The following is a 72,089-nucleotide window of genomic DNA, read 5'->3' on the forward strand; positions in this document are numbered from 1 at the left end:
GTATGAAGGCCCGATGTCCACAGGTGGGGGTTGTGCTCACAGCCCAACACCGTGCAGGATGCTTGGCATTTACCAGAGAACACCAGGATTGGCAAATTCGTCACTGGCGCCCTGTGCTCTTCACAGATGAAAGACCTGAATCTGACCTGAATCCGATTAGCACATCTGGGACATCATGTCTCGCTCCTTCCACCAATGCCACGTTGCACCACAGACTGTCCAGGAGTTGGCGGATGCTTTAGTCCAGGTCTGGGAGGAGATCCCTCAGGAGACCATCCACCACCTCATCAGGAGCATGCCCAGGCGTTGTAGGGAGGTCATACAGGCACGTGGAGGCCACACACAATACTGAGCCTCATTTTGACTTGTTTTAAGGACATTACATCAAAGTTGGATCAGCCTGTAGTGTGTTTTTCCACTTTAATTTTGTGTGTGACTCCAAATCCAGGCCTCCATTGGTTAATAAATTTGATTTCCATTGATTATTTTTGTGATTTTGTCAGCACATTCAACTTTGTACAGAACAAAGTATTCAAGGAGAATATTTCATTCATTCAGATCTAGGATGTGTTATTTGAGTGTTCCCTTTATTTTTTTGAAGTGTGTATGTATGTGTATATATATGTGTACACACACTCACCGGCCACTTTATTAGGTGCATCTGTTCAGTTGCTTGTTAACACAAATAGCTAATCAGCCAATCACATGGTCGCAACTCCATGCATTTAGGCATGTGGAGGTGGTCAAGACAACTTGCTGAAGTGCAGACCAAGCATCAGAATGGGGAAGAAAGGGGATTTAAGTGACTTTGAACATGGCATGGTTGTTGGTGCCAGACAGGCTGGTCTGAGTATTTCAGAAACTGCTGATCTACTGGGATTTTCATGCACAACCATCTCTAGGGTTTACAGAGAACGGTCCAAAAAAGAGAAAATATCCAGTGAGCGGCAGTTGTGTGGATGAAAATGCCTTGTTGTGAGAGGTCAGAGGAGAATGGGCAGACTGGTTTGAGTGATAGAAAGGCAACAGTAACTCAAATAACCAACCAAAATCTCTCAGGAATGTTTCCAACACCTTGTTGAAAGTATGCCACAATTAAGGCAGTTCTGAAGGCAAAAGGGGGTCCAACCTTTTACTAGTGAGGTGGTACTAATAAAGTGGCCAGGGAGTGTGTGTATATATATAAAATAAAAATGAGGAGTTTTTTAGAATCCAGTCTTTTATGACAAACTACAAAACTACTAGTTCAGTCTTGTTATAGGAATTTTTCCATAAGTTGTGTGAGAGATGCCAAAAACAGGACAAATACACAAAAAACACATATGTCATTATAATTTATAGAGTATTTTCTGTTGTGAGGTGTCACATTTTTAGGTCACTACAGAAAGAGATTTAGTTAGTGGGCGGAGCTTTATCTTAGCCACATCCCTGTATTTAGAGCAGGAGGTGAGACTGCATCCCTGTCCCTCATGGCCACATGATGACCAGTTATATCTCATTATTTTTAAGTAAATATGTCCCAAAGTCTGAAAGAATTGATAATATGAATTTATGTGTGTGAAGCTGTTCAAAGTTTGGCGTTCTGTGTTTGCTAGTCATGTTCTGGTTTTTGAGTTCTGCTGCAAATGAGCTAAAATTGTCATTACCGAAGCAGTCACTAATAAAAATAACCATAACGCTACTGAAACTTTGCCAATATTTCAATGAAGTAAACCGAATTGAGGTATAGGGTTAGCCAAAGCAAAAGAATTTTAGTTTAAGTGCAAGTCAGTTCTATGCAAAAGTTTGGGTGCCCCTGGCCAAATCTTTTTCTTGTTTCCTTTTAATGAAAAGTGGGAAACACAACCTCTGTTCCAAACTATTTTAAAAAATAACATTTCCATCAAATACTAATATACAGTTACGTTGTATCTGATTAACTTAAAAATAGAAGAAAAAGATACAAAGTACAAGTTGGTGAAAAAGTTTGGACACCTTTCCAGTTACACAGTCTCAGAACTTGCTTGACTCATTTGGCCTTAACTGATTTTTAGGACCACTTAGGCAGAAAGAATTGTTATTAAGGACTGTCAGCTGATGAGTGTGGGACCTGTTGGAAACTTTAGCTTACACAGGAATAAAAAGACCCTTAGCTGCCTACAAAAAGTTTGCGCAAGCTGTGAGGTCTGCCAGAGGAGGTACTGGCTTAGTAGGGTGTCCAAACTTTTGTACATGCCACAACTATTTTTTATTTTATTGTGGTCTCTGTTTTACTTTTTAAGTGCATCAAACATAGTAACTGTGCACTAACATTTTCTTTCTTTCTTTTTTTTTTTTTGCAGTTTATCGCAAAAATCAACAATATAGGTCATTTGCCTGGGGTGTCCAGACTTTTGAAGAAGGCTGACAGTTTGTGTTAAATTAACAAAGTAAAATGTATGTATGCACATAGCTGGAAAAATATGGTCTGTGACTCAGAGTCGCTGCAAAATAAAAATGAGGAGTTTTTTAGAATCCAGTCTTCTATGACAAACTACAAAACTACTAGTTCAGTCTTGTTATAGGACTTTTTCCATAAGTTGTGTGAGAGATGCCAAAAACAGGCCAAATACACAAAAAAAACATCTTCACGCAACAAAAAACAGCATTTCTTGCGTTTTTCCATGTATTTTATTCTATATTTTATATTATATTTCAGTGCTGTGACTCCATCGCCACTCCAGTTTAACGGTCTCTGTTGTTTGTCTCCATCTAGTGGCCCTCGCATGTGTTTCAGCCCACGCATGCGCAGTGGGATTAGCACTGTAGGGGGCGGAGATGTGATGCAGTGATAAAAAATAAACGTGGATTAAAAAATGAGGTAAAATCAGCCGAATATCTCTGTCTGACGCACACCAGCTGCCCACCAGCTGCTCAGAAAACGAATAAGGTGAGTGAGAGATTTAACCACCATTCACTAGAGTGACGATGAAACTGCTAACGACCTTGAGTGGTGCGAGGCTGAAGTCGGCTTCTTATCGCCAGCTTCTTGTGCGAATTTCCCCGTTCTACCTTAAAAGGTGCAGCAGTTATGATTATAATACACCAGGCGCCGGACTGCAATTGCGGCACCGTTTAAGGTGGCACGGGGTCATTCGAAGAAGAAGCTGGCGAATATGAAGCTGACTTTAGCCTCGTTTGAGCGAGAAACGCAGGGTAACGGTCTGGGTTAATGTGTTTGTGGTAGCTTTCAAGTTTGGACCATCTACCACTAGCTTCTATCCTTTTGTATATTTTTGCAAATTACATTTGTTTATTTAGTCTTTGTAGTCGTTTTAGCATACTAGGGAACCACTGGCTTAGCAGTTCCAGTCGTGAAAACCGTAAAACGTAGCGTTAGCGAAGTTCAGCTGATGCACACATTGCCCACCTTCTTGTTGTTGGTTACCGGCTACCGGCTAGCAACGCTATCTACTGTTTACATTTAGCTCGCTAGCTGGCTAACCCGTGGAGGCAGATATGGGATGGTTAAAGGGGAATTCCGTCATTTTTTCGCCAAAAGTTCTGCATAATTTAGTGGTTGAGATGTAAACAGAGTCCTTCAGCGTGGTTTGATGTGAAATGGTTCATTGTAGAGACCGTGGTTTCTTTCCAGTGATGGTAATAGGAACCAGGGGGTAACCATGTCTGCAACACAAATAGTTTATAGATAGAAAATAATATATTCCAGTGCATTGTAAGCCAAAACATTACCACAAAACTATGTGTCAGACATCAGGCAGTGTATTCATAACCACTTCATGTAATAACTGTCTGTGAGGGAGCTTTTAGAGGTGGACGTCTGGTTCCTATCACCACCACTGTGAACAATTCTGACTCAGTAAGTTTCTCTACAACAGAGCATTTCGTACCAAACCACTCTCAACGACTTTGCTTTCATCTTAACAATATAATTGTGTAGAATTTGTGAAAAATTCCCCTTTAATCTCAGGCTCAATATTTAAATTTCCTGTTCCATCTTAAATACATAACTACTGCACTATTTAAGGTGGGACTGTAAGTTCAAAGAAGCTGGCAAACAAGAAGCTAACCTCAGCTTCATTGTGGCTTGTGATGGCAGGCGAACGTGCAGCACCACTCGCCATTTAAAGTCAAGCTGATGGTGGAATATGCATCACTTTACATTCCCACCATGTGCTGCTCTAAGCAGCCGTCCTTGGAATGCAGCAGACTCTGTTTGCTCTACTAGTTTGCTCGGGCAGTTTGACCTTGTGCTTAAATTGCTACCACTTTGTGGGGGAAAATGTAACATTGTGCCTGGGTAAATCCTAGTGTTGCTTACGTGGGTGGAAAACCTTTGGTTATTCCAGGTGCCAGTCCTGCTTCTTGGAATATTGCTGTAAGCTACTACAGGTAGTCAGGTTAGACAGAGCAGGAGAAACAGTACATTTTGCTGTGTAGGCATGGAGTTGGGGAACATGTGATTATTATAGGTATACTGTATGCCCAGGAGTTTATTAATATCCCTTCTGAATTCAGCTGCACTCATTCCTATGCATGCACAGTTTTAATCTCAAAAGAAAAACATTGACCAATATAATGGGATGCCCAGGAGCCTGGGGTTGGCTGGATGGGTATTAATACCCCAGCACTGGGCTGAGGACCAGTGAAAGTGTGCTGTCTGGAGTGGTGCATCTCTTTCTCTGGATTCTCGCCTCTATGCATGGCTGGTTTATTAGGGATGTCTACACGGTGTTCATTTTATCAGGTCTTGTTACCATATAGGTTCGATTTAAAGTTCTATTACTGATTTGTACCTGCTCTTTGGTGGTCCTGACCATTGAAGAACAGGGTAAAAGGGGACTATGAAAGATAGGTAGAGGAACAGATGGAATAAAGTCTGCAGTGATAGAACCACAGAGTGCTCCTATATCAGGCAGGTCAAACTAGGGGACCTTCTGGGTCCTGCAGAGATTAGCATTTACCCCCATCTAACTCTCTGAATTCAATTTAAGAAGGCTTTGCAAATTAGCTGTTGAGCAGAATCAGGTGTGCTTAATGAGGCAGTGTGCTGAAGTCTGCAGCGTTTTGGCCTCCGAGGCCTGGAGCCTGACGCATATGACCTGTATAGTAAATTGTGTGTGGTGGAATCTCATCATAAAATAAGTGCACACAGATTTCACTTACAGTTTTGTTATTCATCAGTTTCAACTTTTTTTATTTGTACAGGTAGAAGTGTGTGTAATGTGAGTGTTACAATATCAGCCATAACAGTAAAAATAGGAAATATTAGTGCACACTGATATAAACAAATGATGTAACTATTTGTTAATGCGTTAAAATACAAAACATAACTTACATCCACTCTTAAAAAATTATGGTTCTTTAAGGGTTCTCTGGCAAAGAAAATGAGCCATGAACCATGACCACTCAAGGACCTGCAAGATTAAATGGTTCTGCAGATGTGTGTGTGTGTGTGTGTGTGTATATATATATATATATATATATATATATATATATATATATATATATATATATATATATATATATATATATATATATATATATATATATATATGCGCAGTATCTCACAAAATTGAGTGCACCACTCACATTTCTGCAAATATTTTATAAAAATGAAACTTGGATATAACTTAAAATAGTCAGTGTACAGCTTGTATAGCAGTTTAGATTTACTGTCCTCTGAAAATAACTCAACACACAGCCATTAATGTCCAAATACCTGGCAACACAAGTGAGTACACCTCACAGTGAACGTGTCCAGATTGTGCTCAAATTCTCAGTATTTTGTGTGATCACCATTGTTATTTAGCACTGCCTTAACCCTCTTGGGCATGGAATTCACCAGAGCTGCACAGGTTGCTACTGGAATCCTCTTCCACACCTCCATGACGATATCACAGGTGGATGTTAGCTGAGGATGCCCCACACGTGCTCAATTGGGTTTAGGTCTGGGAACATACTTGGCCAGTCCATCACCTTTACCTTCAGCAAGGCAGTTGTCCTCTTGGAGGTGTGTTTGGGGTTGTTATCAAGTTGGAAAACAGTCAAACAGTGCAGTTTCTGAAGGGAGGGGATCCTGCTCTGCTTCAGTCACAGTACATTCTCACAGTACGTTTCACGTTTCCCTCAATGAACCGCAGCTCCCAGTGCCGGCAGCACTCGTGCAGTCCCAGACCATGATGCTACCACCAGCATGCTTGACTGTAGGCAAGAGAGAGTTGTCTTGGTACACCTCAACCGGGCACCACCACACATGCTGAACACCATCTGAGCCAGACAAGTTTATCTTGATGTCGTCAGACCACAGGACATGGTTCCAGTAATCCATATTCTTGGACTGCTTGTCTTCAGCAAACTGTTTGCATCAGCTGCAGAAGAGCTGTCCTTCTGGGACAACGGCCATGCAGACCGAGTTGATGCTACTTGATAAGAGGTTAGATGCATTTTCGATATAATACACCATTCTCACACTTCCACGTTCTAGCAAAAGCCTTGATAGCATAAATATACTTTACTAAATATACTTTGGCAACGTCTGAAATGTGGAGTTATAGTTATTATGCCGGCTGGCGATCTGCTCTCCTGTGACTGTGAGTGATGTGATAAGTGGCGTAACTGTACTGTCCTACAGCAAATTTTTCTCTTTCTGTACATCCTAACAAGCTTTAGCAGCATTAAATCCTCACAACGAAAGCATTGTTACAGCGCTAAAAAAGGTCAGACTTTAGTGTTTTTGAGTATTAGTATTAGTATTGGGGCCTTTTCGGAGTGGAACCTGTCCTGGAAAACCACTGTATGACCTTGACCACCGTGCTGTTGCTCAGTTTCAGGGTGTTATCTTCTTATAGCCTAGGCCATCTTTGTGGAGAGCAACAATACTATTTCTCATATCCTCAGTTCTTTGCCATGAGGTGCCATGTTGAATATCCAGTGGCCAGTATGAGTGAATTGTACCCAAAATGCCAAATTTAACAGCCCTGCTCCCCTTTCACACCTGGAACTTTGTAATGATTTACATGACACCAGGGAGGGACAACGACACATCTGGACATGTTCACTGTGAGGTGTACTCACTTGTGTTGCCAGCTATTTGGACATTAATGGCTGTGTGTTATTTTCACATGACAGTAAATCTGGACTGCCATACAAGCTGTACACTGAGTACTTTACATTATATCCAAGTTTAATCTCTATAGTGTTACCCCATTAAAAGATATAATGAAATATTTGTGAAAATGTGAGGGGTGTACTCACTTTTGTGAGCTACTGTGTGTGTGTGTGTGTGTGTGTGTGTGTGTGTATGTGGTACAATAAAAGGTACTGCTCTCCTGCCAGTAAGGACAATGTGGAAATGTTACAGCATGTTATTTTCATCCAGTCTGTATAATGTTTTGTTTCTATGAACCATTCAGAACTAAGATAAACATCTGCAGTGTCTCCCCACAGATTTGCCACAGCAGCAAAAATTTATTTGGAAATACGCTCTTAGCATAACATTAGCTTAACAATGAAATGAGATCCAATTTCTCTCCTTCCAGCATAGGTCAGTAAGTGTAAGTTGTCATGGTTTGCAACCAGAACAATCAGATATTACTCAAGTTTGATCTGGAATTGATGCTGTTCTTCATACAACATGTTGATTTTTATGTGCTGTTGTGAAAGCTATGACTTCTAAGCAACAGTCGATAAATATAGCCACAAGCTACAATCAATGGGGTCCACGCACAGTGCACCAATACAAAGACTTAGGAGCCAAAATAGACTTTTTAGCAGAAGGTACACAAATGAAGGGAGTTTTTCTGATTTTATACTGACAATCATTTGTAACTTTTGACGTGCATTTTTATCCATCCATCCATCCATTTTCTAAGCCGCTTCTCCGTCAGGGTCGCGGGGGGAGCTGGAGCCTATCCCAGCAGTCTTTGGGTGGAAGGCAGGATACACCCTGAACAGGTCGCCAGTCCATCGCAGGGCAGACACACAGACACAGACAGTCACTCACACACTCACACCTAGGGGCAATGTAGCATGTCCAGTTGGCCTGACTGCATGTCTTTGGACTGTGGGAGGAAACCGGAGAACCCGGAGGAAACCCACGCAGACACGGGGAGAACATGCAAACTCCACACAGAGAGGACCCCGGTCACCCGGCCGGGGAGTGCATTTTTATATCTTTTCCTATATTTTAGTTTTTGAGTGAACAGTAATGGTAAAAAATCATTAGAATTTTCTCCAGGGTGCAGAGCTTCCAGCCTTCCATATGGTGCATAGGGGTAGGTGGTGGATGATGGTGGTTCTTATCTGAATTTGTCACCTTTTTCATGAGTTTGCATGTCTGAATATAGAGAACGTGTCGACCAGCTCTGTCCAAACATATCTGTTAACACAGCAGTGCAAGTGACAGGTTGGCATGTGCTTTTGCAGTTTGTTTCCCACTGCAGTGGACTATGTTTTATCTGTTTGCCCACAGTGTAATCAAAGCTTTGGCGACGTGCCCCGTGTGAGCTCTTTGCGACACTTCTGAAGACACAATGGGGAATACAAGCAGCGAAAGGGCAGCTGTTGGGCAGGGCGAGAAAGCCCATCGCAGGGACAGCCGTGGAGCTAAGGAGGGGGATCGTCCAAAAATCCTGATGGACAGTCCTGAAGATGCTGATATTTTTCACGGGGATGACATTAAGGTACTGTGGCAGTGTGGTTTAGTTTGTAAGCTGTGAATCTTTTACAAATTCTCCAACCTGTTCATCATGAACGTCAAAGTCATAAACATCAATGGACTTTTGCTCCTCCCATAAACATCCTGTGACTTTTTTACTGTGTCACTGTTCACGAGTGGGCTTGAAAAATGACATTAACCAATAATGTCATGTTTCACGATCCCTCCCATCACCCTCACCTATCTTTGACAGAAAATGCTAGCTCAGAGACACGCCCTGATTCAGTTGGAAACATGCCACAATAAGGAAGCAGAATGAGTTCTCATTTCCCATTCACATTGACTTTAACATCCCAATTCATCAGCTTATTAAAGCTTTTTATATGTAAAGTCATTAAGTCATCAATAATAAATAATACACAATAATTATTAGTGGCTTAAAACTTTTTTGGCTGTAAAATGAACAAAATAAAAAGAAAAAAAAGTTTTTGCCCTGATAAAAGCAAAAGATGAAATGAGAAGTGGTCATTGAAACACGTGTCCTAATCTGTCCTGTGCAGGTCAGCACAGAAAAATTCAAACCTGCATACATTTTAACATGAACTGAATGAAATTCTTTAATGGAAATCACACTAATACTGGCAACTGGTGTTAGTATATAATGTTAAGAACCAACATAGTAATATAGAATGTTAGAATATAAGCTAGTAATGTTAGTAATATCACCTGGTAAAAAACTTTTTTACATTTTTACTGCAGCAAATACTGCTAACCCATGCATTTGTTAGATCCTCCTGGGGTTTGTGGCTGTTTCTTCTCATTAAACTACAAATGCTGAAGCAACTTGTGTGCTAATAGCACAGGAGAAGCTTAAGACCATGTGCTGTACATATAAATATATAAATTAAAAAAAGTTTTCCGTCATTATAGTGGAAGAACTCTGGAAATTAGCTTGAGATGGCGTTGGGAAGCCATGGACTTTGAAAATGTAATAATATTTAACAACATAGTGATTTTCACCTTTTGAAGTATTATGCGCATTATTTAGTTACTTTAACAGCACAAATAAAACTAAAAAAATAAAAGAATTATATTAAAACAACTCTTGGTTTTGATATAAAGTGTACACTGAATTTCTATTTTGGTTTTCGGTCAAGAATTTTCATTTCTAGTGCATCACTAATAATCATCTATTTACAACAATATCTTGTCAGGTTTTCCACGCAAAGGTTTGATTTACCTTTTTATTAAATTTGTGACATTCTGGGTATTCATTTCATTTTAACTTCATTCTTGATGTGCAACTTTCTCATGTATTTTCATCTACAGCTCTGTCCATCATGTTAGTCCTTAGCCTCCTTGAAGTATTAGAAACCTGTGAAGTAGAGTCCTAGCATCACATGAGATTCATTACACATGTATCTGTAACTAAACTGGCTTTATATTTTTTAAAACAGTGAATCCAAACTTCTTAATTGTGATTCTAAACTTTTAAAAGTTAGGGTGTGAGTTTTCTTCCACTCCGCTTTTCCTGCGTTCCACTCTAGCTGTGGTAGTAATGCAAATATTGAGAAACGCTTTGCTCCAAGCCTTTTTTATAGCTGTGCTTAAAAATAGAATACAGCAAGTTCACACACAGTCATTTCTTAGAACTAGAAGTCTTGGACTAATATAAAACCATAGGTGTGCAAATAAACAGTTATATTATTAAACTAGGTGCTGTTTCGGACTGTGCTCAGTTGCCTGGTGCATGAAAAACTTAATTATTGAAGTAATTTAGCGGTTTCTGTGGCTGTATTGTGTTTTTCTTCCTCCTCCACAGGCTCCATTAGAGAAAGAAGAGTTTCTTGACTGGAGGCAGGACATAGAGGGCAGAGATAAAGGTCCCTTGGCACGACCCACAGTATTTCGCTGGACAGGTGCAGGGAAAGAAGTCTATATCTCTGGAACCTTTAACAATTGGACAAATAAGATTCCTCTGACTAGGAGGTATGAAAGGAAACGTCATTATTTGGCTTCATTATTTCACTGAGAAAAGTTGTGCATTGAATCTACTTGTTTCATACGTGTGCATCATTTCTACATGAACAAAATATATCTGCAGAAGTGTTGCCAAATCTAAGAAAACAGAAAAAGAAATAATAATGTACACAGTATATTCAGTTAAAGCTGTCAAATAATTTTATAATTAATAATCAATCAGGACCTGTCGATCCTTTTGAGTAGTCTGGGGTTTCATTTGTCTTATTTGCTCATTTGAACCTATTTATTTCTATTTAAAAAGACATACATTTTGTTAAAGCTGTGTAAAAAATACAAAATAAGTTTATTATGGTGAGTGTATGTCCCATATGGTCATATGCTAAAGATAAATGGTTAAATGACGTGTTATTGATGTTATTGAAGTGCAAATATGTGAACACGTCCTATACAAAACACACTTTTTCACATTTTAGTGCACAATTACTGTTTATTTGGGAAATTTAACATAAAAACAAAACAAAACTTTTTTGTTTGGTTTTTAATATGTTAAATTATTGTGGAGTATATTTTGCAGAAAAATACCATATTTAAGTTTCTATGCTGTAGAGGACGTCTTTCTCACGTTTTTCTCTCAGAAAATCAACGAAACATCAACGGTTCCAACCCCTCTTCGATTGTCACGCGATATGTCCACGGACATATTATTACGCTACGTCATGTTTTGAGAGAGTTTTTCCTGTTAATTTCTCTCCTGCTAGTGCTATATAGTCTAGTCTGATGATTTACTGGTATTCAGGCATCAGCGGTGCATTTTGTGTGTAAATGATACTTCAGACCGGGTGTAATTTGGTGATAAACTTGATATTAACACACACATTTTGGCTCCATTATCTTGATACCTACAGTGTTTTTTTCAGTGAGCCAGTCTTATCATCCTTGCATCTACAGACGAATATTTTAATAGTGTGACCTTAAGGTTAGAACTATAGCAGACAACTCCAGGTGGAGCATCGCCGCCCCTGGCTTAGAGCACCGTTCTGCCTGAATTATCCTGCTGTATCTGGATTCATATGAGATTTGATTCAAAGCCTTTCTCTCTCTTTTTCTCTCCACTAGTCAAAACAATTTTGTGGCAATTGTGGACTTACCTGAGGGTGAACACCAGTATAAATTTTATGTGGATGGACAGTGGACCCATGACCCCTCAGAGGTGACCAACTTCAGCTTCACATTTTCCCCTCAGTCACTGATACAAGTATTTATAGTGAGCCTTCGATAATAGAATAGAGTATAAAAGGATAGAAAATCTCATTAGTATCTAATTTAATCCAGAAAACGGACAATAGTTTTTTTTTTATTATTATTTTAATTCTTGATACTGTTATGCTTTGGCAGTATGTTGCTTCAGCTACCCTGATGTAAAATGACAATGCCAATAAAAACAGAGAGCAGTAATTAGTGATTTCTGTTAAACATGTATTAAATAAGAAATGGTACAAAAACAAATAACATGCATAATATGGACAAAATGCTAGATTGAGAATGCATTGATCTGTATTGTGATTGCAGTATGATAAAGATGCCCTGATGAATGAACCATGTGATATAGTTAAAGATTGACCTGCATTATTTTTGACAAATATATATATACATATTTTTATTGATGGATTGGTTCAAGGTGTTCATGTAACACCCACAGAAACTCACGTCTGGAACCATGAAGTTTAAAGTGAATTTTTAAAAAAATTACCGTATTAGTTCATGTTCCTGGTCCTATTAAGGACAATTCATATTATTTTAAAAAGGCTAAATGCTTGTTTTTTTTGTGATCTTCCATCAAAATATAGTGCTGTCCTCCTTCTAAAATGCCATCATGAATCAACAGGCAGGGAAAAATAATGTTAACCACTAATTTCAAGTTTCCTTTCCATCGCCCACCACTCCAGAATGTGGTGCTTTTTCTATGGCTGGCCTGAACAGCTTTTAAAAATCATAATATTTACACTTTCCTAATTTGAGATGTATGTTTGTTTGTTTGTCTCATATATATAATTTTTTTTTAAATCAAAATATTGCTGGTTTACCGAATAAATCCATGAGTTCCACTGAATTCTTAGAGGTCCCATTTCTTTTATAGGTGAACATACATCAGTCAGGACTTACAACTTGAAAAGTTATTTTAGTAGTTTATATTAAATTCATGTGAATTTATGGCCTAACCGATTTAGTAACCTGCTCTCATTGCCGGTCTCTCCACAGCATCAGTCCCTGTCTGTGGTCTAAATAGTCTTTTTAAACTGCAGTTTGAAATGAGTTTGAGTTGAATGATCGTTAAACATTGTTTGCTCCTTTAACACATTTCACCAACTTATTTTGCTTCAGCCTTTCAAAGAAAAGGAGTGACATTGCAGAATCATGGAGGGAGAGTGTCTGTGTTCAGCCTTTAACTAATGTTACCTGGGAATGCACTTTTTTATTGCCTAATCACATCTATTGTTGAGTAAATTCCATTTTTCTGCTTTTAATTAAGGTTTTATTTAAAACGGTTATAAATAAGCCTCTAACTCTAAAAATGAATTAGGAATCCACAAGTGTTCTACAAATTTGTTGAGGCCTGAAGGGTAAAGAAGCTACCTAAAGAAGGGAAACAAATACCAGCATAACTAGCTTACTTGAATATTTAGATTTTTTTGGGCCAGCGCTTATGATTTTCCTTTGGCTTTGACATTAAGACATATACTGAAAATCCTTGTGATTTGATAGAGGCTCATTTGCATATTCCATCTTTAGAGCAGAATCGCAAAGGCCAGTGTCACAATAATAATGACAAAGAGTATATTATAACGCTCTGTCATCTACTGCTGATGTTCCTGTGCTGCAACATACTAACTTATTCTGTGTGGTTGTATTATTTTATCAGCCTGTAGTGACCAATCAGCTGGGCACTGTCAACAACATAATCCAGGTGAAGAAAACGGACTTTGAGGTTTTTGACGCCCTCATGGTGGACTCGCAGAAATGCTCGGACATGTCAGGTGTGATCAAGATTCATTTTGTATTTATAAACCCAGTTCCAGAAATGTGTGTGAAATTCCAATAAAAACAGCAGTAATTAGTGATTTCTGTTGAACATGTATTAAATAAAAAATTGTAGAAAAACACAGTATTTTATGTTGTAGAATCAGAATTGCTTTATTTTGCCAAGTATGTTACACAAACAAGGGATTTATCTTGGTGAGTGAACACATTTATGACATAACATACTGAACAGAATAAAAAGTAAAAAAACAGAAAACAAACAATGTGAAAGGAGCTCAGGTGATGTACATATAAGATGTGTGGATTTTTCTGTACATATGCAGGTATGAATGCCTGTACATATGTAGGTCAAGTAGACATGTGCTATTAAATATACTATAAAAAGTATTATATAAAGAATATTACAGAGTAACACACATTTGTAAAAATAAATTACTTGTACAGTAGAGCAAATAAGCATTATGCTACTGGATATACTTCCTGTCATGCCGTTGTGTTTTTTTAATTATATACTCATTCAAAATTTTATGCCTGCAACATGTTAGAAGAAAACTGGTGCAGGAGCAAGTTTGCTTCGTTGTATTATTTTGAGCTCAGTAAGATATTTTCAGCATGGCAACAAACTTTTTTGGCGTCAGTTTCAGAATAAGCCCCTTACAAAAAGGCCGATGTTGTTGATGAGGCAAAACAATACATATCCTGTCTTTGTACTGTTTTTGTTCAGATACGTGCCAAAGTAGATTTATAAATCACAGTTATGTTAACTGTCAGGAAGGCTGCTCATAGCACAATTTAAAACCCAACTGAAGGCTAATAAATGAAATTTCCAGCGAAGCTCAGTAGAACATTTTAATCCTTGAGTGTATTTTTTCATGTTTGTAGCTCAATCCTATTGAGATTTTGTCTCTAATCTTCAGATTTATCAAGCTCTCCTCCTGGTCCATATCATCAGGACGCTTACGTCCCCAAACAGGATGAGAAGTTCAAGTCTCCTCCCATCCTCCCCCCTCATCTACTACAGGTCATCCTCAATAAGGACACAGGCATCTCAGTAAGTCTAACGTCTTATCCTTTCCTCCTCCAGTACCCATAAAGGATTCTAGATGGTAAACATCTACAGCTGTAAACATGTTAATGACTTTTGTAATTTATTAACGGTACTAATATTTTCTTAACAGAGTTAATGCATGTTCCTAGATTGAGCCTTTAAATCCTCCATAGAGTGCAGGTTGATTGTGCTGTATGTTGCTGTTAATCCATGATTGTAACCCTCTCGTTCAAATATTGATGAAGCTTACATGTCTAGGCATACAGCTTTAACAGAATAAACTAAATTTAGAAAAAAATTCTCTAATATAGAAAATTAGTCTAACAACAGTGCGAACAGTGTAAAACACATCTGCTGATGTGTTGTGATTGACAGTCACATTTTCATTATGTCCTGATGTAATGACGGTTTTGAGTGGCTCATTCTGTAGTCATTATGCACATAGTTGGCCTCCAAGCACAAAATAGGCCCTGAGAGGTTCTGCTCATTGTGTACTGTACTGATACCTGTTGTACAGTGTTGATAATGCTCACAACCATCTACACTTTAAGATTTTTATAAGTTTTGTTAAATTGTTAAGTTCAAAATGTTCTAATTTACTGAATACATAATTGTACTATTGTGCTCTCCCCAGTGATGGAACTAGTTTTTTTTTTTTACATTTTGTACACACACACACACACACACATATATACATACATACATATATATATATATATATATATATATATATATATATATATATATATATATATATATATATATTTGTCTTTAAGGCTGAAAATAACAACGTTAAGAAATAATTAAAATTCTGCACGGTTTCTAGATCACTATCAACTTTGTTCAGGCCTTTGTACAAAATCTTTTTTTTAGATTAATCTCTTTCACTGAAGCTCGTGTTCAGACGACTCTCAGGTAGATTTGCTCTACTCATCAGAGACTTTTGCACACATCTGTGGAATCTGTGCCAACTCTAGTGCAATTTGTTATTAAAGCAAAAGTGGGACACGCCACCAAACACTAAGAAATTTTGAAATGCATATTGAAATCTCAAATTGTTCTGCTTATTATGATTATTAGCAGAAAGTGTGGTTTACTTTACCATGTCATTACAAAAAAAATGGAAATAAACACAAATACATTTTTAAAAGTGCTATTTAAAGAAAAGTAATTATCTTGAGCTATTTTGAAGAATATTTTCTCATGGCTTTTAAATGTAATTTTCTAAGGTGCCTGAAACTTTGGAGAGTACTGTATTATTAATATTATTGCAAGGCCAAACAAAAAGAGCACACAGTGCTCTTCTACTAAAATTAATTTTTAGATTATTTGCATCATATGCATGATTTACTTTTGCAAACTAGTACATACGCCTCTGATCATGTCTCCATCAAAATAAGCTTGAATTATTTGCCTGCATGCCATAGCAATACAGTTCTAAAGTGTGGCTTATTTGTCTTAGACAGCTATAATTCATGAATGGTTGGGTTTGATTGTCACCAAATTTCATATGGTTGTACACAATGACACCCTGACTTCTGAATAAAATGACGTACCTTGAACAATAGGGAGTGCTGAACTACTATAAAATAGTGTTTATTATTATTATTATTATTATTATTATTTATGCTGCATCAGGCAGCATATTTATTATAATTTTATGTAATACGTTTCTGTGTAATAACCACCACTGAACATTTCATATCAAACCACTGTTATTATTATTTTTTTTTTTTAGCATAGTAATGATATAATAATTATGCAGAAATTTTGGAAAATCTTTGGAAAAAAAAGTTGTACAAAGAAAACGTTTTTTTTTTCTTTGCCAGTGTGACCCTGCCTTACTTCCTGAGCCAAATCATGTCATGCTGAACCACCTCTACGCTCTGTCCATCAAGGTAAGAGGCAGGTCTGAAATTGCTGATGGAGTTCAACTAGCATGATTAGAAAATAGAAGATGGTAGAATTCGCAGACTCTCCTAACAATGAAGATAATTGTAATGTTACATTGCTTTTAGGGAACTGGACCCTTTGTACCTTTTCTATTTCAGTCTGGAACACAGTCTTTCTATTACAGCTTCCTCTCATTTTGGACCATTTCTACTGTGCCCAGAAAATTATGGGTTCAATGAGTTCTGACTTGCAGGATTTCAAGCGTATTAATCCAGGGCTTATTTAGAAGCCACCCAGTCTCTAATTCACTCATTTTGAAAGACTTCTCTTTTTATTATGAGTGAGTCAGACTGACTGTGTGTGTTTATTCAGACCGAGATCCTGGGGATGAAATAGTTGTTCAACATTATTGATAACGTTGACACAAAAATTGGAAACACATATTTCTGTTGCCAAATTTTTATTTGCATTTTCAAAGCAATGTCAACCCTGTAGCAAGATAACACCTTAATTCGCTCGGGCTCCCGAGTGGTGCAACTTTCTAAGCGTTGACCCTCTCTTCAGGAAATCGTGAGTTCAATCCCCGGTGATGCTACAGTCATCCGTGGCCTTGAGGCTATTGTCTCACTCTCTGGACGGGTATGATGACTGCCCTGTCTCCCCTGGGGTGCTGCTAGTCAGCGCAGTTGTCTGTTAGCTGATATGAAAGTACTGGTGTTTGGTGCTTTCCTCTGAGTGCTGCCTGTCCAATGACTTTGTGTTAGTGGCAGTTCTAAAATATGTGGTGGAAGCCTGTGCTAGCTTTCACCCTCTTAGCGCTGGTGGTATTGTGTTATTGGGGGTGTCTTAACTAGTGGGTGGGATTGGATATGTCTACAGTTTGGGAAGAAAACTGGGGATTTTTTTTTTAACATATAACGTGATCTGTGCCATAACCTTTTTACATAACTTTTTTTTTATATGTTACATTCAGCAAGTAAACAGTAATTGTGCATTAAAATGTGCACATTTTTAGGTGGATGTGTTAAAGCATTTAACCAGGGGCACCCAAAGTTTTGCATATGACTCACCTAGAAACTCAAACATTATTTGACAGGGGCACCCAGACTTTTGCAGGCAGTTGCATTCTTAACACATTCATAGGGTGTTTCATGTTAAAAAAAAACTAAAATAAAATCTTTTTTTCCATTCATAGCAGTCAGCCTTGGTGTGAGTAGGCTTTTAGTGATGCAATTACCGATTGTAAATGTTCCCTCGCTGTGTCTTTTACAGGACGGCGTAATGGTCCTCAGTGCCACACATCGTTATAAGAAGAAGTACGTCACCACTCTGCTGTACAAGCCAATCTGACTGATGCCAGCTCATAAACTACACTACACCTGCCACGCTACTGTCTGTTCCACCCTGGAGAACTGCTGTCTAGTGTAGGTTTATTCCTCTGCCTTTTTGGTTTTTATTAGTGCTTCTGTGGGGTTGATGCCAAGTGCTCAGCATTTGGACGCTGCCAAGTGAATAGAGACATAAATAACTATCATTTCAGAAATAAACCCCACTCACTTTGGTAACTGAGCCAAAGCACTACGTCATGTTACTCTCCAAGCCATATCAGATCCCAAAATATGGTTGTGGTTGGAACAGAACTTTGTGTCTCTTTTTTGTCATGTTTTATTTATTGACATAATTTGAAAACACCAGCTATGTGGTTTTTCATGATGAATGGATGAGCAGACCAGTAGAAATGCTCCAAAAGTTGAATAAACTAATATTCACTAACTGGATGATTTAAAATATTTGGAAACTGAAAAGCAATTTGACTTCAGGAGGAGGTTCTTGTACCCATTTTTATGAAAGTACACACTTTTGCACCATAATTTCAGTCTGAAAGGAAGCAAAGTTTCATTTCTGAACCTAAATGTTAGCATCAGTGCATCTAAAGAGACCAACATAATCTGCCTGCACTTCATGCAAAAGCAGTGATTTAAACTCTTTTTTTTTTTTTTTTTTTTCCATGTTGCTCAAACCTTTCCTGTCCAAGCAGCAGTGACATCTCCGCAGTAGTTGGACGTCTATATTATAGCTTTAATTTGAGGGCATAATGTTGGTTTTAATTGCCCGCTGCAGTCCAAATGCTTTCTGAGAATCTTCAGAGAATAAACGAGAATATGCAGGCTAGTGAGCCAACTTATTAAAACTGCCCAAGATGTTGAGAGGAATACAGTTCAGTGCACACTAGAGTTTATAGCAGCTTAAAAACATTCAGTTGTATGCACCCCAGTTAAAACTGCATGTTTTTTGATTTTCTGTGTAGAAATACTACACTCCCTATCGGGAACAAATTGAAATGTAACATTTTCTGCAAATTTGTGTACAGTTTCTATTTATTTCAGTTGAACTTATTGGGGGAAAAAATGAAATGCTAAATATAAACATGTCATAACTTTGGCACTTTTTTGTTTTAATATTTTCCAACATGTCAAATTCAGCAAATAAACAGTAATCCTGCACCAAAATGTGCAAATGTGTTCTCTGTAGAGGATGTGTTCACTTATTTTTGCTTAGTAAATCAACAAAATGACTTTCAAACAGGTGCACAAGCTTTTGCTTATGGTGCATAGAATCTAAAACAGGGTCACATTATGGTTATAAAGATGCTGCACTGCTCATCACGGACACATTCAAACAGATAGCATTTTATGCCGTTTGGTATGACAGTAGTTGTTTATCAGTAATGTTTTTCCATTGTGTTGTAATATTTTGTTTCAGTAGTAAAACGGAATTGGAATAATAATAAGAGTAAATAACAAGAAATAAGATCAAACAAATCAGAGTAAAACACATCTTAATCTTTTCTTATTCTTATAGAATATTCAACATATTATTTATTAGAATAATTGAAGAGGTAAATATTTCCAACACTGATTAAAGAGAAGAGTTTTTCTTTTTCTTTCTTGTGTAAAGTAACACATTAAGAGATGCGAGTTCTTTTCCGACAGTGATGAAATTTTGGATGAAATTGAGAGATTTGCTCCAGCAGATGTGCGTCCAGAAGTGTACAGGGTGGGCTTGCTAGACTTTGCTTGACCATGACTGAAAAGGCTGATTGCATCAGTGCTAAAGTGAGAAAGTGGTTAGTTTGTTGAGACGTTAAATGAAGTGTTTGATATTGAGGGCATTAATGAACTACAAGTGTTAATGAAGGTACTTGCTTATAGTTTATAGTTAATATATTTTGTAAAAAAACGAAGAGTTTTTGACTTTAATGATTTCATGTAGCGTGTTGTTCTGTCAGTCAGAAAGTGGACCAACATTAAAGGTATGAAATATGTACATTTTACTTTAACATACCGAAAGCATTGAGTTGAGGCGGGTGGTTTGTGTTACACACAGAATGCGTGTTCTTTCTTTTTCTGGTGCCAGTTTTTTGCCATTAACTGACAAAGCATGAACTCTCTTGTATTTTTGTATGTTTCTCTGTCTAAATCTCTGACTAATCATTTTATTGTCTAATTTATTTTATGCATTTTTGGACTTCTTCCTGTTTTAACTTACACTCCTAAATGCAAAAGAATGGAAACCTGTTTTAAATAAAGCATTTGTCTATTTTTAACCTTATATGCTGTCTTCTCTCTTTATTCTGTATGTTGGAAAGATTAGAGTGACCTTGAACAGATAACGGTGCAGTTCCTTTTTCCTAAATGGTAAATGCCTCTGTGTACACTCAAGTGAACTGCTTGTTAAAAATTATTTGTATGGAATAATACGAAGCGTCTGAGATTTTTGGCTTTCAGAAGTAAATAGTAAGCATATTGCAATATGTGTGATCATATGTGTGAAACACTTTATTTATTTGAGGGAGCTTTTACTAAATAAAGAAATGGAATTGCTGATCAGTTTGCCTTACAATTTGGTCATGTGAATTCAAACGGAGAAACCAAAACATACCCACAATCATAAGAGGTTAAGGAACCTCCACATAAAGCTTTACATTATGTGAAGGTTCTTTAGACTTACAAGGTTCTTCACACTCTCAGATCTCTTTAGAAACTTGGTTTCTCTAGCCATGCTGTGGAAGCTCCCCTTGGATCCCAACAGAACCATTTGTGCACAGCAATATTGAGGTTATGACAAAAAAAAAAAAACACACACACACTATATATATATATATATATATATATATATATATATATATATATATATATATATATATATATATGTATATATAAAATAGTGTGTGTGTGGTTTTTTGTCATTATATACACACACAGCTCCAAAAAAAAAAAAAAAAAAAGGGAACACTCAAATAACACAACCTAGATCTGAATGAATGAAATATTCTCATTGAATACTTTGTTCTGTGCAAAGTTGAATGTGCTGGCAACAAAATCACAAAGATCATCAATGGAAATCAAATTTATTAACAAATGGAGGCCTGGATTTGGAGTCACACACAAAATTAAAGTGGAAAAACACACGACAGGCTGCTCCAACTTTGATGTAATGTCCTTAAAACAAGTCAAAATGAGGCTCAGTATTGTGTGTGGCCTCCACGTGCCTGTATGACCTTCCTACAATGCCTGGGCATGCTCCTGATGAGGTGGTGGATGGTCTCCTGAGGGATCTCCTCCCAGACCTGGACTAAAGCATCCGCCAACTCCTGGACAGTCTGTGAGCACAACCCCCATCTGTGGACGTCAGGCCCTCATACCGTCCTCATGGAGTCGGTTTCTAACCGTTTGTGCAGACATGCACATTTGTGGCCTGCTGGAGGTCATTTTACAGGGCTCTGGCAGTGCTCCTCCTGTTCCTCCTTGCACAAAGGCAGAGGTAGCGGTCCTGCTGCTGGGTTGTTTTACCTGAGTATTGTTGCTGACCATGTCTATCCCTTTACGACCACAGTGAACCCATCTTCTGATGGCTACTTCCAGCAGGATAATGCACCATGTTACAAAGCTCATGATCTCAAACTGGTTTCTTGACCATGACCATGAGTTCACTGTAGTCCAGTGGCCTCCACAGTCACCAGATCTCAATCCAATAGAGCACCCTTGGGATAGGATGGAACGGGAGATTCACATCAGATGTGCTGCCAACAAATCTGCAGCAACTGCGTGATGTTATCATGTCAATACAGACCAAAATCTCTGAGGAATGTTTCCAACACCTTGTTGAAAGTATGCCACAAAGACTTAAGGCAGTTCTGAAGGCAAAAGGGGGTCCAACCTTTACTAGCAAGGTGTACCTAATAAAGTGACCAGTGGGTGTATATTTTCATTTTGTGAAACTGAGGAGATAGTATTGGTCCTTCTCAGGTCAAAGCTGGATAGCAAAATGAAAACTGCAATATAAACAAAACAAATTGCAATGAATATAAAATATATAAGAAACTAATGAGTCTCATCGGACAGAATTATTTAGGTTAAGCAATCATAACTGATGCCAAGTTTTTAGGTTAACCAATAATAATGACAGAATGATGACATTTTTAGCTAAACTAATGACAACCAATGACACATTTAATCAACAAATGACAGAAAAAGTTAGATTAACCAATGACAACCAATGGAGGATAACCAAAGACAGCTGATGACTTATTAGAAGCCTATCAGAGTAACACATGAAAAATAGATCTATGAAAACCAGAGTGTTAGTGCATCACTGTGAAAATGAGACCTAAATCCATGAAAACCAATGACCTCTGTTAGAGTCCTGTCATGACAGCACATTAGTATGAATGTGTAGGACTGAGTGTAGCGTGGAGGCAGGTAAACACAAAGATTTAATAGTGCCGCTTAAGAGTCCATGCAGGCACCATTATCATTAGGAGAGTGAGGGCCTGCAGGTGAGGCCTTCTGCACAGCTGGAAAAAAAAAAAATAAATAAATAAATAAGGGAATGCAGGCTTAATGCTTAAAACAAGCAAAATTCTCCCATAATATAGAATAAGACACCTTTGCTAGATAAAATTGCTTAAAACAAGTAAATGAATAGTATGTTGAGTAATCTAATAATGTGCATGTATAGACATCTATATTGATTGCACTTGCCATGATATCACTTTTTACATTTACAGCATTTAGCAGGTGCTCTTATCCAGCGCGACTTACAAGAAGTGCTTTGTCAGCCTAGCGAGAGCATCTTTGCTAGTTACCAGTAGCTTAGAGAGAAAGAGTCCTGAGCTCAGATACTGATAGAAACAAAACGTCACTGCAGACACCAAGAGAAAAACGAGAGTTGAACACAGAGCCATTCAATGCACTACAATAACAATAAGATACAATACAATAAACAGTGCAGTACAATAAAATAAGTGCAGCATATAATTCAAAGTTCATTTAAGTGCTGTTTGAAGACAGCAAGAGACTCTGCTGTTTGGATAGCCAGTGGGAGTTCATTCCACCACCTGGGTGCCAGTACAGAGAACATTCTCGACGCTTGTCTTCCGTGCACCTTGAAGGATGGCGGGTCAAGCTGAGCTGCACATGAAGGGCTTGTGGTACAGTTTGAGAATTCACCATTGCCATCAAGTAGGTAGGGGCTGGTCCATTTTTGGCTTTGTAAGCAAGCTTTAGGGATTTAAATCTGATGCATACAGCTACAGGAAGCCAGTGAAGGGAGCGCAGCAGTGGGGTGACGTGGCTGAACTTGGGCAGATTGAAGACGAGTCGTGCTGCTGCATTCTGGATGAGTTGCAGAGGCTTGATGGCCTGCATGGGAAGACCAGCCAAGAGCGAGTTGCAGTAGTCAAGCCTTGAGATGACAAGAGACTGCACTAGCACCTGGGTGGCCTCTTGGGTGAGGAAGGGTCCGATCCTTCGGATGTTGTACAGGAGATACCTGCATGACCGAGTCAGGTTCGCGATGTGAGTCGAAAATGATAACTGGCCATCCAGAGTCACACCAAGACTTCTTGCCTCTACAGATGGAACAATCAGGGAGTTCTTGAATGAGATGGCAAGATCATGATGAGGACCTGTAGTTGCAGGGATGAATATCAGCTCAGTCTTGCTGGGATTGAGCTTCAGGTGGTGGGCTGCCATCCATGTAGAGATGTCAGACAGGCATGCCGAGATACGACTGGAAACCTGTGTGTCAGAGGAAGAGAAAGAAAACATTAGTTGAGGGTCATCAGCATAACAGTGATAAGAAGCCATGAGAAGATATTACATCACCAAGAGAGCTAGTGTAAAGAGAAAAGAGGAGCCAGGACCGAGCCTTGGGGGATGCCAGTGGAGAGTCTGTGAACCCTCTCAATGTTACCTGATAAGAGCGATCCTCCAGATAGGACTTTAACCACTTCCACGCATAACCAGTGATTCCGAGGTTGGTGAGGATGTCCAGAAGGATTGTATGGCTAACTCAAAAGCTGCTGAGAGATCAAGACAGAAGACAATTCGGCTGATCTTGCAGATTGGAGGTTCTCCATCACTGTGATGTGGGCAGTTCCTGTAGAGTGTGCTGGTTTGAAGCCAGACTGGTTGGGGTCTTTGAGCTGGTTCTGCATGAGAAAGAAAAAGTTGATTATAGACTGCACATTCAAGAACTTTTGAAAGGAAAGAAAGAAGTGATACCAGTCTGTAGTAGTTGACAGCTGTCAAGCATGGGTTTCTTCAAGATGGGGAGTACTCTTGCAGTCTTGAAAGTTGATGGAACTTCACCTGATGCCAAGGACTTGATGAGAAACGTGATTAAGGGCAATAGGTCCTCAGAGATTGACAAACAATGCAGAGGGGATGGGATCCAGTGGGCAGGTGGTTGGGTTACTGGATTTGATCAGTTGAAGGACAGCATCTGTGGAAAGAGAAGAAAGAGTTTAAGGGATTGAGAACAAGATGATGCAGTCTAGTGGAAGGTGTGGGGACAGAATCCGTCTTTTCTCTCGATCAACCTTCTCCTCAAAAGAAGGAGACAAAATCCTCAGGGGTGAGAGAACAGGGTGCAGGGGGAGGAGGAGGATTGAGAAGAGAGGAGAAAATGTTGAAGAGCTTGCATGGATCACATGCTGATGCTTCCAGTTTCCCTTTGTAAAATGATGACTTTGCAGCAGTAGCTTCAAGTGAGAACTTGGAAAGGAGAGATTAATAAGAGTGAAGATCCGAGTCAAGCTGGGTTTTCCTCCACCTTCTCTCAGCCTTCCTTAGATCTTGTTGGTTGCTGCGCAGGACACCTGCCAGCCAGGGGGCAGGTGGGGAAGATCTTGCTGGCCTGGAGGAGAGAGGACACAAGTTTAATTGCAGAGGAGAGTGAAGAAAGGAAAGCATCCGTAGCCATGTTCAGTGAGAGAGAGGAAGATGAGTCAGGATGGTTGAAGTGAAAGATGAGGAAGGAGTGGAGTGCAAGTTGTGCCGAGAAGAGGAGTACAAAGGGATGTAATGAACAGGATTAACAGGGAGGGTGAGTGACAAAGATAGGAAATGGTGATCAGAGCGATGCATGGGAGTTACTGTCACATCCAGCACAGAGATAGGTCTGGTGAATATCAGATCCAAAGCATTGCCTGCTCTGTGCATCGGAGGAGTCTCGTTGAGAATGAGGTTGAAGGATGATAGCAGTGGTGTTACGTCCCCATAGTTAAGCCTAGGGGAAAAGGGGCCAGTAACATATGGTTTTGATGTGATGCTTGTAACACGAACCGGGAAGGACCAAGACACAACACGTTCAGCGTCTTACGTGCTGTTTATTTCACACTGCACCGGGGACAAGTGAGTGAAATCCTCCCCTCAAACCAACAGCCACCAATATTTACAATATTTATATTTCAAAATAAACACTAAATGGACTTCTGGACCCAGATGGCACCAAAGGAAAGAATCAAAACCAACGAAAAATAAAGCTACCCTAGTTCGTTGCCTATTGAAAAACAAAACACTGACTGCACTAGTCTCCCCAACACAAAACCGAAATACACGGGTTGGTGCCCGCCCCTTACCTAGGGTGTCTATACATAGGGCCGCTACGTGACGTAATATGTATGAGCGCGCCCCTCTACCCTGTCCAGAACCCCAAGAAAACGCAGCAGCGAGAGAGAGAGAGAGAGAGAGAGAGAGAGAGAGAGAGAGAGAGAGAGAGAGAGAGAGAGAGAGAGAGAGAGAGAGAGAGAGAGAGAGAGAGAGAGAGAGAGAGAGAGAGAGAGAATACAAAAAAAAACAGACTATCAGTGCCAGGAACTTAAGCTTGCACTAGGCCACATCAATAACCCGACACACAACACAGTCCCGTGAACACGGAACAGCTTAGACTCCAGGGATAACGCCAAACTCCTCGAGCTTTGCCGGTCTTCTTTTAAATTCCAAGTCCCTCCTCCAGGTCCTGAAATCTGGATGATGATTGGCCGCAGTGTTGGACGGGTCCTCTGACGATGACTGACACTGCAGCCAACCTGTAGAGATAAGGAACAAACGAGGGAGGGGACATACCGGCGAGCAAGCACGAAAAGGGAGAGGGACTAGTAAAGAGAAAGAAAATAACACCAGCCAGAAAAGCCCCCCCCCTTTTCAGGCCCAACACGTAACACGCCCACCCCAAAGAGCCAACCTGTTGGCGACAAAAACAAACAAAACAAAACAAAAAACCCGGAAACAGTTACACCCTAGACAGTGCATCAGCAATTACATTGTCAGCTCCTTTCTTGTATCTAACATCCAGGTTATAGTCCTGTATAATCAGAAACCATCTCATCAGCCGACGGTTTTGGTTGTACATCCGAGACAAAAACACAAGGGGATTATGATCAGTGAATGTTACCATAGGCAAAGAACTTGAACCTACATAGACCTCAAAATATTGAAATGCTAACACATTCTTTCTCAATGGTGAAGTACCCAAGTTGATGTTTGTTGAATTTTCGAGAAAAATAACAGACAGGGTGATCCACCCCCTTTTCATCCTCCTGGAGTAGCACAGCTCCAGCCCCAACCCCACTCGCATCGACCTCCAATTTAAAAGGCTTGGCAAAATCAGGGGCTCCAAGCACAGGAGCAGAACACAACAAGGCTTTAATATTGTTGAAAGCCTCTTGGCATACAGGTGTCCAACTGAAAGAGGATGAGGGACTCAATAAAGCAGTCAGGGGTTCAGCCACAGTAGAAAAATTTCTACAAAAACTGCGGTAATAGCCAACCATCCCTAAAAAGCGTCGTAACTCACGTCTCGTTTCGGGAGGGGGGAACTGAATAATGGCTGTAATTTTCTCCTCTAGAGGTCGGACTTGTCCATGACCAATCTGTTTACCCAGGTAGGATATAGTAGCCTGAGCAAATTCACATTTAGCTAGATTCAGTGTTAGATTGGCCTCTGCCAACCGCTTAAAGACAGTTTCCAGTGAATCCAAGTGGCTTCTCCAGTCCATGGACCATACGACTACATCATCTAAGTAAGCAGTACAGTTGGGAACATCAGCAAAAACAGTATTTACCAACCTCTGAAAAGTAGCAGGTGCATTTTTGAGGCCAAATGGCATAACAGAGTATTGTAGAAACATGTCAGGAGTAACAAAAGCTGATAACTCAGAAGCTCTAGCAGTTAACGGAACTTGCCAATATCCTTTTAGCAGGTCCAATTTGGTCACAAAATGAGCAGAACCAACATTATCAACACAGTCGTCAATCCGCGGCAAAGGAAATGAGTCTGAGACTGTTACGGCATTTAGTTTCCTGTAATCTGTACATAACCTAAACGTGCCATCAGGTTTTGGCACTAGCAAACAAGGTGAGCTCCAGGGACTACAACTGGATACAGCTAACTTATGCTCCAACAAATATTCCACTTCTTTACGCATTATTTCCCGTTTTGTAGCGTTAACCCGATAAGCATGTTGCTTTATTGGATGATCAGTTTTCACTTGAATATCATGGTGAAGAACACTGGTTTGTTTAGGTACATCACAAAAAAGAGATGGATACTGGGTAATCAAGGCTATAAGGTCTTCTTGTTGGGGACGTGGCAAGTGTCCTACCAAAGTTGAGTCAGGGGAATCTAGCTTGGACAGTAGTTCTGAATTTGGCAGCCTAGCTTCTAATCGGGCAGTAGAACGGAATTCTAACCCGTCATTCTCATCAAGTAATCTGTTATAGGCTGATACAGACACTACAGCTGTAGCCACAGGGCTGTGTGCTATCTCGGGATCAATGCCTTTCCCTGGAGAGGTCTCCTGCTCATAGTACGGTTTTAACATGTTTATATGACAGACTCGGGACTTACGTCTACGATCAGGAGTGCTGACAACATAATCAACCTCGCTCAGTTTTTCTTTGATAACATATGGGCCAGTAAACCTGGAAGACATAGTGGAGCCAGGGACAGGTAGAAGTACCAAGACTTTGTCTCCGACAGTGAACTCACGGACTACGTTTTTTTTTATCATATGAATGCTTCATTTTTGTCTGTGATTTGCAAAGCATATCTTTGGCCAGGGTACAAGCCCGGTGCCAGCGCTCACGAAAGGAACTGACAATCTAAAACATTCATGTGTACGTTGGGTAGGTCAACTTCAAAAGACTCTTTAAGTACCTTCATTGGCCCACGTATTGAATGTCCAAAAACCAATTCGGCTGGACTAAACTGCAAAGACTCCTGCTTAGCTTCTCGGGCAGCAAATAAAACTAACGGCACCCCCTCATCCCAGTCCTTCTCGCTGTCGAAACAATACTTCCGCAACATTGACTTTAAGGACTGATGAAATCGCTCTAGCGCTCCCTGTGACTCAGGATGGTAAGGGCTGGACATTTCATGTTTAACTTTCAATAACTGCATAACCTGAGCAAAAAGTTTAGAAGTGAAGTTGGATCCTTGATCTGTTTGTATTACTCTTGGGAGGCCAAAGGTAGTGAAGAATTTAATTAGAGCCTTTACAACGGTCTGAGCTGTGATTCTGCGCAATGGTACTGCCTCTGGAAACCGTGTGGCAGCACACATGATAGTCAACAGGAACTGGTTACCATTTCTTGTTTTAGGTAGAGGGCCAACACAATCAATTAAAACTCTTTCAAATGGTTCACTCATCACAGGGATAGGGTGCAGGGGAGCAGGAGGGATGCTTTGGTTTGGTTTGCCCACCATCAGACAGGTTTTGCACGACCGACAGTAACTCACTACATCCTTGCGCAAAGCAGGCCAAAAGAAATGTTTTAAGACACGTGAGTACGTCTTGGTGATTCCTAAATGTCCTGACCAAGGATGGTCGTGAGCTACACTCAATACTAAAGTCCGAAACACAGAAGGAACGACAATCTGGTGAACTGCGTCTTGTACGGCTGCTTGAGGGGCCCATTTGCGCATTAATATGTCATTGTCTAAAAAGAAAGCTACCTGCTTTTTCTCAATATCCTCACGGTCACACACAGAAAGAAAGCATTTAGCCAAACTGCCATCAAGTTTTTGAGCTGAAATGAGTTCTTTTCGAGTAACACCGGTTGGGGATGAAGGTGACATCTCTACTACATCCTTTGTAGTAGTGGCTGGTGGGGGAGAAACGAACGGTTCATTGCGAGCTAAGAAAGTCAGAAAGGTCGACTACATCCGCCGTGCGTTTAGCCTGGGCCCTTGTAACTGCACAGGCGGGGAAGACATCTGAAAACCTTTCCCTCAGCTCATCTGTGAAAGTATGAGTACTAGGCGTGCTGGAAACCACTAAAGGTGGAACAACCCTTTCGCCAGCTAGATCATTACCGAGAATAAAGTCCACACCTTTAACAGGTAACTCCTGCCTAATCCCAACTCGTACAGTACCGGTTACTAGGTCAGAACGTAAGTGAACATCATGTAGGGGCACTTGAACGTAACTCATTTCTAAACCCTGGCAAAGAGCATATGAACCAGTAAAGGATTCAGCGGACAACGGCAAAACATCTTCACGAATGAACGACTGCGCAGCCCCAGTGTCACGTAGTATGACAATGGGCTGGCCACATTCATCCGTGTGAGACTCGGACACGGTACCAGTAAAGATAAAAGGCCGGTAACATTCATCAGGGGTTACGGCCGCTTCTGGAGAAACTGCCTTCACAAACCCCACCCCTTTTGGCTGTGATCTTTTCTCCTGGCGCTCCTGTTTACGTTTTAGGGCATAACACTCGCTAGCTATGTGTCCTGGTTTGTGGCAGTAATAACACTCCACCGAGGCCAAGTTACGGTTTGGTGATCGGGTTTTGCGAGGCTGGCTGGTCTTAAGACTTGTGTCATTTGTATTCCATGAGCTCGGCTTCAAAACGAAACTACTTTTGTGCGTTAAAACAAATTCATCAGCGAGTACTGCAGCCTGAGAGAGAGTGGTTACTTTGCATTCATTTAAATACACAGCAAGGCGATCGGGCAGGCAGTTTTTAAAATCCTCGAGCAGCATAAGTTCTCTTAACGACTCCTGGTCTGTCACTTTGCTAGCCATAACCCATTTATCAAACAAAACACACTTCTCCCGTGCAAATTCGACATAGGACTGAACAGGTGCTTTTCTAAAGCCTCTAAATTTCTGACGGTAAGCTTCAGGTACAAGTTCATAAGCACGTAGGATGGCTGCTTTTACTACGTCATAATCCATGCTGTCAGTTAGTGAGAGAGAAGAACATACCTCTTGTGCTTTTCCCACGAGCTTGCATTGGAGAAGCAGTGTCCAATACTCTTTAGGCCACTTCAATGATATAGCGATACGCTCAAAGATACTGAAATAAGTATCGACTTCAGCTTCTCTGAAAGGAGGCACGAGGGCTATGTGTTTTGCGATGGCAAATACAGGGCGCGATTCCTCCACACTCTCAGGCCTAGTAGGACGAAGAGGGGCAGGCTCTGGGTCAGAAAAAGGCACAGGAAGCGAGTCCAGCTCGGTATGGGGTTGTGGGGTAAACTCCTTCACCCTCAATTCTAATTCCCGCAGTCTAATCTCCTTTTCCATGTCCAGCTCCATTCGTCGAATTGACAGCTTGAGCTCCATCTCTGCCCGCCTTTGCTCTGCCCTCTCCTCTCGTTCCAGTTCCCACCTAGTTACGGGCTCTCTCATACGGGCCTCGTCCCGAAACTCGGACGACCCTGCAGAGAGCGGGTCAAACCGTGGTAACGATGCAAGATGTTTAGGAGACACTACCACGGCCGCCCCATCCGCCGAAACAGGGGACATCGGCGGCTCTGAGCGGAGGTATCAGCAGCCAGAGGCAAAACACGCAGCTCAACAAGCCTGTCCATAACGAGTTGTTTTATTTCTCTTTTCACTAAATGTCTGGGTACCAAAATATTAAAATGTGTAGCTATCTGTAGCAAATCATCCTTTCTACAGGTATCCAAATTCTCTAGAGAGGGAGCACTCAAAAAGGAAGCTAAATCAAACCGCTGAGCCATAACAGATATATAGACACTGCGTTCCAATGGCAAAGCAAGCAACCCGGTCCACACTACACACACACACTCACATCAGACCATAAACAAAACACAGGGATTAAAGATCCCGGACGAGCCCCCACATGTTACGACCCCTTAGTTAAGCCTAGGGGAAAAGGGGCCAGTAACATATGGTTTTGATGTGATGTTTGTAACACGAACCGGGAAGGACCAAGACACAACACGTTCAGCATCTTACGTGCTGTTTATTTCACACTGCACCGGGGACAAGTGAGTGAAATCCTCCCCTCAAACCAACAGCCACCAATATTTACAATATTTATATTTCAAAATAAACACTAAATGGACTTCTGGACCCGGACGGCGCCAAAGGAAAGAAATAATCAAAACCAACGAAAAATAAAGCTACCCTAGTTCGTTGCCTATTGAAAAACAAAACACTGACTGCACTAGTCTCCCCAACACAAAACCGAAATACACGGGTTGGTGCCCGCCCCTTACCTAGGGTGTCTATACATAGGGCCGCTACGTGATGTAATATGTATGAGCGCGCCCCTCTACCCTGTCCAGAACCCCAAGAAAACACAGCAGCGGCGAGCGAGAGAGCGAGCGAGCGAGCGAGAGAGAGAGATAATACAAAAAAAAAAACAGACTATCAGTGCCAGGAACTTAAGCTTGCACTAGGCCACATCAATAACCCGACACACAACACAGTCCCGTGAACACGGAACAGCTTAGACTCCAGGGATAACGCCAAACTCCTCGAGCTTTGCCGGTCTTCTTTTAAATTCCAAGTCCCTCCTCCAGGTCCTGAAATCTGGATGATGATTGGCCGCAGTGTTGGACGGGTCCTCTGACGATGACTGACACTGCAGCCAACCTGTAGAGATAAGGAACAAACGAGGGAGGGGACATACCGGCGAGCAAGCACGAAAAGGGAGAGGGACTAGTAAAGAGAAAGAAAATAACACCAGCCAGAAAAGCCCCCCCCCCCTTTTCAGGCCCAACACGTAACAGTGGTAACAGGCAGGATGACTGCAGCTTGTCTGATGGCAGGTTGAAGTCTCCCAAGAGTATGAGTGGGGTTTCGTTGATGGAGAAAAGACTTAGTAGAGTGTCTAACTCAGCGATGAAGTAGCCTAGAGGAGAGGGAGGATGATAAAGAACAATAATGTGAAGTTTAGTGGGGAAAGATACAGTGACAGCATGATACTCGAAGGAGGAAATTGAAAGATGAGAAAAAGCAAGTGGAGTGAAACGCCATTTTCGAGACAAGAGCAAACCTGTGCCACCACCCCTGCCAGACTGCCGTGGGGAACGGGAGAGGTGAAAGGCAGAGGACAGTGCTGTTGGAGTTGTTGAGTTCATGGGGGTGATCCAGGTCTCTATCAGTGCCAGGAAGTGCAGCGAATGGAAGGATGAAGGGCTGAAATGAAGTCTGTCTTCTGCAGAGCTGATTGGCAATACCAGAGCACACCTGCAACCCTGGTCTGACGAACGTGGGGGATAGATGAGGTTTCTAGAATTACTGGTCCTGTAATGAGTAGTTCTACATGATCTGTGGGATGAGTAAACAGGTATTGTAAAGCACATGATGGAAGCAGTAATTAGGACATAAAAGGTAATGAAAGATAGTAAAGCAATACTTAGCCAAGTTAAGGAGATGCATCTCAGTTGATGAATTAGAGCTGCTACAGACAAGTTGTCTGTACAACAACACCTCAATTTATCAGCCTTGTGACTGATAGTCCAGCCCCTTAAGTTCACACCTTTCACTAACCTGAAACCACACCTGAAACTAGTAATTACAATTAAGCACTAGGTACAAGACAGCCATGTAACTAACAGTCCAAGCTAGAGAAAATCTTAACTCAGAGCCTACCTTTACCATCAGAAGACAAGCACACTGATTCTTGCAGGGAACACCTCCTCAATTTATCAGCCTTGTGACTGATAGTCCGGCCCCTATAGTTCACACCTTTCACTAACCCGAAACCACACCTGAAACTATAATTACAATTATTAAGCACTAGGTACAAGACAGCCTTGAAATAACAGTCCAAGCTAGAGAAAATCTTAACTCAGAGCCTACCTTTACCAACTTTTTGCAGTGCGATCCTTTTTTAAGAATGTAGAGGCAAATAAACTCTTTCAAAAAGGTATTCATACAGTATATATTTAGGTATTTATAATATATATTTTCACTTCTCAAGATAAATTCTCAGAGAAGGTCTATACCCACACTATGTGAATACATTCCTTGAGGGCCATAGCACTGCACTTCAGTCTTCCCTGCTGTAATGCACCAGCTCTAAATATTTCAGCACCAATTATGCCTTGCAAAGAATAGCTTATTTTAAAGAAACTATATTTCCTACCAGTGCATATCATGTTGGGCTGTCATGATGTGAGATAAGGCAATGCTTGTCAGGCTGTGAGAGTTTCCATGTGTGGATCCATATGTGCGTTGAAATTTGCCTGCAGCTCTCTATGTTATCTGTGCCAGTTAAACATTTCAAGGTTGCGTTGAGGCTACATAATGAGAGCTGGCTGAAGGATGAGTCTGAGTCGATCTCTCCACTGGACACTATGAAAACCCTCCACACTGTGCTCCTGCTAGCCCTTGGCTTCACAGTCAGTAAGTGCCTTATTGCCTAACTTAGTGTCTTTTTATTAGAAGAGTCCAGAGCTCCACATACTGAGCCTAAACCATACTAAAGCAAAATGCAGTTCTGAAGCTTTTAGGTGAGCATACAAACTTTTGCATGTGCACCAAAAATGAATATGCTCACCAGAGACTTTCATGTGCACATGAGAAATGTTTATGTGTAGTGTCGGGAGCATGCTTTCTCATGAGCAAGCCAACTTCTCTGGTGTGCTTATATATGGGTCATTCTACCAGATATGTTCAAACTGTGGAGCCACAGCATATAAGATAATAATAAATAGATACAATATCTTCATTTAGTGGGTACATTTTTAATTGGGTATTGGGTAATTCTTAATGTGTGGAACATTAAACTTAAATTTGATGAAATTAAATTTAACTACCGAATCACACACTTTCAGCGAATAGAAAACTTTTGTTTTTTAAGGAATGCTATTATGATTTTATGTGTGTACAACTGCTTAAAGCTGTGTTTGCTAGTCATGTACTGGCTAGCACTTTTGAGTTATAAGGTAAAAATGTCACTACCCAGAAAGTCACTACTGAAACATTTGCTAGTTTCAGGAGTCTTATGAATGTTTTGGTAAGGACAAAATGGAATGTTTAATCATTTGGTTAAACACAATTAACATAATTAGAGTTATGGTGCAAGTGTAAAGTCCAAGTCATTTTAGAGTTGAAAGCACATTTTTTTGCACATGCAAAAGTGTTTAGGTCCTTTCTAAGTAAAAAAAAATAACACATCCTCTACAGGGAACAAATTGAAATATTCAGGTCATTTTATTGTACAATTTCTAACTACTATTTGCAGAGTTAAAAAAAAAGTACATAAGGTAGCCATAATTTTATATAATTATTTTATTATATATAAATAATATATTTGGGTGGTGGATCATTCTCACCACTGCTTTGACACTGACATGGTGGTAGCGTGTTAGTGTGTGCTGGTCCACCAACCAAAAATATCCAGTCCACAATGTACTGTGGGCAGCGTCCTGTGACCTCTGATGAAGGACACACTGTGCAGCAACAGCTATTGTCTCTATCTTTTCATCTATGAGGTAGACCAACAATGTAAGTGTGTGTAATAGGGCGGACAGTGAGCGGACACAGTGTTTAAAAACTCCAGCTACCACCACGTCGGTGTCACTGCATTTGTGGGTGTATATATATATATATATATATATATATATATATATATATATATATATATATATATAGAGAGAGAGAGAGAGAGAGAGAGAGATAGATAGATAGCAGGTAAGCTCTGTCTGCTGAGAGAATGTTAGTGCCATTGCAAGGAACCTGATTTTGGATTATCTGTTAAATAAATAAATAAATGAGAACCTGAGAAATTGCACTGTTAAACTGTTACTGTCTGTAACCTGATCCTAAGCACTGTGAACACTGTGAACTATCAAGTGTTTACCTTAATGAACAATGTATGTGTGCGTGTTTGGTTCAGCCCAGGCCTACCTTGACTACAGGGCTTTGTGGCAGTTCAGGGCTATGATCCTCTGCACCATGCCTGACAGCTGGCCAGTCCTAGATTACAGCGACTACGGATGCTATTGCGGCAAGGGCGGCTCAGGAACCCCTGTCGACGAGCTGGACAGGTCAGCGACCATGAACCCGGAAAAACTATATTGAATAATCTTTTGGAGAATGGATTTGCACCATTGTACACACTTAAAAAAGATGGTTCTTCTAGGCTTCTTTAGTTAAGGAAATTGTTCTATATAGATTCATGAATAGTCAAATTTATTTGAGCAAAAATAAAACCTCCTTAAATTCTCTCCCATGCCTACAGATGCTGTGAGGTTCATGACCACTGCTACAATGCTGCCATGCAGCATGATGCCTGCTGGACCATCCTGGACAATCCCTACACTGAGATCTATGCCTATCAATGTGACAAAGCCAATAAGAAGATCACCTGCAAAAGTAAGAGCTATTTTTTCATGTGGAATTTCATGTAGAATAAAGTACACGGTTTGTGGAAACAATTACATTTAAAGGGCCCATAATAAGAAAAATTTAATTTTAATTAATGAATCTTTCTCAGGCAACAACAATGAGTGTGAGATGTTCATCTGTGAGTGTGACAGGAAGGCTGCTGAGTGCTTTGCTGTTGCTGGCTACAATGAGGAGAATAAGCACTTGCCCAGCGATCGCTGCAAATGAACCCTGAGGCTGTACCACACAGAGCTCCAGAATGGACAGATATGAAACCCTTTTTGCATTAAGCAATAAATTCTGCATTAACAAGCATCAGTCATGATGCATTCTCTGGTGTCTGCTTCTTATTTTATACATTATACTTTCTCCATTATGATAATCATTCCTTTTGGTAGATTATGGCAAATACATAACGAATGCATTTACTGCATATCAAGCATGTTGACGATTAGATATTATTCAGTGCAAAGAACCAGTTTAGTCCTCCAGGAGTCAAGTTCTGAGAAAGTGTAAAACAAGTCTACAACAGTAGATTGGCATGAGATTTATACTTCTCCATCCGATCCAATTTTGAAAGGGGGGGGGGGGGGACAAAAAAATAAACACATTACACAAACTGCAACTTTTGCACAGGCCACATTTTATGTACCCTATGAGTACGGATTGACTGCTATGGTGTTCATTTTACAGAATTATTTTTACTTGCTTGACAGTCTTGATCTTAAAAGCATTCAATACAAAAATAAAAATAGTTGTACACGGTGCATGGGGGGTAACATTTGTATTCTTTTAATACAAAAACAGCAGTGAACCAATGCATTTAATGTTGACATGCAAGAACCAGAGCCATCAAGAAGAACCAGAGCGAAATGGCCAATAAGCTTAATTCTTTTTTAATGCTGAAGATTCAAACATGATACCATTCAAATGAGCAAGAACCTTGGTCAGGAACATGTGGCAATTGATGCGATACCCAGCGCTTCACCACCGAGTCAAAACAGTTCAGGCAAATGCCAGGTTGCAGGTTTGCAGTCACTGGGGTCACTTAGATTTTAAGCAAAGCTGTAGCTGGTTGACCACAACCTACTCAGAGATATATATGACCACAACCTAAGTTCAGAATCAGTAAGGCTTGGAGTAACCTGAAAATCTGAGGACCCACCTGCCCCTAGTGCTTCAAATAACTGCTGGTTGAGTAAAGAACCTACAGCAGAGGTTGGTTTGTCAGATGCTCTGCCATTGCAGAAGTCCAAAGTAGGTTGGGGTCCTTGGAGCAGACAGGAAGGCTCTGGATGGTGCACCACTTACTGAGCTGTACTGTTCAATATGTCCCACTTTGAAGCAAAGGGTGATAACCCATGGGATGCTCATTGAGCTTTGGGCCCCTCTATGGGGGGGGGGGGCCTAGGACATGACATGAGGGCTGAAGGTTTGGAAGCATGATCACTTTGGTGTTGAAATACAAATGGGGTTGGGGTGCTTTGGCAGTCAGTCATAGGGGGATAGTTGCTTGAGGCAGCCTGGCCATACCAAGTCACTGAATCTAAGTGTGGGAGAATTGCAAAACCTGAAACTTAAGAGGATCCACCCTATACCATTTAGCTCCTGAGCCAGTTGGAATTGAAGACATGTCCCTGGTCCCTAAACCCTCTCTTGGGAACATCAGCTTGGACTGGACTTGAGTCAGGGTGTCTCTTGACTGGGAAAATGAAGGAGTGCTCTTCCCCCGGGAAAAGATATACCGGCTAGAGGCCTGAGCATTGTATGATCCAGAAGCAGCTGTGGATTGAGCCCCATATCTGTCTTGACCCAAAGAGACAACAGAAGATGCTCTTGAAGTCTGGGATGGGATCATGAATTGGTTTGCTGGCTGGGTCAAAGATCCCACGATATACTCTCTAGGCTTGCTTTGAGATTGAGGTGGTGATGGAACCCTCGGCCTCCCTGTAGAGGTATACTGGCTTGAAGGTAGAGTGTGATGACCTCTATGGGTACCTTGATTCAGAGAGGTGGCAGAATACAATTTTGCTAAACTCCAAGATGATTGAGGCATGGGCTCATTTGGCTGGTTTGGGGTGCTTTCGTATGAAAATGGAGTCTGCCATCCTTTCAAAGTATATGAGCGAGAAGCTTCAGAGAGTTGAGCGCCATAGCGGTTCTGATTATAGGTAGGCATAAACGCATTTTCTGAACTCCGGGATTTGGCCACAGGCCTGGGCACATCTTGATTTCTGGCAGGATATTGGGAAGCAACATGTCCACAGTTGACAGACTTCCAGTTATTTGAAGCATACAAATATGGCTTTGACGGTGGGGTCCTGTAGCTTCCCTGACGCATAAGGGGATGACCATATTGGTTCTCTTTATGTAGGACAGGTTTACCAGAATCAGAAGTCTGAACTGAAACAGCACCATGCTGAGCAGTCTGGGACTTGGAGAGGGGCATGTGAATAATAGGGTCAAGTTCTACCCACTCAGAATTACCACTTAGAGTATTTCTGGATGGCAGCTCAGAAGGTTGGATTCTAGCTTTGTCAAAGTGGTTTTCAGGAGGAACACCAGACTCATTATTTGAGGCAACAGAATCTATAGGTTGCCAGTCACTGGTAGCTGGATTAGGTGGAACTGTGGAGGACAATAAGAAGTCACCTAGAATATAGACAATGATGACTTGGTTAGCTCTGAAAGATTTTTGAGATCTTACCACTAAATCCATCTGTATTCCCCAAGAGGATCAAACCCATAGAAAATGAACACAGTCTGCAACACAAAGAGACAGGATTTACACATGAATTAAATCCAAGAAACAAAGGGAAGTTGTATACATACCTCTTCCACTCCCATCCCATTTTTTTCAATATAAATGAGAGAAGACAAACTTCTAAAACACACACCACCCAAAACATTACAAAGACCACTAATCCTCCATTTGATTGTCCTTTTGAGCATTTTTTTTGTTAAAGAATTCTAATTAGCATCACCTGGTCACTTGTCACATGACAAATGACATCAAATTCTTTCTTGTGTGTCCCAGAGAAAATTTCCTGAAAAACAATGGGTCTCATTTAACAATATCTTTTAAAGTTTTTTCATAAATTTGTTGTTGAGAAAGGTCACAAGAAAAGGTTTACATCAGATTTGTCATGTGTTCTTAAACTATAGAACTGTTCTTAGTTTTGTGCTTTTGAGTGTGTGTAGATTCAATTTATACCTAAGAACAAATCCCAAATAAGAAAACATTAGGCCATGTCAGAATCTTTGTGAAAACTACATAAAAGGGTTTTAAGAAGAAATTTCTCCTGAAGAATGCATGGTGAATGAGGCCCAGTATTATTACATTTAATATAATTTTTCCAAATGTTTTGCTCAAAATTATTCTTGAGTGTCTCTTGAATGCATTCTTAAATATTTTATATTTTGTTTTGGTTGACTAGTCACAAATCTTTCTGTTTGCAGTGAAAGAAAAAATTGTGTTGGTTCAGCGTTCCAGAGCCTCCAGTAGTCCTTTGTTAAAAAATGTTGTTTACAATGTTATGTTTTTAAAAATTATGTCTAGAGGAGCTGTGTTTGTGCCCCAACCCTATCATCTTTAACTGCTTAGTCCAGATAATGACGATGAGTTGTGTTTGTCTCTTTAGGCATCATTTTTTTGGGGGAGGCAACATGTGGATATATCAGAAAAGTCAGAAAAGTCTAGTAAAAGTATATACTGATGCAAAAATATTTTGCTGCAATAAGTAGGTGGACATCAGGACAAAAGATTATGACACAAAGAGGCTTTTTGGAAGTGTGAACATTTATCTCTGTTCTCTAAAGGTATGAATGAGCATCTTAGTCTCAGTTGTTTTCTGTAAAAAAGGCTGTATTTGAATAACGTAATATGCTTTATAAGAGTTTCTGATGTTTTTTTTATTTATTTTATTTTTGTTTTTGCAACTGGCTATATCGTCTTGCTGGTGTACTATCACTTTAAGAAGACCTTAGCAGAACCTACACAGGTGAGGGCAATTTGTCTAGGTCTTCAAAATGAAGTAGGCTGAGAGAGTTGCTTCATGAACATTGAGGATTTTGTAATAGAATGAATATATACTTTTGCTAAACTTGTGTGACTTTTCAGCAGTGTGCAGGCAGTACCCTTCTACTATATATACATACATTTTATATATATATATATATATATATATATATATATATATATATATATATATATATATAAAGAATTAAACTATATTAAACCAGTTTAAACAGCCCATTGAACTACCTTTCTCATACATTTTTCAATATTCTCCAGTTGAAACAGTGACACAGTGACTAGATGTAAAACAAGCCTTTTTCTTGACTTTGTTAGGGATCATGTTAGATCCAACCCTTTTTGAGAGAATTAATTGTTACCCACCAGATTAAAGATGAGCAATATTTGATTTCATAATGCCAGCTACTGTCAAAAAATCCTGAATTTGTTAGAAGTGGTTTATGTTCTACTCTCCTTCAACAGTGCCAACAATCATAGTCACTATGGTGCTATAGCACATCAATGTGAACACTTCTCTAAAGAAGAAAAATTGGTGCAGCTAGAGTAGCTAAACAGATCGCTGTTGTCAGATCAAAACCTCATATCTCCAAAAGGATAACTTTACAGGAGAAGGAAAAAACTTACTCTACTTTTAATATAAGTCTATGGAACCAGACTTTTTCCCAGGCAAATTTGGGTAATTTCTGTTGGTCCTTTCATCATGAAATTTACGCACAATATATAACAACACAGGCATTTTCAAATTGTATCAAAAACTGAAAAATGACAAAAACGGAGATACAAGGTTTTATTTCGACAGCAGCGATACAACCGAGATTGAGAGTAGGCTCTCTCCCCGGACCTGCTGCCAAACCAGACACCAGACACCATTTAAACGAGAAAATGACAGGTTTATTTTCTTCAAACGCTCAAACAAGCTGGGTTGATGGCTTCAGGAATAAGCATTAGCCAGAAAAGAAACAAAACAATTAATGATTTCAAACTTACTGAACTAAAAACAAAAGACATATAGGCTGCCCTGCCTCCCTACCTTAAACAGGATAAAAGGTAACCAAAACAACATGGCACCTGTGCCCTATTTTCACCCAGCTTTCAAAGCATTATAAGTTACATACTAACAATAGCAGCAAAACGAAGTGGACAGAAGTGAAGAGTACCAGGGTGGTCTGGACAGGTGTTCTTCCAGGTCAGGTCAGAGGAGATAAAGCCCTAAACGTCTCCCAAGATGGTGGCTCAGCGACCTCTTATACCCCTATGCGCCCCCGTTTGGCCAATCTTGTACCTGCAGATAACAGGCAAAACACAAAATGCCAGCACAAGGCACACAAAAGGTATATTATGACGAGGGGTGGTAAGAGATAATGGGCTGAAATGATCTATATTGGGGATTTAAAAGGTCTCAGTTAAGGTCTAGGGACAGGTCATCATTGAAATACTAACATTATTTCAGGTAAATAAAGTTCAAGCTCTAGAGGCTTTATTGTCACTTTAGCTATATACATGTACACAGTAAAATGAAACAACACTCCTCCAGAACCAACACAAATGCAGAACAATACAATATACACAGTGCAGACAATGCAGCGCAATAAATATGAAAGACTTACAACAAATATAAAACAGAACACAGGCAGTACAAGCTACTGAGAGTATGCAGATTGTGCAAAGGAGGATGTGACATCTTAGCAGGTAGCCTAGCATATATGAGCATAGCAGTCATTGAGGTAGCAGCCAGAACAGAATACAGCATTCGGTTGATACAGTATTCTAGCAGCCGATACTGTTAAGGAAATAAAATGTGCAAAAATGCAAGTAGACAGTTATGAATTATATTAAGTGAAGTATTTCAGTGAAAGGCAATAATCATAGTGTTACAGACATAATCTGGAATTTCAAGAAGTGAGGCGTGAGATGCAGTCATATATATATATATATATATATATATATATGTGTGTGGGTTTCTGTGTGGGTTTTATATCAATTTTATACCAGTAGGAAACTTTATCATAGTCTTCCTATTTTGCTTTATATACATTGTTTTATTTATTCACCCGACAAGGCCAGTACTGTGGTAAAGAACACTTGTCTTTAACTTAACTTCATAAAGCCGTTACGCTTCCTATACCTTACCCTCCACTCCACCTGAGAGCCAAGGTGTCAGTTTATCATAAAGTCGTTTGTTATATTAAAACAGCTTTAAAACGGCTTTTATTGCTCATGAAGCTTGATAAATACTTCAAATGCTAGCTCAGGAATGCAGATCCTGTCTATTCAGAATGCATGTCTGAATGCAAAAATTAGAAGGTATTTGTTGTGTTTATTATGCATGTGGAGTATTTGTTAAATATTTGATTTCTTTCTGTCTTATTGTCTTTCTGCAATCATATGCAAAAGTCTGGGCACCCCTGGTCAAATTCCATTTGATTAAGTGAACACATCCTCTACTGCACATTTTATTGCACAATAACTCTTTATTTGCTGAACCTATATTTTATTCGGGGAAAAAAAAAACAAATTATGGCCAGTTCAAAGGTTATGACACATTTCAGATTTGTGCTGTATTATTTCCAATATGTTGAACTCAGCAAAGAAATCAAATCTACAGAAAACTGTAATACCTCAAGTAGTTTCCAGTAGAGGATTGATAGTGTATTAACTTATTCTCGCTTAGAACATCAACTAAGCATGTCAGTTGACCAGAGGTGCCCACATATTTCCATATTTCCATATGACTCATACAAACATTAAAATCAGCAATCAATCAGAACAGCACCGCTGAAAGACAGTGGGTGGTGCTATTATGCAGGAGATGTGAGCTTTATGTAGGCAGGCAATGGTTTAATGTGGCAATTCGTTATTTAGTTGGGTTGAGCAAAAGCTTTTAATGAGCCACCTTGACATCCTGAACTACATAAAGAACCACTTGAACTACATAATGAAAAAGCATTTCTAGGCTTTAATGGAATCACACAACGGGGGCTGTTTTTAAAGAACATAAAAAACTAGGTTCTTTCATTTTTTTTCCCTAGTCATGAAACATTTACACAAAATACAGAGCAATTGCATTTATACAGCAATGTATGTAAAATGGAGAAGATCTTCATGATATTATAAGGAAATAATATGTATATGATGAGATGCTACCTAAAAAATAATTAAATAAACTGAAATTAGTACCAACCTAATCTGGGTTTAGGAAAACAACCATTGATATTGACTGTATTTGTTGCATTACATAAACAGTCCTGTTTAACTGGATTTACTGCAGTTTAATATGTGAAATGCTTAATATACAATGTTGCTGTACAACGCCGTGCAAACCTCACCAGCCTGAACTGACCCTCCTGATGACGCTGCTGCACAGAACTCTATTTAATCAGAGGCATTGCTTCTCCTGCTTTCCCACTTTTTGCATATCTTATATTAATATTCAAACCTTATTCTCTGCTCATATTGCTCATGCATTATTGTTCTGCTATACTGTGTTAGCCAGAGGAAGATGGGTTCCCTTTTTGAGTCTTGGTTTCTCTCAGGGTTTCTTCTTCTTGCTCTTAGGGAGTTTTTTCCTTGCCACTGTTGCTGTTAACTATCATGAAATTGTTTTTAAGTGTCGTGTTATTGTTTTATTGCCATATCACCAAACTCTACTTAATCCCCAATTGTGTTATTCAGCTGATTTATAATCAACAATTAATCATGGTCTGAGTAAAGGCTTAAGACTTAAGTTCCAGCAACACTGATAATGGCAATACTGAACACCTATTGGTTGTTACCTGAATAACTGCCAGTTTTTTGTCTTTTCATAGATTTTGGCTTATAATACTTTAAAGCTGCCAATAGGTAAACAATATGTATATCTGGGGATCCAGAAAGACTTGGAGATCAATCTAAAAAAAAAAGTCCATTGCGTGCTTTTGGAAAATTGAAGACAAATATTTAATTATGAGCGAATCAAAGTGGAAAAATATCAAACCACTATAAAGCATGTAATAGTTATACAGTGCCATTCCAAAGTGTTGAAGCTCTTGTAATATTGCTGTCCATTTTATTTAATGATAACTTGTATTGTACAAGTTGTAGATTGAAAAACTACACATGACACCACTTACAAAATGACAAATAATGCACTATTTTAGTCATTCATTGTTTGTGATCACCATTTTCCCATATTTCACAACTTCACAAACAGCATTTTAAACTTTTTTTCCCTCAGCTTCCCTTTATTTTGTTACGAGATCTCTACAAAGTTGTGGGGTAGCAGCATCATAATGGACTCGCTTTAAACATGTGTCTGCAATAACTTTGTTTTATATATTAAAAACAATGATTTTCCACACTAAACACACTAATGCATTTCTGTAAAATGTTTTATAAGATTATAAAAATAACTGCTCTTAAGAATAACGGTGCTGCAAAGAATTCTTTAAGTAGTGAATATGATGCTGACAAGATGGCAGCACCAGCCACAGTACAAGCTCTGGCAATACACCAGGTGTTTGTTTTTCTGTTCTTGCTGTTTGTCATGTCAGTCCTTTGTGTGAATACATATGACTGAAATATGTTAAATTAGGAGAACTACCTGGATGGAGGCAATAGAATTCCTCCAGTGACTGATGCAGCCAGCAGCACCAACAGAGCACCAGCAGGGAATCTAGAATCCTCTTCTGGCACAGGAGATGCCCTTTTAAACCTCAGCTCTGTGGCTTGCAAATGTCTGATCGTTCACAAATAACATTGATGAATTCTTGGTGTTGATCCAAACCAATCTCGACCTTAAGAACTACTCTGCAATCTGCCTAACATGGCTGGATGAGTCTATCCTGGACTCAGTGGTGCCTCCTGGCTTCACAACATACTGGACTGACAGTTTAAAGGCTCTTAGCCAGATATCCATGGGAGTTGGCATAGGCTTCATGATCAATGACTACTAGTGTACTCCACTCTTCTTCATAAGCGTTTGGAAGATATATCCAGCAAATGCAGACTACATCCCAAGAGAGCTTGCGTTGGTGGTCCTAACACCACAAAGTTGTCTTCTTATTTGCCAGCTTCATATTCAAATTTGCTGTTCCATCTTAAACGGTGCAGCAGTATTCTGGAACTTGACACCTGCACCATTTAAGGTGGAGCAGAAAATTTGAATTATATATATATATATCCATCCATCCATCCATCCATTCATCCATTTTCTAAGCCGCTTCTCCGTCAGGGTCGCGGGGGGATGCTGGAGCCTATCCCAGCAGTCTTCGGGCGAAAGGCAGGATACACCCTGGACAGGTCGCCAGTCCATCGCAGGGCAGACAGACAGACAGACAGACACAGACAGTCACTCACACACTCACACCTAGGGGCAATTTAGCATGTCCAATTGGCCTGACTGCATGTCTTTTGGACTGTGGGAGGAAACCGGAGAACCCGGAGGAAACCCACGCAGACACGGGGAGAACATGCAAACTCCACACAGAGAGGACCCTGGCCGCCCGGCCGGGGAATCGAACCCAGGCCCTCCTCGCTGTGAGGCGACAGCGCTACCCACCACGCCACCGTGCCGCCCTATATATATATATATATATATATATATATAATCTTAAACATAAAATTCTGTTCTTTGTGTATGTCATTGTGTCTTTCATGGTTATCCCCATGTATTATGTATGTATGTGTGTGTGTGTATATATATATATATATATATATATATATATATATATATATATACTTTATCTGGATACAGTCATAGCGGCTTAGAAAATGGATGGATGGATACAGTCATGTTCTACTAACATGCTGTCATTAAAAGGCTCTAATACTGTTACCATCATTTTTCATTGTTGAAATGGGCTTCTATTAGTTGAAGAATGCATACTGACTTGTTCAGGACTTGATACTTGACTTAAGACTTGCCTGTACTGACGAGTCAAAACTCGACTGTCTTGACTTGGGAATTGACTCAGGACTCAAGTGTCAAGACTTGAGACATACTTGTTACTTACAACTTAGTGACCTGTTCCCACATCTGCCCACCATGCAATAGTATACTGGGTTAGCTACAGCCAAAATGTAATGTCTGTCAAACCCCAAACAAGAACTGTTAAAATACAGTATGGTCAAATGGTGCAAATGACCCACTAAGAGCCTACTTTGTAGGCACCCATTGGAGCCTTTTTACTGAGTCATGTGAAACCCTGGATGAATACACAGACACAATGACATCATACACAGACTTTTGCGAGAACATCTGCAAACCTATTAAATTTGTGACATCATGCCGCAACAATAAATGGTTCTCACATGATTTAGTTGAATTGATGGGTGCCACTGGGATGTGTTCCGTCTCTGTTGCTCTTCTCCTTTTTAATGACATTAGATCAACATTAAACTCCATCAGGACTCTGAAATATGACCCAACCCCACAATTCAGTCTTCTCAAATGATAATGAAGATGTCTACAGGCTGGAGGTTGAGAAGTCAGTGGAGGAAAATGGTCCTGGATGAAAACAAAGACTAAATGATGAATTTCAGAACAATCAGTAAAAGCAGCTCTCCTCATCAACAGCCATCCAGTTAAAATAACTGACTCCTTCAAGTTCTTTGGCACACAGCATCAGCAATAACCTAAAAATGGAACCTCAACACCACTCTTGAAAAAAGCCCAACAGAGACTCTAATTCCTGAGACAACTAAGAAAACACAGAGTCAGGCAAGTTCTGCTGGCCCAGTTTTGCACATCTATTATCCAGAACATCGGGTCACTTTCAATTACTTTCTGGTATGAAAACACAACTAAACACACAATAAAGTATATGGACAGAATTATCACTAGAGCATCAAAGATAATAGGCTGCAAACTCCCTCCACTGGACTCCATATATACTTAACACACCATCTCATGAGCCAGCAGATGACCCTCTCCACACAACTCCTTGTCTTTTCTCAATGTTGATAACTACACAAAAGTCAGACTAACTGTACAATGTACTCTCAGAAACAAAGGATCAGAAATGTCACTGGGGCAGGACCCCTCTTGTCACTGGGAAGGGACCCTCAAGGGTACATCTCAGTACCTTTAGTAAGGGATCATAACTGTACCATAATTCATTGAAATTATATTGTCTAAGTTGTATTGACTCCATACCCCATCTCATCTCCAGCCTTTTTATTTTATTGTTCTGTTTTAAAACTTTAGGTTATGAAGAGGTATAAATGTTTAGTTTTCACTTGGAAAATCTTATTTAAGGTGCACAGTTGGACCTTAAAACCACTGTTGTACTTTTGAGGATACATTTACATTGTTTGTACCTTGATGAACAAAAACTTTCCCTGCACAGAACCTTTATTTCTAACAGTGTATGTATTATCATGTACTGTATGTTCTTTCTTGTTATGTCGACATGTTTGTATCATATAGAGCATTCAGATACCACACAGCTGGATTCATATTAGGCCCCAGTATCATATATAGCCCTTTTATATCAAGGCTTAGACACCTCAACCATTTCGGTAGCGATAATTTTGTCTCATTTTTAGCAGAACTCAAAAGCTCTAGCCAGTACATGATTAGCCAACACAGCTCTGAACAGCTGCACACACAATGTCATATTTTCACTAAAACCCCCAAAAAAAGTTTACTTAATTACTTAATAAAAATCTATGTTTGGGTAGTGACAATTCTTAATATTCCACACTGATTTTTAGACTTTGGGACACATTTAATTCAAAACAATGGGATCTAACTGCTCACCATGTGGCCATGAGGGACAGGGATGCAGCCTCAGTTCCTGCTCCAAAATACAGGGGTGTGGCTAAAACAAGGCTCCGCCTACACATTAAATCTCTTAACATTTCAGTAATGACAATAAAATTATAGAAAAGAGTGTTAAAAAATAAACCCTTGACAAATCTAAATCTTTCAACTCGAAAGAATCTCTGAATATTCTGTCATAGCTCTTGGTAGGATGAAGCAATCTGAACCAATCAACTGCGCTGCATACCGTGACATATGTGTAATAGGTTTCATTACATGCAATACTAGAAGTGATCTCCGTTTTCTGCCAGACACATTTCGATGCAACTCTCTATGTTCCTGAATGTATCAGCAAGCATTGGAGAGATTAAACATCACGACTGCTGTCTGCCACCTTGTCATCATTTTGATGCAGGTGCATCCTGACTTGATCGAAATTCCATGTACTGAGAGGTATATTGCGTGCTGTTTCATTCAGATTGCTTCATCTTAGCAAGAATTATTACAGAATATTCAGGGCCACTTTCAAGTAGATCTCCCTGTATATATGTACCAGCATAGTACCGTGAGGGGATGCCACCTGTGCAACAAGTCCAGTTGTGAAATTTCCTCGCTACTAAACATTCCACAGTCAACTGTCAGTGGTATTATAACAAAGTGGAAGCGATTGGGAACGACAGCAACTCAGCCACAAAGTAGTAGTTGTAGGCCACATAAAATAAGAGAGCGGGGTCAGCAAAGATACATAGTGCGCAGAGGTCACCAACATTCTGCAGTCAATCATTACAAACCTCCAAACTTCATGTGGCCTTCAGATTAGCTCAAGAACAGTTTGTAGAGAGTTTCATGGAATGGGTTTCTGTGGCTGAGCAGCTGCATCCAAACCTTACATCACCAAGTGCAATGCAAAGCGTTGAATGAATTGGTGTAAAGCGCGACGCCACTGGACACTACAGCAGTGGAGACGTGTTCTCTGGAATGAAGAATCATGTTTCTCCATCCGTCAATCCGATGGATGAGTCTGGGTTTGATGGTTGCCTGGAGAACAGTACTTCTCTGACTGCATTGTGCCAAGTGTAAAGTTTGGTGGAGGGGGGATTATGGTGTGGGGTTGGTTTTCAGGAGTTGAGTTTGGCCCCTTAGTTCCAGTGAAAGGAACTCTTAAAGCTTCAGCAGACCAAGAATTTTTGAACAATTTCATGCTCCAAACTTTGTGGGAACAGTTTGGGAACGGGCCCCTTCCTGTTCCAACACGACTGTGTACCAGTGCACAAAGTAAGGTCCATAAAGACGTGGATGAGCGAGTTTGGTGTGGAAGAACTTGACTGACCTGCACCTCAACCCGATAGAACACCTTTGGGATGAATTAGAGCAGAGACTGCAAGCCAGGCCTTCTCGTCCAAGAAGAGTGGCTGCACTTACACATGCGCTTCTGGAAGAGTGGTAAAAAATTCCCATAAACACACTCCTAAACCTTGCCAGAAGAGTTGAAGCTGCAAATTACTTAAAACAAGTAAATAATGTCTAGAATTAAGCTAGATAATTTTACATTGACCTTACAACAACAATCTTGGTATGAGAAATATTAGATTTATAGACTATATTTACACAAATTTTACTTGACAAGAATCCATTTCTTCCAGTATATGTTCTGCCTTTTTAATGTCACCTTATAGATTTTTTTGAGCATGTGTGAAGTAGTGTTAATATGTAAACATCAGCCAATGATGATTATCCATTTGGCTAAATGTGGCACATTTACATCATAAAACAATAATGCCAGCCCATACTTGTTTTCCTTTGATAAATAAACAAACAAACAAACAAATACATAACTAAATAAAGTGAAGTATGTTCAGTGTTCCATTCTTCTATGGTAAGAAAATGACTTTCCTATTCAAATCCACCAGTGACCTCTCCAGATTATTAGAAAAAAGGTTCTGCTTTACTGAAGCACTGATGTAATATTTGAGGGTGGTGTGATTTATGATGATTGCTCAAACCTGCACTTGTCTGTTCCTGTCCTCACCGTTCTGAATGAATGAATGTCTTAGACGTTAATAGAAAAGAATGTGCTGGGTGGAATGTGCTCTTAGTCACAAGAAAGCTGCTGGTGAACAGCTTGTGCAGTATCTGTTAGATGGAGACTTCGATTATTCATACGACAGATAAAGAGTCACTCTTGTGTCATCTCACATTCTAACAGCTGGTTTTCCAGACCCACATTAAGCCTTTGTCGTGACTATAAATGCTTTTTAAATGATGAATCACTTTTAGCATTGCAGTTTCATACTACGTCGGTCCATATCCAGTGTTCATACTCCACTGAAAATCCTTTTTAAAGTCTACTGATACAGAAATATATATTGAAATTACATTATGATATATTTCATATATATTTTGCAGTATATTGACACAAGGCAATACACTAGAGGAAGTGCTATACTGTGAGAAGATAGCACAAAAAGTGGTTAACAAGGAAGTTTATTCACACTCTGCAAAGAAAAATGGCTCCAATCCAGCCCTGCTGCAGTAAACATTATTAAATGAAGCATCACCACGCATAGACTGCTTGTCAAGACAGAAAGTAAACAAACTGCAAACTTGTCAGCTAATAGCTTAAGAGCATTTTACATCTTACACATTTTACATCTAATACATTTAAAAGTAATATGAGAAACTCAATGCATATTAAAAACATGGTACCACCAACTGAAACCTCTAGCAGTGTCCTCGAAAATGTGAGGAAGGGTCACACAGTTCACTTTCTCATTCATTTTTGACTTGTTTAAAGGAGTTTTGACAAAAGTCGTCTGGCTTAAGTGCAGCATTTAAGGTGGAACATGAGTGCAATGTGACATGTCAAAAACAGAAAACAGGGCGTCTGTCAAACATTAAACTCTGTAACTTGTCTGGTGAAATCAGCTGTGTCGATTACAATGGAAGTTTTCTGGTTTTGTTGTTATTACTAACTTGCATTGCTTGGTGTCATTACAGCTCTTTTCAGCATGCTTACTACAGTTGAGGCTACTTTTAACAGCTATTTGTCATTGCCACATTACAAGCGAACATGATACTTTTCTGAATGGCAGATATCGTGAGATATTGACAGTGAATTCCTTGTGAGGAGAACTGCTATTGAATAATGTGTTCTGGCTTGGTCAGACACTCGAGGGCGCACACAAGGAATTGGTTCTAATGGTTTTTGTAAATCATCTTTATCTTCTTAGCTTTATCATCGTATCATCTCAGCTTAATCATTTTTAATACAGAAAAATACACAATTTTTTGAACATAAAACTGCATGAAATAAAAACTGACGATGTATTTTAACTTGAACAGTAATGCTAACCAATCAGCTATCAGTAGCAGTGATGCTAACCAATCAGCACTCAGTAGCAGTAATGCTAATCAATCAGCTCTTAGTAGCAGCAATGCTAATCAATCAGCACTCAATAGCAGCAATGCTAATCAATCAGCTCTCAGTAGCAGTGATGCTAACCAATCAGCTCTCAGTAGCAGTAATGCTAATCAATCAGCTCTTAGTAGCAGCAATGCTAATCAATCAGCACTCAATAGCAGCGATGCTAATCAATCAGCTCTCAATAGCAGCAATGCTAATCAATCAGCTCTCAATAGCAGCAGTGCTAACCAATCAGCACTCAGTAACAGTAGTGCTTACTAATCAGCTCTCAGTAGCAGTAGTGCTAACCAATCAGCTCTCAGTAGTAGTAGTGCTAACCAATCAGCTCTCAGTAGCAGTAGTGCTAACCAATCAGCATTATAAAAACATGGTTCTTTAAACAATTTTAGCAAAGATGGTGGCTCTATATAGATCCATGAACACTTAAGTGTTATGAAGTACCATTTGCGTGCTGAAAGGATTCTTTGCATGGTGAAATGATTCTTCAGACTGATAGAGAATGTGTTGTATATGGTTCAGTACAGAGTCTCTTTGAAAATAGTCCTATGTAGCATCAAAAAGGGTTGTATTGTTATAATGTCAAGCTTGTAACAATACAAGACTTCTTTTTGGTGCTATTAGAAACATTGCCTTTACTAAAGCACCATTGAAGAGCTATGTATGTAAAGAATGTAAAACTTCATAACAGGAAGTTTATTCATAAGCATTTCCTATAATAACTTTCTGTGAGGGAGCTTTTACAGGTGGACATCTGGTTCCTATCACCACCACTGTGAGCAGTGCTGGCTCGGTAAGCTTCTCTTGAGCATTTCATACCAAACCACTCTAGTTTACCATCTTAACCATCTAATTATACAGAAATTTTGGGATCATTTTTGTGTTGATATATTTTGCTTTATTCATATATTCATTTATCCAGAAGCACTGTTTAGTATGCCGGAGTGACAGTTAAATATACAGCCATAGGCAAAAGTTTCTACTTGAAAATAAGTACACAGCCCGAAGACCTTTATTCCAAAAAACAGAAAAATTTATGGCACTTTTATATTTTGTCTGTTTATCTGTTTGGTAAACTCTACAAATAACCCGAAATTGTACAACAGAATTGGCAAAGAAGTTGCATATTTAAATGTCTTCTCTGAGGATGTCTGAATTTATTTTCACCTAGAAAATCAACAGAACATGTAATTTGACCAGGGGCGCCCAGACTTTTACATCAGACTGTGTACACCTGAGACATCTCAGCGTGGCACTGTGTGTATTATTATTTATGATAAATTCTTGGGGACAGGATTTATTTTACACACTTCTATGAAGCTCCCATCATCTCAAAATATGCCTCATTGTGAGTCGTGTTTTTGTGCCAGCAGGCAGAGGCTTCGTTCTAAAAGAGGCGTAGCTGGATCAGACAGTAAACGCTGCTTTAATATCATAACTGTTCATACATAAGAGGTGTTAGAACACAGCGCACCCAGCCAGGCTCAGAGGGAGTGAGAGAAAATTACAGTGTATTTTTCCCATCCTGCTGTGCTGAGTGAGACATGTGAGGCAGACATTAAACACCTGGAGGCAAGTGAGAAAGAGAAAGGAATTCCCTCTTTCTCTCTCTCTCTCTCTCCCCTGCAGGACTCCAGCAGGACTCTACCCTTCTGCTGGTACAAACAAAGTGTCGTGTTGCTATAGTAACCTGCGGCCTGCTGGTATTTCAGGCCAGGTGAGCTTCAGCTCACAAGTTCGCTTCTGGTTCCTGCGTTAACATCCGCAACAGAAGCATTTCTATGTGTTTAAACCATGCTGGGCCTAATTCTGTATTCTGTATTTATTGTTTGTTTATGCCTGTTTACTGCTTGCCTATTTGTTTGCATGCTTGCTGCAAGCAATAATTTGGCAAAACAAATAAAAAAAAAATACTGTTTTGTTTTCAAATATAAATGAGCTAAAATGTTTGATGTAATCACACTAATACTAATACTACTGATAATAATAACACGTTTAATTCATGTAGTGTGTTTAATCAACCAAATATGCTAGATGCAAAAATTGACATAATCCAAGTAGAATAATGTGCGAGTGTATCTGCACGGATATTTTCCCCCAAATCCAAAGTTTAGTCTCTGCACTTTCTGCTTCTCACAATGATTCTCCTCCTTTAATCGGTCTCCTTTTCTTATATAATCCATTAATATTATAATATTTCTTATATAATTCGTTGGGGGGCAGTCGTGGGCTGGAGGTTAGGGAACTGGCCCTGTGACCAGAAGGTTGCCAGTTCCCAATGCCGACAGTCCATGACTGAGGTGCCCTTGAGCAAGATAACTAACCCCCAGTTGCTTCCCAGGTGCTGTGGATAGGGCTGCCCACTGCTCCGGGCAATTGTACTCACTGCCCCTTAGTGTGTGTGTATTCACTAGCGTGTATGTTGTGTTTCACTTCACGGATGGGTTAAATGCGGAAGTGGAATTTCCCTGTTTGCGGGATTAAAAAAGTACCACTCAGTTTAACTTAATTTCATAATCAGACAAATAGCTCAATTGGAATAGAATACATCCATGTAAACACCTCAGTCAGAATAGACTAGTCCAGTTGAGGCCATTCAGAATACAATTTGTATCCGATTGAACATTCAATCGTAAAGTTTTAGTATGTTGTGTGCATATGTGTTCAATTTTCACCAGCTAGTTAGGTTTCCCCTATCACATAATGCTACTGACCCGGGAGGGTTTGCACAGTACTAACTGGGAGGTATACACATATGTTACCATAGCTGCAGCATTGAAGCTCCGGTGCAAAACTAAAGAAGCAAACTCTAGACATCAGACATGTCTTGGCTGACTATATTAGGCGTATGGAGGAAATTTATAGGGAAATCACATTCATTTTTCATTGAACTATTGTTTTAATTAGGAAAGGACAAACAGAGCGATTCCCATGAGCATATATGCTTTTGATGTCTAAATTCCAGTATGACAAGGATCATGGAGGAACTGAACAGTTTTGATCAGTGATCCCACACCTGGTCCTCAGGGACCATGTCCCACAGGGGTCCACTTTTTTACTCTACTCAAAGACTCAGGTATTCACATTTGCTTACTTTAAGTCTAATGGAAGCTGAGAGTAAAACCATGAACTATCTGCGAGGGTTCCCCTGAGGGGTTGCGACACATGAGCTGCATCCAAAATCCCAAATTTAGCATAGTCTAAATGGTATGACACAATAGTATCTAACACCATAGTACTCTTCAAGTAATAAATAAAAAACCCATATGCTGCACTTCAGTGCTCAAATGCTAAGCACTACATTTCAGTATTGCTGCTTTTCATAGTGATTTGACTTCCTTTATGGCTAGTCATCTTAGAAAAGATGTTGGATATTCTTAATAACACAAATCATGTTATTGCTATACTTAATTTTCATCTTTGTTGCACAAAAACTTGCTATCTCTTTTTTTTGCCAGTTTCCTTTTTTTAATTTTTTTATTTTTTCCATAATTTGAAAAGTCTAGTTACCCTTAGCCTTGTATTAAGGATTCATGATGGGCAGACCAATATTAGCTCCAAAATTAGCTGGAAAAAAGTGTACCACATTACCAGTTTTGAGATATGTTGTTTTGTTCTGACAGTGATATTATGCTATAAACCTATTAGAACAAATTATAAAATTACAAAAAGACTCTTCAAACGGGATTTCTTTTGAGCTACACCATAGAATAACCACTTTTGAAACATATGAAAGGTTTAAAGAAGACTCGGCTTACTCACTCACTCACTCACTTTGCATCACTGACACTGTGTCCTTGCATCCAAGCCCTGCTTTTATTTATCCTTGTTTTTAATCCACTCTTGTGGCACAGCAACACCCTGCTGAGGAGAATGGAAGAGCTCAGGTAATGCAGGGGCGGGGCTAACCCTATAAGAAGTTGGGGAAAGGTTCTGGGAGGAGGCTAGCTCAGATACTCACCTCAGATTGTGAGGAGATTGAGGAGTAGAGCAAAGCTCAACAATTTAGGCTTATGGCCTTGCGGCCTAAGACTACTTATACTTACCTGTGCTGCTATTGAGTCAGGTCAACATTTTAACCATCGTTTATTTTGTGTTTTCACTTTTGTAAATAAATCACGCCATTGTTTGCAAAGAATCATTCCGAGTCGGTCCATCTTCAGCCTGCATCTGCATTCCTCATACCCAGGTACAACCTAGCTGTTGACTTTGTGTCTCCTCACGGAGTTCGGCGAAGCATCGTCACATTATGGTGGCAGCGGTGTCTGTTTCCCTTGAGGGTCGTCATAAAAGGACAACAGCAGAGTAAGATTTCCACAAATGGCCGCAGCGATTCACACTGTGGTGGCTGTAATGAGCACAGCTACGGCGAAAAGAAGACACTGAAGAAGGGAGTCGGAAAAAAAACAAACATGGCGGCGTGCATGTAGATCGCGAACGGCGTGACAAAGGATTGAGGAAACTGTATATAAAGGACTTTTGGTGTAGTTCTGAGGCATATCTGGAAAAAAATGCCTCCAAAGAAAGTGGCAGCGAGCTCTCATGTGGAGGAGCAGAATGAGTGCGAGAGAGCAATGGCGGCAGCCAACGGCATCAGCGGAGTCCATCGCCGGCAGTACAACAGCGAGCCTAGAGCAAGTCTGTGAGTTACTCCAGGGAGTAAAGATGAGCTCGTACACAAGACAAGCGGAAGGAAAGTTCTGGCTGGGAGATCTGAGCACACCACAATACAGCTGTGAGCCCGGTAAGTTTGGGGAAGGTTATGGTAGTGGTTCTAAACCTCAGGTTTTTAGATCATCCATGCAAGGTTACCGGCGAAGCTCAGACAAAAATAAAGCCAGAACTAGAAATATCAAATGCAGCCCAGATAAAGGTATCAGATGTTTTAACTGTAATCAAATGGGTCATAAAGCTAACACATGCCCTAAGCTTCAGAGTAGTACTAACCAGCTATGTTATACACCTGCAGGGAAAGAGAATTTTAAACCAAAAGAGTTCAGTAAAGATGTGATTTTAACAGTCAAAGTAGGAGGCAAAAAGCGTAAAGCGCTACTTGACACTGGTGCAAGCCAAACATTAGTGCTAGCTCTCTGTCTCCCAGAGACACAGTTAAAATACACAGGAGCTCAGAGTTAAATGCATACATGGGGGGGTCAGAGAAAAAGTCAGAGGTACAACCATAGAGGAGCAAGTAATGCCACTAGAACTCAATGCAGCGGGGTTAATATCTGACATAGCCAAACAGCAAGCTGAAGACCCTACGCTGAAACCTTTGTTTTTAAAATGTACTGAAGCCACAGCTGAAGGTGACAAACAGTTTTAAACATTTTAAAAGACAACATTCTATACAGAATCAAGGGCGAGTACGAACAGCTTGTACTTCCCAAAAACTTAAGACAGCAAGTACTCAAACTGGCACACTCAGAGCCTTGGGCAGGTCATATGGGGACAATTAAAACACTAAGCAGGATAGTCACTAGGTTTCACTGACCACGTCAATACCAAGATGTGGTAGAATATTGTAAAACATGTCCTGAAAGCCAACTTACAGCCCCTTTAAAAAGTGCAGGCAAGGTTCCCATGATTAACTTGTCCATTGTTGATGTTCCATTTTCACGTATTGCCATGGACATAGCAGAGCCTCTTCCAAGAAGTCGTGGGGGTAACCGCTATATCCTAGTAATATGTGATTATACAACAAGGTACCCAGAGGCATTTGCATTGAAAAAGGTGAAGACAAGGCAGATTGTCAACGCCTTAATCCAACTTATTTCATGGGTAGGAATCCCAAAAGACGTTTTAACAGATCCGGGGTCTAATTTTACATCCAGGCAGCTCACTGATGTTTTTAAACTTCTGGGGGTTAGGGGTATCATAACCACACTATATCACCCTCAGACTGATGGGCTAACTGAACGCTTCATCCAGACCCTGAAGTCCATGCTATGGCGTTTTGTCTCCAAGGTTGGAGCAGATTGGGACACATGGCTCCCATATGTCCTATTTGCATACAGAAAGGTGCCACAAGCATCAACGGGATTTTCACCATTCCAGCTTCTCTATGGTAGAGAGGTGAGAGGACTGTTAGACGTCCTGAAAGAGGTCTGGGAAGGCAAGGACATGGTGCAAAAGCTGAATGTTCTCTCGCATGTTCTCAAAATGAGAGAAAAAATGTCAAAGATCACAGAGCCTGTGAGGGACAACATGGAGAAGGCACAGCACCGGCAAAAGACTTGGTATGACTGCACAACAAGGAACAGACAGCTCAAGTCTGGCGAGAAAGTTGGTTCTCTGGTTCTTCTGCCAACATCGGATACCAGTCTTTTAGCAAAATGGCACGGGCCTTATGAGGTGCTCAGGAGGGTCAATCGGACGACCTGAGTTATCTCTTCCCGACAGGAGGAAAAAGACACAAACATTCCACATCAATATGCTGAAGGCATGGAATGAAGCAGACCACAACAGTTCAGAGCAACTGTGGGTACGAGCTGTTCAGGACGAGCAGGAAACCACAGAGCAGTACTTCCCAACAGCCAATGAGAGCAGCTCAGCACCTGACTTGTCTCACCTCAACATCACACAGAGTGAGGAACTGGAGAGAGCCATCCCTTCAGGACTCTTCAGAGCAGACCCCGGTAGGACGGATGATATCCAGCACAATATCAGACTGCTGAAAAGTGAGCCAATTCGGCAGACCAACTGCAGAATACTGGCGCGTTTGATCCCAGATCTAAAGGAGGAGGTAGAGACTATGCTCGAGATGGGGGTGATAGAACCTTCAACCAGTGAATGGTGCAGCCCAGTGGTTCTGGTTCCAAAAAAGGATGGAGGACTGAGATTTTGTGTCAATTTCTCTAAATTGAACTCTGTATCAGCTTTTGATCCATACCCAATGCAGAGAGCAGATGAGCTGATTAGAGAAAGACTGGACAAAGCAAAGTTCCTGTCTACACTAGATCTTTGCAAGGGTTATTGGCAAGTTCCTTTAAGTCTAGAGGCTAAGGAACTTACAGCTTTTCGTGTACCTTCAGGATTATACCATTTTTCTTTAATGCCTTTCGGGTTGCATGGAATTCGTTCCAAAGGCTGATGGACAGTTTACTGTCGGCATAATCATCTACAGTGAGTCTTGGGAGGAGCATGTGTATCATGTCAGCGAGGTACTGCGACAAATCGGCAAGGCGGGATTGACTGCGAATCCGGCCAAGTGTCACACATCAAGAGGTACGGTTTCCTACTTAGGCTACATACTCGGGGGGAGGAGTCATCCGCCCACAGGTTGACAAGGTGGAGGAAGTGAGGAATAGTCCAACACCAAACACAAAAAGAAGGGTACGATCCTTCTTAGGACTGGTTGGTTGGTACCGTCGCTTTATCCCCAACTTCTCTAAAAGAGCAGCAGTTTTAATGGACCTTGTAAAGAAAGACATGCCACAGAAAGTTAAATGGACTGAACAGTGTGAAGCAGCATTCCAGGACTTGAAAGACTGCTTATGCACAGAACTAGCCCAGACTTTGACAAACCATTCGTTGTACAAACGGATGCGTCAGGTTGTGGAATGGGAGCAGTGTTACTGCAAGAACATGAGAGTGAGCTTAAGCCGATCCTTTATATCAGCCGGAAGTTGTTTCCGAGGGAGCAGAATTACTCCACAGTAGAGAAAGAAGCTTTGGCTGTAAAATGGGCATTAGACTCTCTCAAATATTACCTGTTGGGGACTGAATTTGTTCTTGAAACCGACCACAGGTCTTTGCAGTGGGTGGCAAAGATGAAAGACACTAGAATAACATGGTGGTATTTGTCATTACAACCCTTTAAATTTCAGGTGCATTACCGCAAGGGGGCGCAGAACACCACTGCGGACTTCCTCTCTCGTCACAATGAGTTGTGATGTCGATAAGGGGGGGTGTGTGATGAGGCAGATGCGTTGCCCATCACCAGAGATTGTGTGTGTGTGTGCATTACTTACCTGAACACCTACCTGTGATACTCACCTGTTGACAGTTACCTTGCAGAGGCAGCAAAAGGGAGGCAGAGCAGAAAGAGCTCACTCATGAATGTGCCAAAGGGCCCACGGCTAGCTCATGAGAGGGGTGATGTCTGTAACCTAAGTCAATTTACAATGACAATTTAGTCTTATGGCCTTGCGGCCTAAAACTACTTATATTTATCTGTGCTGCTATTGAGTCAGGTCAACATTTTAACCATCGTTTATTTTGTGTTTGTACAGTTTTATTTTGTGTTTTCACTTTTGTAAATAAATCACGCCATTTGTTTGCAAAGAATCATTCTGAGTCGGTCCATCTTCAGCCTGCATCTGCATTCCTCATACCCATTCAGCTACAACCTACCTACGACTTTGTGTCTCCTCACGGAGTTCGGCGAAGCATCGTCACAGATTTCCCCAGCCTTTTTGATAGTTTAACTTTTTTAAGACTATCATATTTCTGTTCAATATAACAAAACAGGAAATGCAGAAACGTTCAAGGTTTCTGCTCATGAAAAGCCTGACTAGCTAAGCCGTATACGGTAAATCAGATAAAGCAGTTAAAAGTGCTGCTCAGTGGTGTGCTTCTCCGGAATCAGATTTTAACACCCCGGAACCATGGTGTGAATCAGGATTCCAAGCCTCCTGAAATGCTACGTCCTACATAGCTTTGGTTCCAACCCTAATCTAACACACCTGATATAGCTAATCAATGCCTTCAAGAGGATCTGAACGGTCAGGTCTAGTGTGTTGTATTTGGAATGGAATCTAATTCAGCAGGAGGGTAGATCAGGGTTGGGCACCCATATAAAAGATCTGATACACCTACCCATACAGTATTGTGAAATCAAGATGAATCATGGAATGAAAGAGCTAAATAAAGGTAGTCTTAGTCAGAAGGAGTGTGAAGCTTCTCCTCCGCTATTAGATTTCCTAAAACAGAAGTAATGGATAAGCTTTGGGCAAAGTCCTGAAGAGCCACAAAGTTTTCCAGACTACAACACACTTAGAAACTAATTATCAAGCCAATAGTGGTATTAAACATTGTCTTCAGGCAGGATGATTCAAGGCCTGTACCTGGAAAACTTTCAGCTCACAGAATGCACTAAAAGTTTCTGAACGTTTAGGACAGAGGTCAGCAACATGTGACTCTTTTACTGCCCTATTGTGGCTCCACAGAAGAATTAGATTTGTAGGTGAAAATGCATGAATCCTCCTGTGAAGTAAAATAAAGCTCTGCTAATCGTTCTGACATGGTTTTAAAAAGAAATGGTCTCAAATGCTAGAGTTAATGTAGAACTGCTAATTCATACTTTAACCCTGAAGGTTGGCACACAGACTGCAGGTACATAGCAATGCAGAAGACAGTAGCTAATGGCAACTTAAAGAGAAAGATTTAAGATGAACATAGATCATTTAGAGATGTGTGGACTGATTACATTTATAATCACTCCAGCTGGTTTCCTCATGCTTAATCTGCAGTGAGAAACTGTCCAACACCAAAGAGTTGCAAAGCTTAAGTCAGCTTCTCGTTTGCCAGCTTCTTGTTCCTGTTTCACCTGTGGTGCAGCAGTTACATTCTAGTACCATTTAAGGTGGAACTGGAAAATTCAAACAAGAATCTTGTGAATGAGAAGCTCACTTCAGCCTCATAAAAAATTCTACATTGAGAGACATTTTACAAGAAACTATTCTAATTTGGCAGAAAAATTCTTGCTGGAGATGCGAGAAGTAAGTCTGCATTTTGTTTTCTAATATATTATTAGCATATATTAGTACATTAGTACATACTGAGACATATTTACAGACAAGATGGTAAAATAGACTTAAAATGTTGTGGCTGCCAATGTGGTTTGATTTTTGCTGAAAGGATAAAATAGCTTTTCGTAAAATTTGGGTTGCTGACCACTGCTTTAGGACATGTAACTTTTCCAAGAATAATTTTCTTTGTTGCTTTGAGAAGACTTAACATGTTAAAGGCTACACATGTTACCACCTTGTTGTGATATCAGCACTCTTAAGCCATTTTAAGTCAAAAGAGTTTTAATATATACAGTACTGTGCACTTCAGAAATGTATTTTTCATGTAATATATAAGATGTTTATCTGGACAGCAAGCTTATTTGCTCAATGATAATATCAGGACAAATACAAATAACATTAATACAATAAGTAGTGATTTACAGTATGTCTGCCAAATTTTAAAACATCTCTTTATAATACAGCTGGTTTTGTTTTTTGTTTTTTTACAAATATTCACTATTTCTAAAATTGTTACATATGAATATAACATTATTACCACCTGCCTAATATTCTGTTGGTCCTCTGCATGGCATGGCCTCTTCAAAACCTCTGACAACAGGATGTTAGCAGCAGTCCTGGAAGTTGTAGAAGGTGGAATAGATTGGATTGGACTTCTTGTTCTGACCCATCTCACAGACGCTTGAACTGATATCTGGGGAACACCTTGAACTCTTCATCATGCTCCTCAAACCATTCCTGAACATTGTGTGCACTGTGTTCAGAGAGCATTATCCTCCTGAATGAATGAATGAATACCATTGACATTAAGGGTTAACTGCTGGTCCCCTGTGTTGTTTAGGTAGGTGGCATGTGTCAAACTGACAATCACATGAATGCCCGGATCCAGGATTTCCTAGAAGAATATTACTCAGTGCATCACACTCCCTTCACCAACTTGTCCTCTTCCTGCAGTGCATCCTGGTGCCATCACTTACCCAGGTAAAAGGTGCACACATTCACAGCCATCTATTTGATGTAAAAGAAAATGGGACTTATCAGACCAGGCAGCTTTCTTCTACAGTTCCAATGTCCATGAATGTTGCTACAAATGTGAAATTGTACCATATGTAAAACTGTATAAAATGTGAAATTTGTAAAATAAGGTTATGAGTCCTCCTATAATCATCATTAAACATTTCTCTGCCCTGTGCCACAGTAGCCCTTCAGTCTCTAACATTCAACATATTAATTATGAGATCTGACTGTTTGCTTGCCATCTAATGCATCTCAGACTTTGACATACACCGTTAGTAAGGGATAGTCAGTGCTGTTCTCTACAGCTGTGGGAATTCACTATGTATTAGCTCATGTTTCTGTTTGATATAACAAAACACGAAATGCAGAAATATTCAAGGTTTCTGCTCATGAAAAGTTTGAATAGCCAAGCCGGATGTGATAAATCAGATAAAGCAGTAAACAATCCTACTCAGTGGTATGGTTCTGCCCGGCAGCATGGAGTGAATCAGGATTTCAAGCCCTAACTCCTCAAAATCCATGTCCTGCATAACTTTGGTTCCAACCCTAATCTAACTCACCTATATAACTAATCAATGCCTTCAAGAGGTTCTGAACAGTCAAGTCTAGTGTGTTGGATTATTTATATTCCTAGAATTCTCTCCAGTTTAGTCATAACCAATTCCAGCTGTTAGCTAGGCCTCAATCTACAAACTATCATCTAGGAGGATGAGCACAAGCTTTTTCCAAGATACATGAAGCACCACTACATCTTTTCTAACTGCTGCTAACGCATTATACAGCTCAACACAATTGAAATAACTCTTATTGCTAATTCACTTAGGTCAGCTAACAGATGTAATTTGAAATTTTAAACCACATACCACAAACCACAAAGCATAGCTTTAGTGCTCGTGATGTTGGGCAAACACGATGAATGCTAATACATGAGTGCAGATCATGAATGAACATGTGGCATCACCAGGGATCCTGCGTGCTCTTTCCTGAAGGTAGGGTCAGCATTTTGCATCACTTGAGAGTGTGTACTTTGAACAATAGTATGCAAAAGAGAACTGCCAAATCATTATTTAGGCAAAACTTGCTCTGTATGCCAAGGAGAACACTGATGAAACTGAAGATGAGTGTTGAAGATGAATATAACCACTGGATTAGCACATTTATGCAAGCATTTGTCCAGATTTGATTGAAAAGTAATTCAGTAAGTAAGTAACGCAGGTTTCAAAAGAAGGCAGGCAGGTACTTCTCATCCAGCAGACCTAACCCAGTTAAACCAGCAAATGTTGCAAAAGTTTGGGCACCCCTGGTAATTGACATTTCATGGAAAGAATTCACCAATATTTGCTGAGTTTAACACACTAGGAAAAATATTAATCCATAGGAATATGTAAAAAGTACCATCGTTTTTGCATAGGCCAAACTGTGTTTTATTTTTTCCCTCAATATGCTTAATTCTGTGAATTTACAGTGAATTTGCACAAGTGTGAAGAGGATGTGTTAATGTTTTCACAAAATTAATAAAATATAATTTTATCAGGGTGCTAAAAGACTTTTTGGGAAAAAAAGACCATAAAAGACTGCAAAAGACTATAGGGGTCGATATTCAGGGATGTAGATGTCAGAGATAGCCTTCTCTAAACCCTAAAATAATAATCACTAAAAAATAAAAGTGAAAATAGAACCTGTACACTGATGTGACTGCTAAGCATAGCTTCTTATAATAGTAGGAGGACGAAAGTCATTATGCAATTGAATGCTAAACCCTGGGAACTTGTTACATTTACATTTTACATTGAGTCATTCGGCAGAGACTGTTTTTCAGAGTGACTGACTAAGATGAAAACAATAGAAAGTATTCATAATCTAAGAGACACGTGTTGTATTCTTGCTTGTTCAAGTGCAAAGGTAACTTAGGGCAAAGATACATTTCAATGTGCAGTATTAGGATGTGAACACGCCTCGGGCAGGTAACAATTTAAGGCATAGGAGAAGCTCAAAGTGCAATGTTTGGGTGTGTTACCCACAGACAGGGAACAACATGTCCCACAACTTTGAGAACTGTTTTTACACCTGAGAACTTCAGTGGCTCAGTTTACACACCAGACGTCAACTGATAGAGTTCATGTGGAAGAGTACAAAACAGAGACACGCTGTTCTGGTACCATTCAATAAAAGAAACCACCATCAAGCTTGAATGCTTATTTATTTGACATTGTAATCACTTCACATTATCATGTATGCACAAATAAATAAGGCATTTTTACAATATTACATATTCTACAAATTTCACATATTATATAGTTTTACATATTGTACAATTTCACATTTGTAGCAACATTGATTAAAAGTAAGACAGATTGCAGATAGACCCAGTTGAACTGGAAATTTGCTGACCTGGCTGCTGTAGATGCTGATGTTTTATTAGCAAATGGAATCACAAATGGTCGACTGCACTGGAATTGAAATACATGCTCTAGGGCACTGGTTTGCATACAGTCAACATTTCCTGGTTTAGTCCCTGAGGACTGATTTGAACCACTGCATTAGTGCAAGGGCCTTAAACTTTGGTCCTGGAGGGCCATAATTCAGCTCAAACTCATCAGATAATTACGGGATTTGGTAGTTTGCTTGAACATTTGGGACCCCTACTCATAAGAGACCTCAAATCCACTCCACTACTAATTCAATCAGGCATACTGGAGTGTTACAAAACAAAACAAGGTTTTGAAATAACCAAAAGAGTCAGAGGAGGAGAATGCCTAAAGTTCCTTGTTTTTCTGATCTAATATCCTATAAATTTCCATCTCTACCTACCTATGACCAAGGTGTGGGCTGAACTAATAGAATAGTTCTTGGCTGGGGTGGCAGTACTTGGAACCATTACATTTAACCCCTCAAAAGGTTCTTCACACTCAAATTGAACAAAAATGGTTCTTTAAAGAACTATCAATTGAAAGGTTCTGTAGGGACCCAAAAGTGGTTCTTCTATGGCATTGCTCTAAAGAGAGACTTTTGGCCCAGCTGACTCTCTCTAAAGCAATACTTAATTTAGAAATAAGATAAGAAGGGCCCAGCTTGCATTACACAAATGGTATCATGCTAATTGGCTCTCATTAGTTTCCCTTCATTATTAGCTATCTTAGAATTTCGGGGTGACCTAGCCTCCTACTTTAACACAATGGCTTAAGGGTCATATTCTCTGGAGAGTTGAGTGGATTGAAGCATGCTGGGTAACGGACAAGTTGACTTTTTCTTTTGGGCCAAGCTTTGGGCCTCTTAGGGATTTGTGTTATAAACGGTCTGTTCCAAGTCAAAGGGACATCCATGGGGTCCACAACATCGACAAAGATTCTATAGTTTTGTCCATTGTTGTTGTCCCACAGAATCATGCTGCCACGTCCGGGACGGAACGACACACAGAACTCCACACGATCCTGAAGGTTCAGGTCAGAAGGAAAAGACACACTGAAGACAAAAAGGTCAGTCTCTGAGCCAGGCTGCTGTTTTATGTGGGTGCAAGGGATGTCCTTGTGGGTTCTCCAGGAGTCGAATGTGATGCGAATGTGTACGGCCTTCTCTACGCTGATGTTGCAGACCTGCACCATTCCACTCAGCAAACCACCCATCAGACTGCAGCTTTCCAGCTGCACCAAAGAACCTGCCAGGCCTCCAAGGAATAACGCTAGATCAGCAGAAGGTTGAGGGAACCCCAGCCGCAGCCGCAGTATCCTGCCCTGGACAGGGGGCTGGTCCTTCGGCTTTCCTGACTGAGGGATGGTGTCAGGTTCAGGCTCTGGCGGATCCACAGTGAAAAGCCTCACGGCTGTAAGAGCCAGTCCCTTAGTGTCTGCAAATACAACACGTTTTTTCTTCTTAAGTGTCCCACCGCTGCTAGAAGAGTTCACTGGAATAACAGGCGTTAGAGAAGGCTGGGGTGGTGAAGCAGCACTGGATGGACGGGTGTTGTCTGAAGGTGTGCTGGACCTTGAGATTGTGTGTTGATATCTAAGTGAGTTGTCTGAACCTTGGCGTATAGCGGCCCGCCGGCTCAGTCCCATGTGCATGGTTAGGTCCACAGGCATCACTCTGGTGGGAAGAAACAGATGATGGAGCAATTAAGCCATGGACCATTGGATACTATGGATACTCATGATGATAACTGGTAAAGTGTTTTTATCAAGGGATAATTTAGCACAACATGTACATAATTTTTCCTCTAATTCCAAATGTAGTTGATTAATTAAGATGTGTTGGGTGTTCTTTAATATTTCACAGGAGGCTAATGCAGCTAATAAGCAATGGAAGCTAATACAACACCAATTAGCACCACATATTCTGTTTGACATGGATAAAATTATGGCACATAGCAAAAACAGTAATAGCAGCCACATTTAGGCCTAGTTATAAAGAACAGTTCATCATAAAGCATCAGAAACCTTATTTGAGGTTATGTAACAACTCAACACATTGTCCATGTAATTGGCACGATGCTAACCAGATGAGGTTTAAATTTCCAGTATTTGTTTGCTACATTACTCTTTGCAAAACCAAAAGACCAAACAGTGTATCCTAACAATTGGGGTTAGGAAAAGGGTGATTATTTTTTCACCAAACTATTGCTTTGAATACTTAAATGTTCTTTGAAAAATAGTCTGTGCAGTAATGAAAAACTAGGTCGCCAGCTTTTTAATTTGAGTTTTCTGTTCTACTTTGAATGGTGCAGCAGTTACATTTCTTTTATATCACCTTTCCATGCGCCACAAAGTAACTCCCGCATCATTTAAAGTGGGAGGGAAAATTCCACTAAGCAGCTGGCAACTAAGAAGCTTTGTACACAGTTTATCAATTCTCCTGTTCTAACAGGTCAGAGTACAGCTTAATGAAGTGATGAGTTAGATCAGGAATGTTGGAATAGATGGAACTTTGCATTGCTTAAACATGCACGGAGTGACTTATCTAGGACTTACTTGGCAGCAGTCATTTTTGGTCAATAAACACAGCGTCCTCTGAGTCAAAAGTGCACTGAAAAGAGACAGATGGTTTAAAAAAGTTAAAAAAATGTCACAATTACACTGTATTTTCACACAACAGCATTAAAACCTGGCTATAGGATGACCTAAGGCCAGTCAAATGGCCACAGAAAGGGAAGGAAGAACCTTAACTTTCTTAACCCTCACATGAAAGCACTGTGCAGTTCTAAAACTATAAGTGAAATAACCATGGTTGGCTAAAATAATGTTTCTGCATAGAAAATATTTAGAGAATTACAGTGAAAATGGCAGTAATAGCCTAATATTTGCGCAATAAATCAAAGAAAAGTAAATGGTACTTACTGCTTTTGGTGTTGTTAAGAAATCTATTTCAAAGGATCATCTGAAATGGAGTTGAAAATACTTGGGAATCAAAGACAAGACAAAAGCATTGGCTGCTGACACGCTGACTGTCTTAATGCTTTATAAACCACACCAAATGTCTACATGAGGGTGTGTTATGTAGAAACACCCAAATGCAGTAACGCCCCCATTTGCGCATCGCAACTGAAAGATCCACCTTCACAGGTTTGTTCCGAGTTCTTCCAGTAGCTGCTCTGTGGGTGGGCTCGGGTTGCAGACACGCCTCGAAAAGGGTGAGCCCAGATTTCACAACTGAAATCAATGCCTCTCCCCACTTGTTTCACAAAACTCCTCCCATTGTCCCAGTGTGCTTCACATGGTTGTGTTTCTGTGCTAAGAATCATGCATGTTCACCTCTTGAAGTGGTTGACTGAGAAGTTAAAACAGGAGAAGGAGATTAGAAATACCATAACATACGTGTAACACTTTACTTCAAGGTCAACAATATATTATATATATAATTATATAGCAATATATTATATATATTGCTATATAATTATAGCAAATAACCAATAAAGCCCTTGATAATATCATATGCTGTGCACACTGTAAAACTGTGAAAGGCCAGAGGTTAAGTTGACATGCATGTGATATTTGGTTTGCTGAAACACAATGTTTTTATCATCTGAACTTTTATTTTGCATTCTTTTAATGAGAATGTAACAGATATAACTGCTTGTTACCACATGTAGGATCTGTGTGAATGTAGGAGCAGGACTGGAAACAGTGTCCAGCTTTTACTTTCACCTCTCCCTTCTCTTCTTAACCACAGAGTGGTTTGGTATGTGGTTAATAAGAGCAGTAGAAGTCATATTTAAGAACAGGTTTGTGTCCTAGTCTTACCTCAAGCTCCCTGCCCTGTTTAACATCTGACTGTCTGACTGTCATTAAAGTGCAGTGACGCACCACCAAAGGAAAACTAGAACATCCCCAGCACAATCCCCAAATACACACAGCATTACCCTTAGCAATGCAGATTACATACCGAACATTCTTGTACAAGGCAAGGGTCAAAGCTTTCTCATACAGTATTGCATTATATCTTTCTGCTGAGAAAAAAAAAGTTTTATATAATCAAGAGCCGGTTTAATTTTAAATTTAAGATATAAATGAAATGTTGTGAGATCAGCTTAAGTTTTCCTTATAGATCAAAATGATGCACTGCAGTGGAACCTCCATCTATCCGTCAAAAAATAACTACCTACATTTGGAAATACATAAAAGCAAAAAGTAAATGCTTTAAAGATAAATTGAAAGCTTTCTTTGCTTGGTGGTGTTGGGTGATCACTAATCTGCAATACTGGTGTTCCAACAAAAGCAAATAAGCTGTGATATGAATAATTTTCTAATAATTTCTCACAGCGACTTCTAGCTGTATTGGGACCTTGAGCAAAGCTTGGCTTGTTCCTATGCCACCCCCTTCCAGATACTCCTCATTTCTGCATCCTCTAACAGCATAACATCTGCTGTTAATCATAATGATTGAATATTCATAATTGAATATTCAAATGGTCATATAAACAGCACACTCTTGTTTCTTAGATCAGAGTGAGGTCTAGAAAAAAAATCAGATAAAGAGAGCTGGAGTTTAGCTCAGTAATCATATTTCTCAGTGCATGGAAACTATTACTCTGGGATTTCTCAGTCTGCGCATATGTGAAAACAGATGGCGGTACTGGAAATAAGCAAGCAGCGTTGCAGCAAGACACAGCAAAACACTTTTGGAGCGACGCTGAAACCTAACGAAATATTGAAATGAAGGATTTAAATACTCTTCATCTTCTACATAATGCATGCTTTTATTTTCAAGTAAATACACTGTTTATATATGGCACTACTTAAATCACATATGTATGACTTCTACACATAAATCAAGCATTAAACATCTATGGAAAACGATATGGCTGAAAAAAGGATATGGCTGAAACACAAATGGTTTCATTTCTGGGTGTGGAGTTCATCATTTCAGGAATTGCTAAATTGTGGCCAGATGTTAATTTGACACGTGTCTGAGATCTGGATTGCTGAACCTCATTGCTTTTATCATCTGAACTTTCTGAAATTTTGCATCATTTTAATCAGAATATATCTTATATAACTACTTGTGATCACATGAAGCTCATGTCGGATCTGTGTGAATGTAAGAGCAGGATTGGGAAACAGTGTTCAGTGTTTACTTTCACCTTTTCCTTCTCTTCTTAACTGCGGAGTGGTTTGGTGTGTGGGTCAGTAAGAGCCCTGAAGATCGCATTAAACAACAAGTTTTGTGTCCCAGTCTTACCTCAGGCTCTCTGCCCTGTTTCACATCTCACTGTCAGTTATTGAAATGTAGGTGACACATCACCAAAGCACATACACACACCCCTGTACGCGCACACACACACACACACACACAACGTTACCCTTAGCAACAAAGATTTTTCTCTTGCAGTATTGTGCAACCTAAAGCACTGCAGTGGAACCTTCATCCATCTATCTATCTATCTATCTATCTATCTATCTATCTATCTATCTATCTATCTATCTATCTATCTATCTATCTATCTATCTATCTATCTACAGCATGTAGACTATGAAGTGATGTATAGCTTATTTAATTTAATATGAAAGAACATATAAATTAAATGCATGTTTCATAGACAGGCATTTATGTATTAATAAAGACTTCCTGATAAATATTCTTCTTGGTAAAACATGTCAGAGAGTAAGTTTGTCTGTAATCTAATGGTCAGTTTTTTTCTTCCAATGACCTCATACATGATTGTCAGTTGTTTTTAAGTAGTGCTAATACTTTTACCCATTTTAATTTGTACAAAAAATAATGAAAAACATTTGAGATCAAAATATTGTGCTTTGCTTACATGCTAATATATGTGATGGACTAACTTATACAGTGTTCCTTTGTGTCCAGCTGAACTTTTATTACTACAGATATTAATTTAATGCTTTTAATGCTAGAGAAACATGTCAGACTGATGACTGAAGGAGGTCCAAGACTCAGTAACAGCATGTCTGAGCAATGCTATACAGTTCTGCTTTTTGGTGTGCGTTGTTGGTTTTGGTTTTTGGCCAGCCCTTTTTTGAACACTTCAGATCCTGATAATCAGTGTACTTGGGGTGTATATGGGGTGGAGGTGAAACCCGAAGGAAGGTAGACACATATTAAAGGCCACTGATGGAGACCTATTGTTAAAATTGTTCAAATGTAAAAAAACACTTAAACCACTCACTGAGACTGAAACAATGTGAATTTGTAACATGAAAGGCTGATTTTGCTCTGTGCTGTTGCCATGACTGTTTTTATGCAGGCAAAAATAACTAATCACGAAAGATTTCTTTTCTCATGAATCAAAATCAGTGGTCCTGAAGTGTTTTGTTTCTGGAGGCCAATTTAGTGATTTCCATCCAAAGTACTGACAGACATCCTGACTCAAAATCATCCTTACAGGGCCTGACTTATGGTCAGGAGTGGAAAAGTAGGAAAATTGTACCCTAGTAAAATATGAATATTGTGTACAAAAGTAAAAAGTAAACATTTTAACAGATAAATCTGAAGCTTTCTTTGTTTGGTGGTGTGGTGCTATGACTAATCTGCAATACTGGTTCTCCAACAAAGACAAATTAGCTATGGTATGAATAATCTTCTAATAATTAAAACCAGAGCCACTTTTAGCCATAATTGGGCCTTGAGCAAAGCTGGCTTGCTCCTATGGCACCCCTGACGTAATCTGCATATCTGAGTCTTCTAACAACTTAAACATTACACACACCTCTTAATTCCCTTTACATTAATCTGCTGTTAATCATAATTATTTGTGTACTTCATTAAGTCATTGTTGAAGAAGCCTTTATTGTAGAATTGAACTTTTCTACATTTTCTGGATGCAAAGTGAATGATGTTGTCATAAGGCAAACATTATGCCATGCCACATTGTGCCATGTCATGCAGTTTAGCTTGTAAACTTGCAATTTCTCACTGCGTCAACCCTTCAGCAGTAATTGTCTCTCAGCTAACAAACATTTACAGGCTCAGTTTGAATTATTAAACATCCATAGAAAGCTGTGTAGGATATGATTAAAACACAGTTTGGGACCCTTTCAGACTGACTTGATGGTAGAATGTTCACTAGCACAGTCCTCCTGTGAACTCCAGCAGCAGCAAGCAAGTGCCAGAAAGTGTCAAGCCCTTTCAATAACTCGCTGAGACAACAGGCCATACTGATTATATGAGTGATACTACATGTAGATACCTGCACCTTGTTGTCTCATCTCACTGTCACCTATTTTTTTCAGCCCCTGATGGTAAACGGTGCTTCAAAGGCATTATGTCACGTCTGCCCCTGCTAAGTTCCTACAGATGGTAGACAAAGAAATAGCTCATTGTTTTTACATTACACTTTGACTGGACATCACAAATTGTTTAGGCCAGTTCTGCTACCCTGTGCTCTTTAGAAATGTGAAATAGGTCTACTGAAGTACTTTGAGTTTCCTCCCCTGCTGGCGGTTTATGATTTTGCTTACACGCACACGTCATCCACAACATGGCCAAAAGTATGTGGACACCCCTTCTAATTATTGAGTTCAGGTGTTTCAGCTGCACCATTGCCAACAGGTGTATATACACTTACAGAAGAAGTTATGGCATCCCCTTCTAAATCCATAGGCATTCATTTGGAACTGGTCCCCTTTTGCAGCTATAATATCTTCCACTTTTCTGGGAAGCTTTCTAAAAGAATTTGGAGTGTGTCTGTGGGATTTTTTGTCTATTCTGTCAGAAAAGCATTTGTGTGGTCAGACACTCATGTTTGATGAGAAGGCCTAGCTCACAATCTCCATTCTAATTCATCCCAAGGGTGTTTGATGGAGTTGAGGTCAGGGCTCTTTGTGGGCCAGTCAAGTTCTTCCACAGCAAACTCACCCAGCCATGCCTTTATGGAACTTTCTTTGTGCACTGGGGCTCAGTCAAACTGGAAACCCAGAAAAGGGTCTTCCCCAAACTGTTCCTACAAAGGTAGAAGCACACAAATGTCCAAATGTCTTGTTATGCTGAAGCATTAAGATTTCTCTTCTGAAACTAAGGGTCCTAGGCCAACCCCTGAAAAACAACCCCATAGCATTATCCCTCCTCCACCAAACTTTACAGTTGACACAATGCAGTCAGGCAGGTAACATTCTCGTGGCATTTGCA

General features: G+C 39.9%; 4 protein-coding genes and 1 pseudogene across 4 annotated transcripts; 2 read left to right on the plus strand and 3 right to left on the minus strand.

Moving 5' to 3' along the window:
• The first annotated feature begins 2,775 nt into the window (after positions 1 to 2,775).
• On the plus strand, positions 2,776 to 20,213 carry prkab1a (protein kinase, AMP-activated, beta 1 non-catalytic subunit, a). The gene is made up of 8 exons (XM_017697253.2): positions 2,776 to 2,908; positions 8,453 to 8,663; positions 10,461 to 10,627; positions 11,738 to 11,831; positions 13,542 to 13,656; positions 14,578 to 14,711; positions 16,538 to 16,606; positions 17,874 to 20,213. Exons 2-8 carry the CDS (start codon positions 8,514 to 8,516, stop codon positions 17,949 to 17,951), a joined length of 807 nt encoding a protein of 268 aa, XP_017552742.1. The 5' UTR covers positions 2,776 to 2,908; positions 8,453 to 8,513; the 3' UTR covers positions 17,952 to 20,213.
• Positions 20,214 to 22,922: 2,709 nt separating this feature from the next.
• LOC119266019 lies at positions 22,923 to 32,516 on the minus strand (annotated as a pseudogene).
• Positions 32,517 to 33,512: 996 nt separating this feature from the next.
• On the plus strand, positions 33,513 to 35,865 carry LOC108427228 (phospholipase A2, minor isoenzyme-like). Its single transcript, XM_017697224.2, has 4 exons — positions 33,513 to 33,561; positions 35,057 to 35,207; positions 35,402 to 35,535; positions 35,657 to 35,865. Exons 1-4 carry the CDS (start codon positions 33,513 to 33,515, stop codon positions 35,773 to 35,775), a joined length of 453 nt encoding a protein of 150 aa, XP_017552713.1. The 3' UTR covers positions 35,776 to 35,865.
• Positions 35,866 to 36,323: 458 nt separating this feature from the next.
• Positions 36,324 to 38,462, minus strand: LOC108427227. Its single transcript, XM_017697223.2, has 3 exons — positions 38,380 to 38,462; positions 38,255 to 38,310; positions 36,324 to 38,175 (listed from the first exon to the last, which is right to left on the minus strand). The coding sequence occupies exons 1-3, from the start codon at positions 38,454 to 38,456 to the stop codon at positions 37,094 to 37,096; spliced, it is 1,215 nt and encodes a 404-aa protein (XP_017552712.2). The 5' UTR covers positions 38,457 to 38,462; the 3' UTR covers positions 36,324 to 37,093.
• Positions 38,463 to 63,692: 25,230 nt separating this feature from the next.
• si:dkey-242g16.2 (uncharacterized protein LOC336380 homolog) lies at positions 63,693 to 66,957 on the minus strand. The gene is made up of 3 exons (XM_017697222.1): positions 66,842 to 66,957; positions 66,476 to 66,530; positions 63,693 to 65,594 (listed from the first exon to the last, which is right to left on the minus strand). The coding sequence occupies exons 2-3, from the start codon at positions 66,487 to 66,489 to the stop codon at positions 64,679 to 64,681; spliced, it is 930 nt and encodes a 309-aa protein (XP_017552711.1). The 5' UTR covers positions 66,490 to 66,530; positions 66,842 to 66,957; the 3' UTR covers positions 63,693 to 64,678.
• Between the last annotated feature and the right edge of the window lie 5,132 nt (positions 66,958 to 72,089).

This window comes from Pygocentrus nattereri, chromosome 18 (genome assembly GCF_015220715.1).
Source record: "Pygocentrus nattereri isolate fPygNat1 chromosome 18, fPygNat1.pri, whole genome shotgun sequence".
Classification (NCBI taxonomy): Eukaryota; Metazoa; Chordata; class Actinopteri; order Characiformes; family Serrasalmidae; genus Pygocentrus; species Pygocentrus nattereri.

Bases quoted from the DNA above. Each gene is read 5' to 3' on its own strand.
- prkab1a (XM_017697253.2), top strand. From the start codon at position 8,514: ATGGGGAATACAAGCAGCGAAAGGGCAGCTGTTGGGCAGGGCGAGAAA. The intron at 10,628-11,737 runs GTATGAAAGGAA...TCTCTCCACTAG, and splicing joins AAGATTCCTCTGACTAGGAG to TCAAAACAATTTTGTGGCAA. The intron at 14,712-16,537 runs GTAAGTCTAACG...TTTCTTTGCCAG, and splicing joins ATAAGGACACAGGCATCTCA to TGTGACCCTGCCTTACTTCC.
- LOC108427228 (XM_017697224.2), top strand. From the start codon at position 33,513: ATGAAAACCCTCCACACTGTGCTCCTGCTAGCCCTTGGCTTCACAGTC. The intron at 33,562-35,056 runs GTAAGTGCCTTA...TGTTTGGTTCAG, and splicing joins AGCCCTTGGCTTCACAGTCA to CCCAGGCCTACCTTGACTAC. The intron at 35,208-35,401 runs GTCAGCGACCAT...CCATGCCTACAG, and splicing joins CCTGTCGACGAGCTGGACAG to ATGCTGTGAGGTTCATGACC.
- LOC108427227 (XM_017697223.2), bottom strand. From the start codon at position 38,456: ATGTTTTGGGTGGTGTGTGTTTTAGAAGTTTGTCTTCTCTCATTTATA. The intron at 38,311-38,379 runs GTATGTATACAA...TTTGTGTTGCAG, and splicing joins ATGGGATGGGAGTGGAAGAG to ACTGTGTTCATTTTCTATGG. The intron at 38,176-38,254 runs GTAAGATCTCAA...TGTCCTCCACAG, and splicing joins GAATACAGATGGATTTAGTG to TTCCACCTAATCCAGCTACC.